The sequence below is a fragment of the Saccopteryx bilineata genome, chromosome 1, assembly GCF_036850765.1.
Source record: "Saccopteryx bilineata isolate mSacBil1 chromosome 1, mSacBil1_pri_phased_curated, whole genome shotgun sequence".
NCBI lineage: Eukaryota > Metazoa > Chordata > Mammalia > Chiroptera > Emballonuridae > Saccopteryx > Saccopteryx bilineata.
In genome coordinates, this window is record NC_089490.1 from 97,753,580 (window position 1) to 97,825,668 (window position 72,089).

The 72,089-nt window shown below is 37.7% G+C and overlaps 2 protein-coding genes and 1 non-coding gene across 3 annotated transcripts in view; 1 reads left to right on the top strand and 2 right to left on the bottom strand.

Moving 5' to 3' along the window:
- Window positions 1-14,594: 14,594 nt before the first annotated feature.
- Window positions 14,595-56,445, top strand: METAP2 (methionyl aminopeptidase 2). The gene is made up of 11 exons (XM_066261880.1): window positions 14,595-14,849; window positions 16,604-16,708; window positions 35,760-35,825; window positions 39,834-39,936; window positions 46,574-46,735; window positions 47,437-47,618; window positions 49,209-49,303; window positions 50,077-50,173; window positions 53,373-53,476; window positions 53,934-54,049; window positions 55,394-56,445. Exons 1-11 carry the CDS (start codon window positions 14,699-14,701, stop codon window positions 55,644-55,646), a joined length of 1,434 nt encoding a protein of 477 aa, XP_066117977.1. The 5' UTR covers window positions 14,595-14,698; the 3' UTR covers window positions 55,647-56,445.
- Window positions 42,644-42,747, bottom strand: LOC136321688 (U6 spliceosomal RNA). Its single transcript, XR_010728819.1, has one exon. It is a non-coding gene; the product is annotated as a U6 spliceosomal RNA (small nuclear RNA).
- Window positions 56,446-62,149: 5,704 nt separating the features above from the next.
- Window positions 62,150-72,089, bottom strand: part of USP44 (ubiquitin specific peptidase 44) — a 23,454-nt gene continuing 13,514 nt past the window's right edge. The window contains exons 4-6 of the mRNA XM_066253125.1: window positions 69,318-69,426; window positions 65,592-65,794; window positions 62,150-62,346 (exon numbers count right to left, since the gene is read on the bottom strand). Coding sequence (XP_066109222.1) covers window positions 62,150-62,346; window positions 65,592-65,794; window positions 69,318-69,426 — 509 coding nt within the window. The remainder of the gene's footprint in view (window positions 62,347-65,591; window positions 65,795-69,317; window positions 69,427-72,089) is intronic.

Genomic DNA, 72,089 nt, shown 5'->3' on the forward strand with positions numbered 1-72,089 from the left:
TAAAGTATTTAGTATAGCGTGTGTTGCTTTTTATGTCCAACAGATGGCGCTGTTTTCAAAAATGCATGTTTTTACTTGTCACAGGTGTGACATCTATAACTATATAATAGTAGGTATATTACAACGAGCATGTATTCAAGTGCAATGTTGTTTCAAAATTTCAAAGCAATCGGTGAAGAACTTTTGGAGATTTAAGATTTTGAACAAATGAACATTTACGTTTTTATTTATATAGATTTGTAACAAAAACATCTCCAGAAATTGCTAAACCTTTTTCACATGTGGGGTAAAACATCCATGCTCAAGAACTCATTGGTATAATTGACAAATATTAACTTTATACAGCTTTATGATATATGTTCTAAGACAGGTTGGGATATTTTAATTTCTACTTCACAAGTTAAGAAATTATAGTAACTAGAGGGTAAAAATATTGTGAATGAGTAGTTCATTATTTCATTCACCTTTGTGGGGTTGGCACAATTCTATGGCTATTAATCACAAAGTATTGAGCACACCCTATGTGCCAAGCACTGTTCTTGGGATTAGGGATAGAGAAATGATCACATAGGTTAAAAAAATCCTGCCCTTGTAGACCTGATACTCTCATGAGAAGAGAGAGGTAAAAAAATAAATAGGAATATAATTTACAATGTTAGAAAGTGATTAAGTCCAAAAGAAAGGTTAGAGAGGGGAATGGAGATAGAAACTTGAAATAGGATCATCAAGAAAAGGCTCATCAGAAAGGTGATGTTTAAATAAAGACTTAAAGGGAACAGGGAGTAAGCAATGCTGAAAGCAGAAGGAACAGCCAGTGCAAACTCTGTGAAGCAAGAGTGTGCTGGGTTTGTTGTGGAATAGCAAAGAAACCAGAATTGCTGGTGCATTTGACTGTGCTTAAATTAACCACTGATCTGGCTAAAATAAAGTTCTCTGATTGACTTCATGGTCAGCTTTGAAGCGGAAATTCCCTGATGTAGTTTCTTGGAGGGTGGGAAGTAGAGAAGGATTGATCTTGAGCACTTTATCAGCCTTCGAAAATGTAAAATAATGTCAGCAATTGAAGATTAATTCCAAATGTTTTACCTATGCTTAGCTCCTGAGATGTGTCCCATATTGGGGAAATGGTCTTCGCTTTCTCTCTTTTCCCATTTTTTCCTTTCTCATTTCATCTAAAATAAAATAAATCTTTCTAATTAAAAAGTAGAGAAAAATATGAACCAAAGCAAATTATTTTCTAAAAAGTAAACTGCAATTGCCCTGACCAGCTAGCTCGGCTGGTTAGAGCATCACTCCAAAGTACAGAGGTTGCTGGTTCAACTCCTAGTCAGGGCACATACAGGAACAGACCAATGTTCCTGTCTCTCTCTCTCCCTTCCTCTCTTTCTAAAATCAGTAAATACTTTTAAAAATTGAAAAATAATTATCCCTGGCTGGGAATGTCTATGCTGATGCAATAGCTGCCTATTCTCCCACCCCTCAAAAGAAGATGTGATAGGGAAGAAATTGATGCCTGTGAGAATGAGTGATACTACTAATGGCAGGCAATTAGAGCAGTGCTACTCAGAAAGTGGTCACTGGACTGTGACATCTTAGGACAAGCAGTGCAGGCCACCAGCCATGAAAACTGAGTACATCCAGTACATGGCTGGAGGAAAAAAGATAAACAACCGTTAGAAATGTAGCAATATTTTCCACTGAACTCTATGTACCCAGATCAAGGAAGCCCCTACCCTAGAGACTTAGCCAAGAATGAGGTCAGCTAACCGCACCCCTCCCACCCTTGTAAGCATTGCTTGCTTGCTCAGCCTAGATAGCCACTCTATAAAAAGGAGCCATTTTAGAAGCTCAGGGTTGCAGTGTTCCCTTGCGTGGGTTGCCTGCAGTCCCTGTGCAGGTTTGCAATAAAACTTATAAAATTCACTTTGGGTTTGCTGTGGTCTGTCTCCTGGGATGTAACATATGGAGGCCCCAGCGAGAGTGGCCACATAAGACCCCTCCTCATGGAGTGGGCTGCAGCAGACGTTGGTAGCTGGCCAGCCTCCGGCAGTTGCCGTTTGGAAACTGAATTTGGCTGATTCGAAACATTTGGAGTCTTGAGACTGTTTGGTAAGGAAGCTTCTTCTTTGAATATTTGGAAACAGAGCTCTGGTTAGAAAAGGGTGTAGTGGAGCAGGCGGGACACCACCCGATTTCTCCCCACCCGGTCGGTTGGGGAGCGCAAGACACTGCCTTCTCCCTTTGGTTTTGGTTTAGAAGTTTTGTTTGTTTTGTGTGCATATTTGGTTTGTTTGTCTGCTTCGCCCATTGCTTCCTCACAGGATTCCTTTGAGAGTCAAGGGCCATGGGTCAGGGGCAATCTACTCCCCTAACGCCTCTTCAGTGATTGCTTGATAACTTTTCTGATTTCTCTCACAGGGCACAAGACTATGGGACTCCTGTTGATTCCGCCACGTTGCGGACTCTTTGTGAACTAGAATGGCCAACCTTTGGTGTAGGGTGGCCCTCGGAGGGCACTTTGAATTTACCCACACTCTTTGCTGTCAGGGCAAATGTCTATCGGGTCCCGCACCCTGACCAGATGCCATATATAGATGTGTGGATTGACATAGCCACGGGAAGACCAGGTTATGTTAAGAAATTTTTTAAGAACTATATTAAGAGAGATAAAGTCCAGGCAAGAGGAAAAGCTGTCCTATTGGCAACCCCAAACGAAAGCAAAGGGAGGCTTCCCTCCCCCAAACAGGAAACTTTGAGAGAATAGCCACAGCCTGCCCGCAGACTTTATCCAGTAATACAAGAAGATCCAGGGGCCGTTGAGTCCTCACTAGATCCCATTCCTCCTCCATATCCAGAGCAAGCTGAGGACCCGCCTAAAGATGTGGGGCTAGCCCCCCGCAGCAAACCCACAACCTGGACTGGCCCCCTCATGGGAAAGCCCACCCCATACCCATACAGGGGCCAATTATGGTCATCCTAGTATGCTACCAGCTCCAAAGCCGGCACCTTTGCTTCCCCTTCGAGAAGCTGCAGGGGGGGATCCTAGGGGCCCGGCTAGATTAATTTATGTCCCCTTCTCTACTAGTGATTTATATAATTGGAAACATCAGAACCCCCCATTTTCAGAGAAACCCCAGAGTCTAATTTCTCTTCTTGAAACCATTTTCCGTACTCATCGTCCTACTTGGGATGATTGTCAACAGGTTCTTTATACTCTCTTCACTTCTGAGGAAAGGGAAAGAATCTGCCAAGAGGCTGCTAAAGCAGCATTAGGGGATGGAGATCTACATAGCCTTAGTCGAAGGCAAGAATTAGAGGAAGTTCTCCCTTCGACCCCCCTGACTGGGACCCCAACACTTCTAGGGGACAGGAGGCTTTATGCAAGTATCATGATTTCCTGCTCAGGGGTCTCCGGGCAGCAGCAAGGAAGCCAACTAATTTTAGTAAAGTCAGCGAAATCATCCAGGGAAAGGATGAATCTCCTTCGGCTTTCCTTTTCTATAGGCTTTTAGAAGCCTATAGAACATATACTCCATTAGACCCGGATGCCCAAGAAAATAGGGGGCTCATAAACGTAGCCTTTGTCTCCCAAGCGGCCCCAGACATTAGAAAGAAGTTACAAAAGTTAGAAGGATTTAAAGGAGAAAATAGAAACACGCTTTTAGAAATTAGTCAGAAAGTTTATATGAACAGGGAGGATCCAGAGATATGAGGTGCGGGAAAGGTGGCAAAAATACTAATCGCAGCCCAACAAAAGAAACCCGCTAAAGGAAAGCCACAAAGGAAAGGACAGAATAGTAGACTGCTCTAGACAAGAATCAATGTGCTTATTGCAAGGAGACTGGGCATTGGAAAAATGAGTGTCCTAAGCTAAAGGAGAAGAAAGGACAGGTCCTCTTCGAGGATCAAGACTGAAGGGGCTGGGGTTCCATACTGTTAGGCCCCCAGGAACTCATGGTAACACTGTCCATTGATAGGAAGCCCACAAATTATAGAAACTAACTAAAGACCTAAGAGAGTGCTGGAGGAAGTATAGGGTAGAAACTAGTTTCAGATATTCAGATATTCACCTACTGACCCAAAGAAATTTTACCCATTTAGAAAATAAAGGGTAAGAATTAATATTAAGAAGATACATTGAGAACTCTCTGTAAATTAAAATAGCCAATTTAAGAGCAGACTGGCCAAACCAAGGATTGCTAGACCCATAGAAGCTTACTATCACCAGCACCCACCTGCAGGCAGGTGGCACGGTCAGTATGCAGCCCAGTACCAGTATGCAGCCCAGTACGGCAGCAGAGGTAGAGAAAGAAAAGGCAGCCAGGCTGCAGCTGGCTGCAGGAGAAGCAGCAGAGAAAAAAAGAAGCAGCAGGTTCCTCTCACAGTTTCGGGCACCTGCCCCTCCCCCTTGGGCACCAGAAATCCCAGGCACCCTGACTGATTCCCTTATAGTATATATAACAAAGAAACCTCCTTCTTAGCTCAAGGGCTGAGCCACTGCTTGGTCAGGCAAAAGATAACAGCGCAGTAAACTAGAGGCTATCATCACCTTGCTACAGCCCCCTGCCCTCCTCTGCTTTAGCTCCGGGGAATCCCCGCCTCCTACCTGGAGCCAGACCCGAGGAGAAGATTTAGGGAATACGGCCCCTTCTAAACCCACTGCTTTAGCCATAATAGGCAAGAATTATAAGAAAAGTGTCCTCAGGAAATTATAGGGTTACTATGTCCCTGAGGAAATTGAGGACCTTAAGTAAACTAGAATACTCCACTGTTAAGAAAATGAGTTTATAAAATTGTGTGTTTTTTTAGTTTACTACCCTGACCCTTATAATGACTTAATGTCGTAAAGCTCTATAGGTCAAAAAGAGGGTTAGCATCTCTTTGCCAGCTGGGAAGCCACAAAATAGTAACTACATTTTGACCATTCCTATTTTTCTCTGAAAATCAGTAGTTCATTAGGGATAGTAGTTTATAATCTCTTATTGTGAATTGTACTAAATTTGTACTAATAATAAAGCATATAGAATTGTATAGTCTGTCAAATACAAAGACTTCCTTTTTGTACCAAAGATCTGTTGTCTCACCAGCTGTTGCCAGTTCATGCTCAAAGATTAGAGATCTCTTGGTTCTGACTCCAAAATAGCTTTATACCAGAGTTCCATTCAGAACCTCAAGACCAGTTGATTGCCCTCATGTATTTTATCTCAGTCATTCTCAGTCACTGAAAATGTAAAATTGTACCATGTCCTCTACCTTTTGGAATTTTTATAAGTTAGACTGACTTTATCTGTCAGAAATCTATTTTAACAATACAGAAATGTGATGTCTTACATGTTTGGAGAAAGAGTGACTAGCCTAGGGTTTTCTAATTCGGTGCTGAATAACATCATCAGCATCTTTCCATCCTTCTGTGTTCTTCAGGTTTTATCCCCAGTGATCATTCTCAGACTTGAAAACTTTTAAAAGAAGAAAAAGGTCTATATTTTATTGTTTAAAAAAATGTTTAAGTAAACCTTTTCCAGAAGTCCTCAATAATTTTTCTTTGTCTCATTGGTCACTATTCCAACATGGCTATGCCTAAACAAACCACTGAGGAGAGGGATTGGAACTGTTGTATATTTGCTTAGACCAGACAGGATATACCCTTGAATTGAAGATAGGGTTACTGATTGCACACCTGATTAGGCAGAGAAGGGATACGTTAGCAAGAGAAAAACAAAAAACAAATTCTGAGTAGGCACCTAATAGTGTCTTTACAGGGATCCAGTATCCATGGTTTGCTTTTCATTCATTCACATTAAAGCAAAACTTCCCAGTTTACCAACCAAATCCTGCCCACAAACACAGAGGTTACAGTCAGTTTTTCCACTGCATCATTGTAAAATAAGAACTGTTGATCAGTGCGCATTAGACATTTAAGGAAAATCTGCAACATGGAATTGAAAGACCATGATTAGGACATCCATTTTCAACTTGAATATAGTAACTGATATTGGATCCAAGACCTTCCACCAATGCAATTATCAAAATGGGTAAAATAAATAAAATAACTGTTTTTAGGCTTTGGTCAATAGAAAATATAGACCTGCACTCCCTAACAGAAGAGAAACAAATGAACAAACTTCATGATAACCATAGCTTTTTGTGTGGAGGCTCAAGCACTAGAATGGCTCCAGTTGCAGCAGAGCAGCACCCCAGATGGGCGGAGCACCATCCCCTGGTGGGCATGCCTGGTGGATCTCGGTCTGGTACATGTGAGAATCTGTCTGTCTGCTTCCCCACTTCTCATTTCAGAAAAAATAAATTACTGACTATAAAAATTGGAAAATGTGACAAGAAGAAGAAAAAAATATGAACTATTATAAATGTGTTTAAATATTTAAAAGAAAACATAAATATCATAAGGTAATAAATAGAAAACCTCAACAGAGAAAAGGAAACTATTTTTTGAAAAGGAAATTCTAAAACTGAAAAAATACAGGATCTGAAATAAAAAATTAACTGGATGGTTTGAAAAGAATTAGATAAAAAAATTAACTGGATGGTTTGAAAAGAATTAGATATTACAGAATAAAATATAAGTGAAGATGAAGGCAAAGCAATGGAAACCATTCAAACTGAAGCAAGAGAGAAACAAAACCAAAACAAAATCATCCAAGCCTCAGTGACTATGTGACATTATCAAGTTATCTGATTTAATGTCTGATGAAGCCTAGCTTCCTGGTTTATAGACAGCTGTCTTCTCACGGTGTCCTCACATGGTGGAATGGAGTGAAGAAGCTGTTTGGGGGGTTATTTTTTATAAGAATATTAATCTCATTTATGAGGGCTCTGCTCTCATTCCTAATCACTTCCTAGCCCCCCCACCTCCAAATACCATCACATCAGGGTTTAGGTTCCAACATATGAATTTCAGGGAGACAAACATTCAGTCTATGATACCATGTAAACAAATTAAAACCTGTGGGGTCCTCTGTAATTTTTCAAGTGTAAAAGGGTCCTGAGACAAAAAATTTGAGAACTGTCTAACCCTTTTCCATATACAACCTCACTCACAATATATTCCTAGTTCACCTCTGCCTTTTACACCAAAATAACACTCATTCTTTTTAAACAAATTTATTTATTGACTTTAGAGAGAGAGGAAGAGAAAGAGAGAAATATTAGTTTATTGTTTCACTTATTTATGCATTCGTTGGTTCATTCTTGTATGTGTTCTGAGGGGGGATTAAACTTGCAACTTGGGTATATTGGGATGATGCTCTAACCAACTGAGCTACCCAGCCAGGGCAATAACCTTATTCCTTAATCAGTAGTGGCAACCATTATCAGAAGAGATTGGAAGAAAGAGCCTATGAATAGTACTGTCGTTTGTCCTCCAGTATGTAGCTCATCCTTCTTTTGTGAACCCTTGACTGATTCTTATGTAGCCCTGGCCAATGAACAATTGAAACTTCCATGTGGGTAATGATACTACTGACATCTTGGCCTCAGGACTATTGCTTGGAACCATATATATCTTTCCTAAAGTCTAGCCTAAATATATGGATGCTACATAGAGATTATGGGGAAAGTAAAGAAGTCCTATTATTTTTAAACTATTCTCCAGTTGCAAATGAAAATAATAATGTATTGTAAGATGAAAGGCAACTTAGGATATCTTTGGACAGAACTAAAATAGGAAGAGAATCACTGAAGAGAATGTGATAAGAGAGCCACATTTAATTTCAAGAAAGGTGCTCTCCAGAACAAAAGAGGCAAATATTGCAAGAGTCACTGATGAAATAAGTTTGAGATAAAGGATCCTTTGCTTCCTGAGCTAATTAATGTCCAGGATAGTGTGTCCCAATATCTTATGAGAATCCTTTTTTTGGTGCCCTTGAATAAAATTGTTCTCATTAAAGTCACCACAGGGCTCCTAATGGCTAAAATCAATGGTCTAGTTTGAGGCTTTGTACTATTTCATCTTTCTTCAACAGTTGATATAACTGAAAAAATATTTGTAAATTTTTCTCTCACTTCCATGTGATTATTCTCTAAAGCATTTTTTTCTTCTTGTTCTATCATTCCTCTGTAGTTTCCTTAACAGAATTCCCCACCCTTGTTTCTTATAGACAAACAAACAAAACCCTAAAACTTTACTGACCTTCTGTGTTGTGTTCTGTTTCTGGTCTGTCTTTCTTCTGCCTGAACTATCTCATTCATAGCCTTCTATCATACCCAAGCAAGCCTTAATAATTCTATCTTGAGATTCATGTTTCTAACTGACTACTAGATATCTTTGCCTGGATGCTCTGCAGGCATCTCAAACTTAAAGTGCTCCAAGCTTATCTTCCCCTCCACCTCCTCCAAAACCTACTCCTTTTCTATACCCTATCTCATGAACTGGTACCACTAGTCATACAGAAATCCAGGCAAGAAACTTGGTGTCATCTTCAACTCCACCACACTCAATAAACCAGTAAGTTTTCTTAATTCTTTTTTTTTTTTTTTTTACTCACTGAAAGGAAAGGAGGCAGAGAGACAGAATCCTGCATGCACCCCAACCGGGATCTACCTAGCAAGTCCATTAGGGGCAATACTCTGCCCATCTGGGGCATTGCTCCATTGCTCAGCAACCAAGCTCTTCTTAGTGCCTGAGGTGGAGGCCATGGAGCCATCCTCAACATCCAGGGCCAACTTGCTACAACCAAGCCATGGCTGCAGGAGAGGAAGAGAGAGAGAGAGAGAGAGAGAGAGAGAGAGAGAGAGAGATGTGAGAGGGGGAGGAGTAGAGAAGCAGATGGGTGTTCCTCCTGTGTGCCCTGACTGGGAATCAAACTCAGGACATCCATACTCCTGGCTGGTGCTTTACCACTGAGCCAACTGGACAGGGCCAAGTTTTCTTAATTCTACATTAGAAATGTTTCTGCATCCCAATCTCTCCTCTCTAGCATGCTAAGAGCCTTCACCTAAGCTCTTACTTACCAATATTTTAACCAACAATAACATCTTAGCAAGTCTCTGCTACTACCAGGCTATACCATTTCCAATTCTTTCTTTAGCGTAAAGGAAATAAAACTGAGGGATTTCACTATTGAGACAAGTTTAAAAAACGGTTTTGAGAACTAACATAATGAGGTGTTTTAAAATTTTTTGGTAAATTATTTATTTATTTGAGAGAAAGAGAGAGAAACATCAATTTGTTGTTCTACTTATTTGTGCATTCATTGTTTGATTCTCATATGTGCCCTGACCGGGGATCAAACCTGCAATCTTGGCACATCAGGACCATGCTCTAACCAACTGAATGAGCCACCCAGTCAGGGCTGATGTGGCCTTTTTTAAATAAATTTTTTTTTTTCATGAAACAAAAAACCCAACCTCATCTACTCTCACTACTATTTCATAATTAAAATTAAAAGAAACTCTCCAACTTCCAAAAATTGAAAGTAACATTATTAAAATAGAAAACAAAAAATACTTGGCTTTTTAAAATGAAACAGTTTGCTGGATGGAAACCACTGTTCTAGAATATAGGCTGCTGTTAAGAGTCATCTTTCACAAAACAAAAATGACTAATTTTCCATGACTTGAGTAATCTGTTTGTATTATATAAACACTTAAATTTATCCACATAAAACAAAAAAAATTATCCATATAATCTACATGTATACCATTTCACTGCCTTTTAATAAATACTTAGTGTGCATTGTGTTGACATGCTATTGACATGTCTGTTGTGGTATTCTATTTTAGGCATTTTCTTAAATGTTAAAATTTAAATATCCTTTGTCATATATCACCTCAAAGCTTTACAATAAAAGACATACTCTTTACAATAACATAGAGACCTTTACAATCTGGCCTTAATTTGTTTACTCCTCACCAAGAACTTCCCCTAAATACACCATATTCTTGTGTGTGTGTGTGTGTGTGTGTGTGTGTGTGTAACAGAGACAGAGAGAGGAACAGAAAAGGATAGACAGAAAGGAGAGAGATGAGAAGCATCAATTCTTTGTTGTGGTACCTTAGTTGTTCATCGATTGCTTTCTCATATGTGCCTTGACCAGGGGGCTAAAGCAGACCCAGTGACCCCTTCCTTGCTCAAGCCAGTGACCTTGGGCTCAAGCTGGTGAGCCTTGCTCAAACCAGATGAGCCCTTGCTCAGGCTGGCAATCTCAGGGTTTTGAACCTGGGTCCTCCAGGTCCCAGTCTGACGCTCTATCCACTGCACCACCGCCTCGTCAGGCGCACACCATATTCTTTCACGCCTTTTTGCCAGTGGTTCTCAACCAGGAACAATTCCCTGCTCCCTTCTCCAAGAGAACATTTGGCAATGCCTGTTATAGTCTGAACTGTGCTTCCTCCCAAATTCCTGTATTGTAGCCCCAACTCCCACTGTGACTGTATTTGGAGATTTTGTATATGTATTATATATAATATCTATACATTTTAAAAGTTTTATGTATAGCATTTTTTAGTCATATAGATATAAAAAAATCCTTACTATTTTTGTTAATGTCAAGCAATCAAGTTTCCAATTTTTTCTTTCTTTAAACGTTTATTGATTTTAGCGAGAGAGGAAGAAGCAGAGAGACCTGATCTGTTCCTGTATGTGTCCTGACCTGGGATTGAACCAACTAAACTATCTGGCCAGGGCCTAGTTTTTTTCTTAACATATTTTTGTTTACTCATTGCCAAAGGTCACATAATATATGTGTGCCTTAAAACATTTAGACTGCCTGACCTGTGGTGGCTCAGTGGATAAAGTGTTAACCTGGAACGCTGAGGTCATCAGTTCGAAACCCTGAGCTTGCCTGGTTAAGGCACATATGGGAGTTGATGCTTTCTGCTCTTTCCCCCTTCTCTCTCTCTTTCTCTCTTTCCTCTCTATAATGAATAAATAAAATCTTTTTTTTTTTTTTTCATTTTTTTTTTTTTTTTTCATTTTTCTGAAGCTGGAAACAGGGAGAAACAGTCAGACAGACTCCCGCATGCGCCCGACCGGGATCCACCTGGCACGCCCACCAGGGGCGGCGCTCTGCCCCCCAGGGGGCGATGCTCTGCCCATCCTGGGCGTCGCCATATTGCGACCAGAGCCACTCCAGCGCCTGAGGCAGAGGCCACAGAGCCATGCCCAGCGCCCGGGCCATCTTTGCTCCAATGGAGCCTTGGCTGCGGGAGGGGAAGAGAGAGACAGAGAGGAAAGCGCGGCGGAGGGGTGGAGAAGCAAATGGGCGCTTCTCCTATGTGCCCTGGCCGGGAATCGAACCCGGGTCCTCCGCACACTAGGCTGACGCTCTACCGCTGAGCCAACCGGCCAGGGCCGAATAAATAAAATCTTTAAAAAATAAAAAAACATTTAGACTATCATATAATCTACACAAATGGAAAAATTTTAAGAGCATGGGTTACTAACAATAATGTTAGCTAATTCATCACTATTGTGTCAAACATTGTATTATCATAAGTGCTTTCTTTCCATTTTGAAATTTAATTTCCATATCCTATGTTGTGGTACTATTATTATTCTCATTTTACAAAATGAATAAACTGAAATTTGGACAGATTAAGTGACTTGTCCAAAGCCATACCAATAGCAATGGATTCAAAGACAATAAACCTGGGAGTAATTATATTGTGCATTTTTGTATCAAAAATTTCTCAGCAAAAATACATTTCTGAGGACAAAATAATGTTTTATTACAATGCATAGATTTATAAAGAAAAAAGTCTCTAAGGAAAAAAGAAAGCTTGTTTTTGTCCAATTATCTATCATCTAAGACAAAATGACTTCATGTAATTAGCTAAAACAAATATACTAGCAGGTGCTGGTATTCGGTTACATTTACTACAGGTTCTCTTATATTCTTACTTGGGTTTTCAACATTTCTCAATCTTTTACACCATACAAGTTTCTTTTGTACAGAAAACCGAATGATGAAAATAGAAATGTCATGGGCTTCTATTTTAAATATATAGTAGTTAACTTAGTTACCTCAAACTCTTCAGTGTCCTGGAGACTAATCATCCAGCAAATATCCATTACCAAACTGTTAAGATGTGTTTTTTTAAATTTACTACTACCTTAAAGTTTTGTTTTCTTGCCTCTTTCCAGGAAAGATAGGGAGAGAAGTACAGTATAATCATTTTGCACCAAAACAACAGTATTTTGTTTTTCATTGCATTTTAGCACCTTGTTTTTTTCACTGAACAAACTTTTTATTTTTTCTTGTGGGAGACAGAGAGTCAGAGAGGATAGACAGACAGGAAGGGAGAGAGATGAGAAACATCAATTCTTCATTGTGGTTCCTTAGTTGTTCATTGAGTGCTTTCTCATATGTGCCTTGACCATGGGGCTACAGCAGACTGAGTGACCCCTTGCTCGAGCCAGCAACCTTGGGCTCAAGCTGGTGAGCCTTGCTCAAACCAGATGTCTCATGCTCAAGCTGGCGACTTCCGGGTCTCGAACGTGGCTCCTCCACATCCCAGTCCGACGCTCTATCCACTGCGCCACCGCCTGGTCGGTCTGAACAAACTTTGACATTGATAATTCTGTAGATCAAATTATGCCCCAAGCAGCCCTTCATCAAAATTCATCTATCAAGCCTGTAAGTTTTTGTCCTCCAAGACCCTGTCTCCTGGGGTGGATATAAGGTAGTAACCATGACCCAAGTGTCACTGGAATTTAGAGAGGAACTGTGAAGATTCACAACAAAGCTTGAAGGCATTTTAGATGTAGCAGATCTTAGTTATATGGATGTTAATTCTGACAGTAACTTTGCCCCTCAACAAAGGTGTGCTTTGATTCCTCTTGAGGTTGACCAGCTTCATCTTGCCCTCAATCTGAATATCTTTTAGACGCTTTAAAAATTCCTCAGCTTTTCGATAGACTAACATGGAATAGGAAATAATACATAATGTAAGAAAGTATTAGCATCTTATTTCATTATTTCTTTCCATATCAGTTTCATTGAATGCTACATTTTCTTGAGGGTATAGATTTGTCTTATTCATTTTTGCATCTTGTACCAAGAAAAATTACTTATAGTTTACTATCAGTAAAGATTTACTGAACTGACTAGAAATATCAATTCAGAAGGCAGAATACAGAATCATTAAGCTTTTGGTGACTAATGACCTGGGTTTAGATTCTAACTCTATTTACTTGCTGTAAGATCAGGTGCAAATTACAAAACACTCTAATTTCCTCAACTCAGAATGGATTAAACGAGATAATGAATGTAAAGTACATGGCACTTCGCAAGTGCTATTTATACAATTAGTGCTTCCTAAGCTCCTATTACACTTTAATTGAGAGGTAGGTGCTGGTGATGCGTATAAAATAATGCAGGATTCCTATCTTCATGGAGGTGGGGAAACAGAAAACAATCACAGATCAGCTGGTTTAGAGCGTCCTCAAGATACACCAAGGTTATGGGTTCCATCCCTGGTTAGGGCACATAAAAATCTACCAATGAATGCATAAAAAAGCGGGACAACAAATACATCTCTCTCTAAAATCAACAAATAAAACTTCTTTTTCACATCATACAAATTAATTAATAACAAATTGCTATGAAGAAAGGGTTAAGAACTCCGCGAGAGGTTCTGAGTGGGGGCCTGATTTAGATTGCTGAGGAAGAATTCTCTGAGCTAGTGGGACGTTTAAGCTGAAACTTGAAGGATGAGGAGATTCTCTATTACCTCAAGTTCCGCAACGCGCTTTAGGCTGGCTTCCAGCTGCCCACCTACCCAAACAGCTCTTGCTAACAGGGGCGGAGTTAACGCAAGCCCGCAGGGCGTGCACCCTGAGCCCCCACTTCTGAGAGGCACCGCAAAACCACAACTTTACACTTTTTTCTAATGGCACCAAGTTTGGCTTCAAATGTGCAATTTTAACATTAACAGTACATAACATTTTTTATTTATTTAAAAGTATAGTTAACATGTATTTTTATTTTCCCTCTCTTTTTTTTAAGGGGCTCAATATTTTCTTCTGCGCGCGGGTGCCTCAACCGACCTTAATCTGCCTCTGCTTGCTAATGTCACCAACGGCGTCCACGTGAGTATATACCCCTGACATTTTCCAGTCCTCTTCCTTGTTAAGCACTCCCTCCCTCAGTCGCTGTCTCCCCTCAACTTCTCTAATAAAGGTGCCCTGATCTCTTCCTCTTCGGGCCGCTTTGCAGATTTGGCTCCTTAAAGTGTTTGGACAGCCTCGCCGTGAGCTGTAATTGTGGCCAATAACTCAGTCCTTTGGGTTATAAACAGGGAGTGTGTTCAAGTGAGCACATTTTTAGCCCCTTTCCTCGCTTCCGGTACGCTTCATAAAACCGCAAATATGAAACTTTTCGGTTCCAACAGATGCCTCTTCCTTGCGGTCTACGCCTGCCCAAGGAGGGACGGGAATTCTCCACGGCCCTTCGCTGGCAGATATGCCCCGTGAACTCCTCAGGCGCGGGAGGAGGGAGGTGTCGCGTCCCGCCGCAGCCAACCGCGGCTAAGCCCGCCTCCGCCCCGCTTCGGGCACCGCCCGGCGGGAAACGAGACCCTCACCCGCCCGCGAGCGGCCGCCGCAGTCGAGTACTCCGCCGTCCCAGCATTCCCTGCGGCCCACCAGCGAGGGCAGCTTCCGGTGTCGCTGGGGTAGGTGGGTGAAGAAGGAGCGGGCCCTTGCTGCTAGGTCTCACGCCCTCGCGCTCTCTCGGGCAACATGGCGGGCGTGGAGGAGGCAGCGTCCTCCGGGAGCCACCTGAACGGCGACCTGGATCCGGACGACAGGGAAGAGGGAGCTGCCTCTACGGCTGAGGAGGCAGCCAAGAAAAAAAGACGAAAGAAGAAGAAGAGTAAAGGGGCTGCCACAGGTAAAGAGAGTTTTAAGTTTTTTCCAGGGATGACCGAACGACTTGGCTCAGGCCCGGCGTGGGTGACAGGGGCCTAGGACCCGGAGCCCTGGACTGGACCGATTCCCAGGACTGAGCGTGTGGCAAAGCCGGGCGACGGATTCTCAGTCCCGGAGAGAGGCGGCTTCTCCTCCTGCGGGACGGGGGAGCTGGTGGATGCGGGGTGGGCTTCGTGAGGGAGCCCCGGTCGGTAGGCAGGAGACGCTGTCGTGGGAGAACTCGGCTCCCACGCAGAGCGAGCAGTGGACTTGCAGCGGTGCGCGGAGCCCAGCCTTCTCTGCCGCCCTCCTCGGGAATCTGGTTCTGACCCGTGCAGCTGCCTCTGTGCTGGAGTGTCCTGGGACTTCATTTTCGTCGAGGGTGGGGTGAAGTGAGCCTGCCCCAGTGCCTAGACCGCTCCTACCCGCCGCGCCAGGTTACGGAGGGGTTCGGGGAGGGGGGACGGTGTGTGCTCACCCGCTCATGCCACTGCGTTGTAATCGCGGAATGTGGAATGGTGGTGCGAATTTTCATCTGTCTGATCCCACAGCATCATAAGGCTTTAGGGTTTTTAGGCCTGAATTACAGTGCCATTTGCAGGCATCTCCAGATGGGATGTACTGTGGCTTGGAGTCGAACTTCTCCAGATCCACTGGTAAGGCAAAGAAGACAGCTAAAAGCTGACACCTGGATATGATGAGTTTGGAACGTAAATGTTTAATTTTGAGAAGTCAGTGTTTTTGTTGCACAAGTTCCTTCCTTATAGGAAAAATTATTTGTAACTTTCATTTTAGGAAAAATTATTTGTACCTGTTAAAGCCACAGAAAGAAATGAGAAAAATGGAGAGGCCAGAAGTGATGAACGTGGAGTTGAGAGAGGTTGGAGAGGGTTAATCTATATCTTTCTGAAGTTTTGATTTGGTGGGAGTTGAAGAGGGAGTTGTAGGTGCTGTGGTTCTTCCACAACAAAATTTAATCTTAGGGCATAGGCTGGGGCTCTTCCTGGCTCTTGCATGAAGCCCAAACTCTTCAGTTTGGCCTTTGAGGTGTTCAGCAGACTGACCCTAGTATAATTTTAACAGTTGTGTCTCTCAATGTGAATGTTCTTCAAAAGCCAGAATGTCACTTCAGTATGTACTACTACCTGGTAATACTTTCTCTTTCTACACACACATATGGCTCCTCTAGGTAGACTGTAGTCACTTGCAGAACAAGTGATTAGCTGTTCAAGATATTTGCTTTTTACTAATGAAATATCTTTTTCTGTTTATTTTGATTTTACCTAGCCAAGCTTGACAACTTCTTCATGCATCCCTGAAGACCCCGGTGTCCCATAGAAATCCTCTTCTTGATTGAGGCTTTCAGCATTTATTATTGACTATCTGAAGTACCTGTTTGTTTAAGAAAATATTTGTTGTAGTTTAAATTGTCAAATGCTTAAAAAAGTTAAACTACTTAAGGATAGGGACCAACTCACACTTCTGTTTAACCTTTAGCTGCTATCACAGAGAAATGTGTAAATAGATACTTTGTTGAATGGACAATACTAATTAAATTTGGAAGATTTTTTTTCTCTGTCAATAAGTAAGTTCTGTTATGTTCACAATAATGTTTCTGTTTTTATTTCCTAAAGACTTAATTGGAAAGCACATGTGTGTACTCCAATATTCTTAGAACATATTCTAGGGAAATTATCTTTATTAGATTTGATTTATGCTATTATTTTTGATCAACAGGGCAACAGGAACCTGATAAAGAATCAGGTGCCTCAGTTGATGAGGTAGCAAGACAATTGGAAAGACAAGCATTAGAAGAGAAAGAAAGAGATGATGAGGAGGAAGGTAAGTATTTAATTTACTTTTTGTGGTTAGATAAGCAAGACAGTATGAAATTCTACTTATTTCTCCATATAGTCTATTATTTTCAGACTTTTTTTTCATAATTGACAATAAAACCTCAATGTCACAAATAAAAAGGAATTTTATTAGCAACTCTTTAAAAAATTGGATATGTTGAATGACTTCAAAACATAGTTCTCAACTTTTAAAAAAGTACTTGGTAAAAGGTGAAGTGTTGGGTGAGTATTAATAAGATAAAATTGAAGGGCTTTTTATTTAACTTTTATTGAACATTTATTGAACAACTATTATCTACTAGGATACTTTTGCATGCATTCTAATTTTACCCTCACAAAACCAAATGAACTGGGGGCTCTTCTCAGGAAGTGATAGTTATGTAATTTTTTTCCAGTGTGACACAGCTAATATATGTAGAATAGAACCAGAGTTTCAAACATAGCACTTGATTCCAAACCTGTTCCTTTTACTCTCTGTACCAAGCTGCCTTTTTTTTTATTCTCAAAGGGGAGTATGTTGGAGTACTTCTGAACTTTATTATGAATTCCCTGATCCTAGCACCTTGGGGTATGTGGTGCTGTTAGGTTTCTGTAAAGATGGCAGCTTTTAGAATTCTGTGAGTTATGCTGTTGGTAAGACAGTGAAGGGAGTGTTTAAAAGAACTATTCTATTAGCATCTTTTGGTGAAGTGGGAGATGGAGCGTTCCCATGCTCAGTTATCTGACCTACTGCTCTGCCTCAAGCACTGATAGCTTGGGCTTTTGCCTTCCAACACTTAACAACAAATACCTGTGTTTTAATTATTGTGTTAGAGTAATACAGGGTAGTTGTTTTTCCTGAGGAAAGATAGGTCCTGCCTTCAAGAAGCTTACAGTAAGATTTTTTTAAAAAAAGGTAACATGATTCAAGGAATGAGTTAGCTTTTTGACTTCTTTAAGCAAATGTCTTATTTGTTCTACTTTTGTTATGCTTCAGATTTTTAGCTCTTAACAAGAAAGTGGTTTATAAATTCAAAGTAATGTAATAGGTTTCCATACACCTTCCATGTATAGAATGTCACTGTGCTGATCTTGAGTGTACCTCGTTCCCATTGCACCTGTACAAAGTTTTGTGACTCTTGACATTGCGTGGGAAACTGTTGGATTGGAAATCCTTAATGTATTAAAGAAGATTTTAGGAATATTAGTAGTTTCCTCCAATTTTGGCTAATTGTTTTCCTAATTTCAATAATCAGGATCAACCAGTAGTACTAATTGGTATGAGAGGTTGTTGAGGGGATGAAAAGTTAGTATTTCAGAATCTTTGTTCTAAAGTAAAATTGATGGCGTGGAGAGACAAAACCTAGAGATGAAAAATAAGCTACAATAAAGTGTTGAAATTTGGAAATGCAACTGTAGGCTGAATGCTGAAGGAAGGCTTATGGGAAGGAATGGAACTTGAATAGTACCTGACAGAAAAACCATTTGGGGGTAGAACGGTGCTGAGAAAGTCTTCAAAGTGTAGTGAACAATACAAACTGGTCATATGAGACTCAGGGAGCCTTTGAGCATTTTAAAAAGAAGAATGTTATGAAAAAATAATGTAGTCTTCATGTATATGCACAGTTGTTAGAAAAGAGGACATAGGGTACACAGGAAAGGCAGGGAGATCCTTTTGGAGGCCACTTACTAGCCCAGGCATGTGGGATGGCAGTTTAAGTTGGTGGGCATCAATGAAAGTGGAAAGGAAGGGCCCACTGGAACAGTGGTTGTGGAAGCAGAATTCAGACAACTTTTGAGACTTCCAGTCTGGTGAGAAGGAAGAAGGAGATGCATTGTTAGACTGCAGGGGATAAACTTGGGTGACAGGATGGATGTTCATGGTGTTGACTGAAATGGTGAAGTACGGAGGCAGAACCTGTTAAAAGATTAGGGAGGGGGTTTTCAGGAAAAAAAAAAGTACTCAGTTTAATTTTAGATGTTTTTCATTTGAAACTAGGGGTGTTGGTGTACAAAGTTAATCCTGTGGGCACTTGACAATGTGTTAGAGGTAATTAATTCAATAAATTTTTAAGGCATGTTTATTAAGGTATAATTTGCCTAGGATAATATTCACCATTTAAAAAAATAGATTTTAGCCCAACCAGGCGGTGGTGCAGTGGATAGAGCAGGCGTGGCCAACAGTTTTTGCCCCAGGCCAGATTAGAAAGAAAACTTTTTCACGGGCTGGACGAAATATTAAAATTAAAAAATGTTAAATACAAAAATGATTCGTTTAAGTAAACAAAATTTTATTATGTAATTTGTTTATGAATAAATGTGAGTGAAAAAAATTTAATATACAATATTATTTTAATAAAAATATAATTACATATTTATAAATATCCAAACTATCGCAATCAGTCGAAACAATATTTAATAGAATGAGCTTGAAGGGGTTATATTGCAGATAAAACAATTATTTCATTTTACAAACAGCCTGGATACGTTTTCAGTTATCAACTTCAGCAATTGTCTATGCTACAGTGCCACTTGATTGAGCACACTTGACCACAAAAATAACGAATTGTTTGACCGTGGGTGCGCACTGGCTGGCAAATTCCACCTAACAGAATGTGGGTTTTACATTGCCACTAAATGTCAAATAGTTCATATCGAGTACAGATGAGTACAAAAGTTGTAAATCTTTATAATGGAATTTTTTTTAAAAATAAAGAAGAATCGCGAATCCATTCAACCATTATTGGAAGTTAACACTAGATTAGTCACACACGGAATTCTTTTCCGCGTATCATTGTCTTCCTCTCGATTTCCAGTAATCAAAGATGCTTCTGCTTCTGAGTAGCTGAGATTTTAAAGTAGCGGAGAATATTAAAAATTTAATCCGGAGCCACATAAACTCATTACACGGGCCGGATGTTGGCCATGCCTGGGATAGAGCATTGGGCTGGGACGTAGAGGACCCAGGGTCAAAACCCCAAGATTGCTGGCTTAAGCGCAGGGTTGCTGTCTTGAGTGTGGGATCATAGACATGACCCCATGGTTGCTGGCCTTAAGCCCAAGGTCGCTGGCTTGAGCAAGGGGTCACTCACTCTGCTGTGCGCACCCCCCATTGTCACATGAGAAAGCAATCAGTGAACAACTAAGGAGCCGCATGAAGAATTGATGCTTTTCATCTCTCTCCCTTTCTGTCTGTCCGTCCCTGTCTGTTCCTCTCTCTGTCACACAAAAAAATGGATTTTATATTTTAGAGCAGTTTTAGGTTCACAACAAAATTGAACAGAAGGTACAGACAGATTTCTCATAATCCCTACCACCAGTCATGCATAGCCTCTCCCATTATCAATATCCCTCATGAGAGTGGTGTGTTTGTTACATGCAAAACACATAGTTTTTATTAGTGTTTACTCTTGATGTTGTACAGTCTATATACAGAATTCACCTTTTTTTAAATGTATGGTGAATTTTGATTAATACATGCATTTGTGTAACCACTACCACAACCGAACACGTTTCCTTTAGTGTAATACTTCTGAGAGTCATTCAGTTCTTGCATATATATCAGTAACCCATTACTTTTTATTGTTGAGCAGTATTTCAGATTTGTTTATCCATTGGTTGATGGATATTTCCAGTTTTTGTCTATTATGGACATTTGCATACAGGTCTTTGTGTAGACATAAGTTTTCATTGCTCCTGGGTAAATACCTAGTAGTAGGATTGTGGGACATATGTTAAGTACATGTTTAACCTCATAAGAAACTCAAACTTTTCTGAAATGTCTACCATTTTGTATTCCTGTCAGCAGTGGTGGAGAGTGCCAGGTCCTTTGTATTCTCATAAGCACTTGGTGCTGTTAGTTTTAAAATTTTAGCCTTTCTGCCTGACCTGTGGTGGCGCAGTGGATAAAGCATCGACCTGGAACGCTGAGGTTGCTGGTTCAAAACCCTGGGCTTGCCTGGTCAAGGCACATATGGGAGTTGATGCTTCCTGCTCCTCCCTTCTCTCTCTCTCTCCCCTCTCTAAAATAAATAACTAAATAAATAAAATCTTTAAAATTTTAGCCTTTCTAGTAGGTGTGTATTAGTATGTCATTGTGGGTTTAATTTGCATTTCCTTAACTGCTGATGATATTGAACATCTTTTCATATTTATACTTGCCTTTAATGTATCTTTAATGAGGTATTTACATCTTTTGTCATTTTTCAGTTGGGTTGTATATATTGTCTTACTGTAATGGTTCTTTATATATTTTTCATAGAAGTTCTTTATCAGGTATATATTATGTTTTAGAAGTATTTTTCTCCCATGCTGGTGTTGTTTGCAATAGAAAAGATTTTAGTTTTGATGAGGTCCAATTTATCTACTTTTTACCTTTTTATGAGTCATGCTTTTGGTGTTATATCCAAAAAGTTAAATAATTGCTAACGTGTAGATTTTTTCTTGCTTTCTTCAAGAAGTTTATACATTTTTCATTGTTCTGTTTAGTCTGTGTTCATTTGTACATTAATTTTTGTACATAGTGCATGGTAAGGATTGAAATACCATTTTGCGTGTGGATGTCCAATTGTCATTTAACATATATCATATTATTTGATTTGGACACAAATAACAGTCTCTGCCTGTTAAGAATATCCTGGGATGCTGTGAAAGAAAGAATATAAAAAGCAAAATTGCAGCATGGTTTGATGGGTGTGATTATAAGTGTATATCGTTTTATATTCAGATCCTCGCTCTACCAAAATCCTAGCACAAGGGTTCAATGAATGGCTTATATACATCTTGAAGCATTTTAGGTTGAGTCTAGTATAGGTATCAGTATGCTAGATATTAAAAGTTCTTCCAGACCAAAGACTATCTTGTTTACCATATTTCCCCATGTATAAGGTGCTCCTATGTATAAAACACACCTTAATTTTGGGGCCTGAAATTTGAAAAAAAGATGTACAGTATTACATAAAGTTATTGAACTCAAGTTTTTGTGTGGTTTTTTATTTTATTTTAATGGGGTGGCATTGATAAATTCAGGGTACATATGTTCAGAGAGAACATCTCCAAGTTATTTTGATATTTGATTATGCTGTATTCCCATCACCCAAAGTCCAATTGTCTTCCATCACCTTCTAACTGGTTTTCTTTGTGCCCCTCCCCTTCCCCAAACCCCTTCCTCTCCTCCCCTCCACCCTGTAACCCCCACACTCTTGCCCATGTCTCTGAGTCTCATTTTTATGTCCCACTTATGTATGGAATCATATAGTTCTTAGTTTTTTCTGATTTACTTATTTCACTCAGTATAATGTTATCAAGGTCCATCCATGTTGTTGTAAATGATCCGATGTCATCATTTCTTATGGCTGAGTAGTATTCCATAGTATATATGTACCAAAGCTTTTTAATCCACTTGTCAACTGATGGACACTTGGGCTGTTTCCAGATCTTCGCTGTTGTGAACAATGCTGCCATAAACATGGGGGTGCATTTCTTCTTTTCAAACAGTGCTATGGTGTTCTTGGGGTATATTCCTAAAAGTGGGATAGCTGGGTCAAAAGGCAGTTCGATTTTTAATTTCTTGAGGAATCTCCATACTGTTTTCCACAGTGGCTGCACCAGTCTGCATTCCCACCAGCAGTGCAGGAGGGTTCCCTTTTCTCCACATCCTCACCAGCACTTATTCTGTGTTGTTTTGTTGATGAGCACCATTCTGACTGGTGTGAGGTGATATCTCATTGTGGTTTTAATTTGCATTTCTCTAATGATTAGTGATGTTGAGCATTTTTTTTATATGCCTATTGGCTATCTGTATGTCCTCTTTGGAGAATTGTCTATTCATTTCTTTAACCCATTTTTTAATTGGATTGTCTTCCTGGTATTGAGTTTTACAAGTTCTTTATAAATTTTGGTTATTAACCCCTTATCAGATGTATTGTCAAATATGTTCTCCCATTGTGTAGTTTGTCTTTTTATTCTGTTCATATTGTCTTTAGCTATGCAAAAGCTTTTTAGTTTGATATAGTCCCATTTGTTTATCCTGTCTTTTATTTCACTTGCCCATGGAGATAAATCAGCAAATATATTGCTGTGAGAGATGGTGGAGAGCTTACTGCCTATGTTTTCTTCTAAGATGCTTATGGTTTTACGGCTTACATTTAAGTCTTTTATCCATTTTGAGTTTATTTTTGTGAATGGTGTAAGTTGGTAGTCTAGTTTTATTTTTTTGCAGGTAGCTGTCTAATTTTCCGAACACCATTTGTTGAAGAGGCTGTCTTTACTCCATTGTATGCTCTTACCTCCTTTGTCAAATATCAGTTGTCCATAAAAGTGTGGGTTAATTTCTGGGTTCTCTGTTCTGTTCCATTGATCTATATGCCTGTTCTTATGCCAGTACCAGGCTGTTTTGAGTACAATGGCCTTGTAGTATAACTTGATATCAGAAAGTGTGATATCTCCCACTTTATTCTTCCTTTTCAAGATTGTTGAGGCTATTCGTGTTCTCTTTTGGTTCCATATAAATTTTTGGAATATGTGTTCTATATCTTTGAAGTAAGTCATTGGTATTTTTTTTTAATTATTATTATTTTTTTTTAATTATTATTATTTTTTTTCTGAAGCTGGAAATGGGGAGAGACAGTCAGACAGACTCCCGCATGCGCCCGACCGGGATCCACCCGGCACGCCCACCATGGGGCGACGCTCTGCCCACCAGGGGGTGATAATCTGCCCATCCTGGGCGTCGCCATGTTGCGACCAGAGCCACTCTAGCGCCTGAGGCAGAGGCCACAGAGCCATCCCCAGCGCCCGGGCCATCTTTGCTCCAATGGAGCCTTGGCTGCGGTAGGGGAAGAGAGAGACAGAGAGGAAAGCGCGGCGGAGGGGTGGAGAAGCAAATGGGCGCTTCTCCTGTGTGCCCTGGCCGGGAATCGAACCCGGGTCCTCCGCACGCTAGGCCGACGCTCTACCGCTGAGCCAACCGGCCAGGGCAAGTCATTGGTATTTTAATCGGTATTGCATTGAATTTATAAATTACTTTGGGTAATACAGACATTTTAATGATGTTTATTCTTCTTAACCGTGAACACGGTATATGCTTCCACTTGTTTGTATCTTCCCTGATTTCTTTTATCAATGTTTTATAATTTTCTGAGTACAAGTCTTTAGTCTCCCTGGTTAATTTTATTCCTAGGTACTTTATTTTTTTGGTTGCAGTGGTGAAGGGGATTGCTTCCTTAATATCTCTTTCTGGCAGGTCATTGTTAGTGTATAAAAATGCCTCTGATTTCTGAGTATTAATTTTATATCCTTCCACCTTGCTGAATTCATTTATCCGGTCCAGTGAACTCAAGTTTTATTTATCATAAAATTCATACAACTCCTCATCACTTAAAACTCCCGTCCATTAGTTTGTCCTCGTCTGTGTCTGATGATGAATCACTGTCTTCAACAATGAGCACAAAAACAAGCACGAAAAAGCGGGAAATGCAAGTAAAAAAATCTACAACCACTGTATAGACACACCCAGTTTTTAGACCCCAAAATTTTTGGGAGAAGGTGTGTCTTTATACATGGAGAAATCTGGTATATCTTGTCTCTGTTGCCTGGTACTTAAGAACTCAGTAAACATTTATTGAGTGAATGAAGATTACCATGTGAGTTAGATCAGTGGTCCCCATCCCCCGGGCTGTGGACTGGTACCAGTCCACAGAGAAAGAATAAATTAACTTACATTATTTCCATTTTATTTATATTTAAATCTGAACAATGTTTTATTTTTAAAAAATGACCAGATTCCCTCTGTTACATCTGTCTAAGACTCACTCTTGACACTTGTCTCAGTCACGTGATAAATTTATTTGTCCCACCCTAAAGGCCGGTCCGTGAAAATATTTTCTGACATTAAACTGGTCCGTGACCCAAAAAAAGGTTGGGGACCACAGAATTAGATTATATGACACATGTGGAAAAGGGAAGTTGTGTTTTCCAAAGTTTTCTCATGTTATTTTTGTTAGACTTTTGAATCTAGAAACCAGTAATGAGTAAGTCAGCAATATTTGTGTTTCCACTATGTTCTTGTTATTTTATAGGAAATCAAATATTAGCAATTTCCTATCATGCAATTCATTTAAGGCCCTAGATCATGCTACGTCTCTCTTTTGCTAAACTGCTGTTTATCGTTTAGGTAAAAATAAATAGAAACAAGATAAAATAAACTAAAAGAACATTTATTTATTAAATAGACTAAATATTTACCACATACTTGGCACCATGCTTAATTTAAGAAGTGGTTCCTCAGGCCCTGGCTGGTTGGCTCAGTGGTAGAGCATTGGCCCAGCCTGTGGAAGTCCCGGGTTCTATTCCCTGCCACGGCACATAGGAGAAACGCCCATCTGCTTCTCCACCCTTCCTTCTCCTTCCTCTTTCTCTCTCTTCCCCTCCCACAGCCAAGGCTCCATTGGAGCAAAGTTGGCCCAGGTGCTGAGGATGGCTCTGTGGCCTCTGCCTCAGGCACGAGAATGGCTCCGATTGCAGTGGAGCAATGCCCCCTGGTGGGCGTGCCAGGTGGATCCTAGTCGGGCACATGCGGGAGTCTGTCTGACACCCCACCCCCACCCCTGCTTCTCACTTTGGAAAAATACACAAAAAAATAAATGGTTCTTCTAATTCTTGAGGAAGTTACAGATGAGCGGGGGGTCAGTGTGAACCAATAATTATAATTTTTTAATGGTAATTATAGTAGGAAAATACAGTAGGTAGCATAGTAAGAGAATTTCTGTTATGGTTTCTGCCTATCAGTCTGGAAATAAAGATAGAGTTCTTTGAGCAAGAAAATATAAGCAGTCATTTGATGTTGATGCTAGTCATAAGTTACTGCCACTAGGTGAACCATTGTAAAGAAGAGCATACTATTAAATTGTCAGCTTCTATTATAATTGAGACAGCATCCTATTCATTTGTTTCATAGCAGTGTGGGTAGATTTATGGGTAGATTAGCAAAGTTGAGAAATTGTTGAACTGTATTAAGTGGCATTTTTAGAAACCCAGACACTTCAGTCAATATTTGAAATATTTGATACATTTATCTAAAATGTTGTAAGTCATTATTTAATCTTGGTCATGATAATATCCTTATCATTTCTCAGAGTTCAAGGGTATGAGCATGAGCTTCATAGGAGATTGTTATAAGCCCAGTTCAGGAAGCTCAGTTGGTTAGAGCGTTGTCCTTATACACCAAGGTTGCTGGTTCAATTCCGGGTCAGGGCACACAGCAGCATCAACCAGTGAATGCATAAATAAGTGGAACAACAAATCGATGTGTCTGTCCCCCCCTACCCCTCTGCTACCCTTCTTCCCTCCTCCCTCTTCCTCTTCCTCTCTCTCTCAAATCAATAAATTTAAAAAATTAATTTAAAAAGTTTTTTTTTTTAATTCTATTTATTTATTTTTTACAGAGACAGAGAGTGAGTCAGAGAGAGGGATAGACAGGGACAGACAGACTGGAACGGAGAGAGATGAGAAGCATCAATCATTAGTTTTTGTTGCGTGTTGCAACACCTTAGTTGTTCATTGATTGCTTTCTCATATGTGCCTTGACCGGGGGCCTTCAGCAGACCGAGTAACCCCTTGCTCGAGCTAGCGACCTTGGGTTCAAGCTGGTGAGCTTTGCTCAAACCAGATGAGCCCGCACTCAAGCTGGCGACCTCGAGGTCTCGAACCTGGGTCCTTTCGTATCCCAGTCCGATGCTCTATCCACTGCGCCACCGCCTGGTCAGGCTTAAAAAATTTTAATACAAGATTGTGACAAGCAGATCTTGGCTGTTTGGGGTAATCTAACTATTTTTCGAAATAGTGCTTAACCTTTATTTTGGGGCATCAGAGAATCTGAAAACTCTGAAACTAGGAAAAGTATAGTGTGCCCTCTGATTTTTGCATACAATTTAAGGAGAACACTTTTATTTTTTTAAATTGATTTTTAGAAAGAGAAAGCTGGGAGAGTGGGAAGCATCAACTCATCATTTCACTTTAGTTGTTCATTGATTGCTTCTTGTGCGTGCCTAGATCGGGGGCCTCAGACTGAGCCAGTGACCCCTTGTTCAAGCCAGTGTCCTTGGGTTCAAGCCACCGACCTTTAGACTTAAGCCGGTGACCTTGGGGTCATGTTCAAACCGGCAACTTCAGGGTTTTAAACTGGGACCTCATCATTCCAGATCTATGTTCTATCTACTGTGCCACTGGTAAGGCTTTTTTATTTTTTTTCTTTTAATTTGTTGATTGATTTTAGAGAGGAAGGAGAGAGAGAGAGAGAGAGAGACATCAATTTGTTGTTCCACTTATTTATGCATTTATTGGTTGATTTTTGTATGTGCCCTGATCAAGAATCAAACCGGCAACTTGGGTGTCTGAGGATGATGCTCTAACCAACTAAAGCTACCTGGCCCAGGCCAAGAACACTCTCTCTAATCACAGCTTGCAGGAAAAATGTTAAAATGTGAGACCCCAGATACCCACACTGGGTTAGGAATCAAGTGATAAATTCGTGGTTTAATTCCACTATTTACTGGTTGGGATTATCATGGCTATATCCCTTAAAAACTCTTCATTCATTATCTTATAGGGTTGCTTTGAGGATCACATGAGGTCATGAAATACAAGAGTTGAACTTGTAACTTGTAACTTGTAACCAGTATTAATTTAGATAGGAACAGAGACATGTGAAGCATCAATCATTACTTTTTCGTTGTGACACCTTAGTTATTCATTGATTGCTTTCTCATATGTGCCTTGAGCGTGGGCTACAGCAGACTGAGTGACCTCTTGCTCGAGCCAGCGACCTTGGGTCCAAGCTGGTGAGCTTTGCTCAAACTAGATGAGCCCACACTCAAGCTGGCGACCTCGGGGTCTCGAACCTGGGTCCTCTGCATCCCAGCCCGACGCTCTATCCACTGCGCCACTGACTGGTCAGGCTTTCCCACTTTTTGAAAAAGGATGTCATTTAGTAGATAGATATATACATATTTTTTCTTTTTTTTCAAGTGACAGGAGGGGAGATAGACAGACTCCCACATGTGCCTCAATGAGGCTCCACCTGGCAACCCCCATCTGGGGCTGTACTTGCAACCGAGCTTTTCTTAGCACCTGAGGTGGAGGTTCCACGGAGCTAGCCTCAGTGCCTGGGGCTGATGTGCTTGAACTAATGGAGCTATAGCAATGGGTGGGGAGGGGGAAGAAAGCAGATGGTCACTTTTTCTATGTACCCTGACCGGATTCGAACCCAGGACATACACAGGCCAGGCTGATGCTCTACCACTGAGCTAACTGGCCAGGGCCATTAACATATTTTTTTTATTTTTTATTATAATTTTATTTTTTTAATGGGGCAACATCAATAAATCAGGATACATATATTCAAAGATAACATGTCCAGGTTATCTTGTCATTCAATTATGTTGCATACCCATCACCCAAAGTCAGATTGTCCTCCGTCACCTTCTATCTAGTTTTCTTTGTGCCCCTCCCCCTTTCCCTCTCCCTCTCCCTCTCCCCCCTCCCCCCGTAACCACCACACTCTTATCAATGTCTCTTAGTCTCACTTTTATGTCCCACCTACGTTTGGAATAATGCAGTTCCTGTTTTTTTCTGATTTACTTATTTCACTTCTTATAATGTTATCAAGATCCCACCATTTTGCTGTAAATGATCCAATGTCATCATTTCTTATGGCTGAGTAGTATTCCATAGTGTATATGTGCCACATCTTCTTTATCTAGTCATCTATTGACAGGCTATTTGGTTGTTTCCATATCCTGGCCACTGTGAACAATGCTGCAATGAACATGGGGCTGCATGTGTCTTTACGTATCAATGTTTCTGAGTTTTGAGGGTATATACCCAGTAGAGGGATTGCTGGGTCATAAGGTAGTTCTATTTTCAGTTTTTTGAGGAACCACCATACTTTCTTCCATAATGGTTGTACTACTTTACATTCCCACCAACAGTGTATGAGGGTTCCTTTTTCTCCACAGCCTCTCCAACATTTGCTATTACCTGTCTTGTTAATAATAGCTAATCTAACAGGTGTGAGGTGGTATCTCATTGCCGTTTTGATTTGCATTTCTCTAATAACTAAAGAAGATGAGCATCTTTTCATATATCTGTTGACCATTTGTACTTCCTCCTGGGAGAAGTGTCTGTTCATGTCCTCTTCCCATTTTTTTATTGGATTGTTTGTTTGTTTGTTGTTGAGTTTTATGAGTTCTTTGTATATTTTGGATATTAGGCCCTTATCTGAGCTGTTGTTTGAAAATATCATTTCCCATTTAGTTGGCTGTCTGTTTATTTTGTTATCAGTTTCTCTTGCTGAGCAAAAACTTCTTAGTCTGATGTAGTCCCATTCATTAATTTTTTGCCTTCACTTCTCTTGCCTTTGGAGTCAAATTCATAAAATGCTCCTTAAAACCCAGGTCCATGAGTTTAGTACCTTCTATGTACTTCTTCTATGTACTTTATTGTTTCAGGTCTTATGTTTAGATCTTTGATCCATTTTGAGTTAATTTTAGTACAGGGGGACAAACTGTAGTCCAGTTTCATTCTTTTGCATGTGGCTTTCCAGTTTTCCCAGCACCATTTATTGAAGAGCTTTTCTTTTCTCCATTGTGTGTTGTTGTCCCCTTTATCAAAAATTATTTGACTATATATATGTGGTTTTATTTCTGGACTTTCTATTCTGTTCCATTGGTCTGAATGTCTATTTTTCTGCCAATACCATGCTGTTTTGATTGTCGTGGCCCTATAATATAGTTTGAAGTCAGGTATTGTAATGCCCCCAGCTTCATTCTTTTTCTTTAGGATTGCTTTGGCTATTTGGGGGTTTTTATAGTTCCATATAAATCTGATGATTTTTTGCTCCATTTCTTTAAAAAATGTCATTGGAATTTTGATGGGAATTGCATTAAATTTGTATATTGCTTTGGGTAATATGGCCATCTTGATTATATTTATTCTTCCTAACCAAGAACAAGGAATATTCTTCTGTCTCATTATATCTTTTTCGATTTCCCTTAACAATGTTTATAGTTTTCATTATATAAGTCCTTTACATTCTTTGTTATGTTTATTCCTAAGTATTTTATTTTTTTTGTTGCAATTGTGAAGGGGATTATTCTTTTGAGTTCGTTCTCAAATGTTTCATTGTTGGCATATAGAAAGGCTATTGACATCTGTATGTTAATTTTGTATCCTGCGACCTTACTGTATTGCAGGGGTCCCCAAACTACGGCCGCGGGCCACATGCGGCCCCCTGAGGCCATTTATCCAGCCCCTGCCGCACTTCCGGAAGGGGCACCTCTTTCATTGGTGGTCAGTGAGAGGAGCACCTTGACCATCTCATTAGCCCAAAGCAGGTCCATAGTTCCCATTGAAATACTGGTCAGTTTGTTGATTTAAATTTACTTGTTCTTTATTTTAAATATTGTATTTGTTCCTGTTTGTTTGTTTTGTTTTTTTTTACTTTAAAATAAGATGTGTGCAGTATGCATAGGGATTTGTTCATAGTTTTTTTTATAGTCCGGCCCTCCAACGGTCTGAGGGACAGTGAACTGACCCCCTGTGTAAAATGTTTGGGGACCCCTGCTGTATTGGCTTATTGTTTCTAGTAGTCTTTTTGTGGATTCTTTGGGGATTTCGATGTATAGGATCATATCATCTGCAAAAAGTGATACCTTTACTTCTTCTTTTCCGATATGGATGCCTTTTATTTCTTTGTCTTGTCTGATTGCTCTGGCTAGAACCTCTAGCACCACATTAAATAAGAGTGGAGAGAATGGACAACCCTGTCTTGTTCCTGATTTAAGGGGGAAAGCCTTCAGTTTTGTGCCATTTAATGTGATGTTAGCTGATGGTTTATCATATATGGCCTTTATCATGTTGAGATATTTTCCTTCTATACCCATTTTGTTGAGAGTCTTAAACAATTGTGTTATATTTTATCGAAAGCCTTTTCTGCGTCTATTGATAAGATCATGTGGTTTTTGTTCTTTGTTTTGTTGATATGGTGTATTACGTTAACCGTTTTACGTATGTTGAACCATCCTTGAGATTCTGGGATGAATCCCACTTGATCATGATGTATTATTTTTTGGTGTATTACGTTAACCGTTTTACGTATGTTGAACCATCCTTGAGATTCTGGGATGAATCCCACTTGATCATGATGTATTATTTTTTTAATATGTTGTTGTATTTGATTTGCTAGTATTTTGTTTAGTATTTTAGCATCTGTATTCATTAGAGATATTGGTCTGTAGTTTTCTTTTTTTGTGCCATCCTTGCCTGGTTTTGGTATGAGGGTTATGTTGGCCTCATAAAATGTGTTTGGAAGTATTGCTTCTTCTTCAATTTTTTGGAAGACTTTGAGTAGAATAGGAACCAAGTCTTATCAGAACCAGCATTATCAGATATGAGTATTGCTACGCCTGCTTTTTTTTTGGATGTGGTTTGCTTGGAGTATTGTTTTCCAGCCTTTCACTTTGAATTTGTTTTTATCCTTGTTACTTAGATGAGTTTCTTGTAGGCAGCATACAGTTGGATTTTCTTTTTTAATCCATTCTGCTACTCTGTGCCTTTTTATTGGTGAATTTAATCCGTTTACATTTAGTGTAATTATTTTTTTATTTATTTAAATATTTTATTCATTTTATAGAGGAGGGGGGGAACAGAGAGAGAGAGAGAGGATTGACAGAGAGAGAGAAGTGCGGGAGAAGCTGGAAGCATCAACTCCCATATGTGCCTTTACCAGGCAAGCCCAGGGTTTCGAACCGGTGACCTCAGCATTTCCAGGTCGACACTTTATCCACTGTACCACCACAGGTCAGGCCAAGTGTAATTATTGACACTTGTGAGTTCCCTATTGCCATTTTATAGATTGCTTTATGTTAGTTTTGTATCTTGTTTGATCCTTCTCTTTCATTTTTCTATCTTTTGTTTTTATTTGGTTTAATTCCATACATCTCTCCTCTGTTGCTATCTTTTTTAAATCATGTGCTTCTGTGGCGGTTTTTTCAATGGTGGTTACCTTTAAGTAATGAAAAGGGTTCCTACTTTGTTCACTGTAGTGCACTATTTTGTGAATACTTTTGCACTCCGTCGTCCTTTGCTACTGTTAATCTCCATCCTCTCCCCCCCCCTTTCTTTTTGTTGTTGTCACAGTTTAAATTTGGTTTTATTGTGTTCTTGGAGCTTTTACTTGTGGCTTTGGTTTTTTTTGTTCTTTGTATATGATTGGAGAACCCCCTTTAGTAATTCCTGATGTGGGGGTTTTCTGATGATAAATTCCCTCATCTTTTCTGTATCTTGTGAATGTTTTTATTTCTCCTTCATATTTGAAGGATAGCTTTGATGGATATAGTATTCGTGGCTGAAAGTTCCTCTCTTTCAGGACTTTAAATATTGCAGTCCGCTCTCTTCTAGCTTGTAGAGTTTCTGTTGAGAAATCAGATGATAATCTAATGAGCTTTCCTTTATATGTTGTATTCTTCTTTTCCCTGGCTGCCTTGAGAATTTTTTCTTTGGGTTTGTTGGGGTTAAGAAAACTCGGAGTCCTGTTTGCTTCTTGAATTTGAGGCTTTAGTTCTTTCCACAGGTTTGGGAAGTTCTCATCTATTATTTGTTTGAGTATGTTCTCCATTCCATTTTCTCTCTCTTCTCCCTCTGATATACCTATTATTCTTATGTTACTCTTTTTGATGGAGTCAGATAATTCCTGTAGGGCTATCTCATTTTTTAAAATTTTTGAGTCTCTTTCTTCTCTCTGTTGTAACTGAAGTTGCTTGTCTTCTGTTTCACTAATCCTACCTTCTATCTGGCCTGTTCTATTAGCTAAGCTTGTTACCTCGTTTTTCAGCTCGTGAATTGAGTTTTTCATCTCTATTTGATTTGTTTTTATAGTTTCAATTTCCTTGGAAATATATTCTTTGTGTTCATTGAGTTGTTTTCTGAGCTCCCTAAATTGCCTTTCTGTGTTTTCTTGTATATCTCTGAGTATTTTTAGGATTTCTATTTTAATTTCTCTGTCATTTAGCTCCAAGGTTTCCAATATATTAAATTTTTTCTCCATAGATTTTTCCTCATCTGTCTGTGTTACCTCTCTTTCTTTTGTATCCATGATATTCGATTTTCTCTTCCTTAATGGCATCTGAGGGTGGTTTTGTTGATAGTATTGAGATTTACTAAAGAATAAAAAGTTAAAAAAATAAAATATCGAAGAGTTGTTTTTTTAAAAAAAATTAATAAATAAAAATAAAATAAAAATTTAAAAAAAAGGAAATTATTTCCCCCCTCCTTTTTTCCTCTTCTCTCCTCTCCCCTCTTTCTTGAGAAAATCTTGTGGTGAACTGTGAATTATATTGTACTAAGTAGAACAAACAATGCCTGTAATGGAAAGCCTGAATTGGGGAGAAGTAATAAAGGGGCAAAAAAAAAGGGGGGGTAATGGACCCTCAAAAAGCAAATAAGGAAAACATTTGGATCAAGAATAAGATGATTTGCTTTTAGGTGTTGTTTGACTAAGAGTTATGATGAGAGGAATAAGAAGGAAACAGGAAAATGGGAGGACAAATTAAAAAATTACTATTGTATTTAGTGGAACAAGAACTAGATAAAATGGAGAGCCAGGGATGGGAGCACTGCTAGTGAGTTAAAAAGGTGAAGTAAAAAACCCCCAAAATGCCACAAACATAAGTTTGAGTCCCAGATAAGATAATTTGTTCGTTATTGAGGTTTGAATGAGGGGAGACGTAAAGGAGAAAGGAAGAAACTAATATAGAGGGAGGAAAGAAAGAGAGAGAGAAAAAAAGAGGAACCACTAAAAGAAGAAAAAAGAAAAAAGAGAGAGAGAGAGAGAGTTAAGGGTTTTGGAGTGCAACCCTCATAGAGAGAATGGAAGAGGAAGGAAAAGATAATGGGAGATGTAACACTTATGGGTAGTATAGTTCAAGGAGAGGAGAGAGTAAGACCAGCAGAGAGTTAAACAACCAAATTGGAGGAGGAAGAAAAAAAAATCAATAATTAAGATAAGAGAAAGAAATGAACAGATATAATAAAATGGGATGGGTTATAAAGTCTGCAGATTATTCTTGATTTTGAGAGGTTATCTTCTTGCTTTTTCTTTTCTCTCCCTCTTCCTGGTCTGTGACTCTGTACCCCGGGTTCTGCCCCTTTGGCATGCTCAGGTAGAGGTTTGCAGTTGATAAGTCTCTATGGCAATGTCATGTATTGTGCTTCAGTCTCGTTGGCAGTCAAGGCTCATTATTTATAGGCTCCAACAGTGAGAGAGTCCGTGTTCCTGGAGCCTCTCTCCTAATCTTTCCTTCCTCAATTAGTAGTCTGATAATCCAGCTATGACGTTGCTGCTGCCTCTGCCTGGATAGTAAGAGGCTCAAAGAGCTGGCAACTCCCCACTCTATTCCCACTGAGCACAGGGCTCTGGGTAAGGCTCAGTCAGTCAGAGCTGCTAGCATAATCAGGCGGGGCTTCCGCCCACTCAAAGACCTCTGGCTCTGCCATTCTGTTCGGTAACACGGGCGGGCGCCCACTCCCGGGGCGCTTGGAGGAAACCCTCGCTCACTATCTGTGCATGCAGACCAGGATATCAGGCCGGCAGTCTCACACTCTGAGTGAAACCCCCTCCCGAAAGGAAAAGTTCCAGTGTTGGAATTGGCTCTCGCTCCCTCCCCGTGCGCGGCTTTTTCAGGGTGCAGGGGCGACCTGGAGATTCCGCTTTTGGCCCACACAAAGGCCCCTGACTCTGCCCCTCTGTGGGGTAACACAGGCGCGCCCTGCCGAGGCACTCGGAGGAATCTCTCACTCATTATCTGCGCGCGCAGACCAGGATATCAGGCCGGCTGCCTCACCCTCTGAGTGAAACCCCCACCCGCACGGGAAAGTTCCAGCTTTGGAATTGGCTCTCGCTCCCTCCCCGTGCGCGGCTCCCTCAGGGCACTGGGGCGGCCCAGAGATTCCGCCTTCGGCCCACACAAAGGCCTCTGACTCTGCCTCTCTGTGGGATAACACGGGTGCCCACTCTCGGGGCTTTTGAAGGAATCTCTCGCCCACTATCTGCACATGCCGACCAGGGGATCGGGGAACATGGCTGCCCCACTTGTCTTTCTTTATCTGGGTTTGGCTCGAGTGTTAGCTTGTATTGACTGGGTTGCTACAGGCACAGTTTTTCCTCGGCTTGGATCTTCGTGCCACAACCTGGTTCGGCCGTTTGTGCCGCGGCCTGGATCTGTTCACCCCCTTTGCCCACCTTAGTTTCTATACTCTCAGTTCCCAATGAAAGCAACCCTATTTAGGTTAGTGAGGAAGGCGGAGCATTTCTTACTCCCTATTTCCTTCAGGGTTTGATTATATATTTAGCCAATTTTTCGCTCGACCATACCTTTGGGTGTATTGTGTAACATATGAAGGCTCCAAGGATAGGTTTTTCTGTTTCTGGTTGAAGATCTTGTTGAGTTTTGGGGGAGATTTATCGGTATTGCTTCCTACCGCGCCATTACTCTGACGTCATCCTATTTTTTTTATGCTTAAAAATATCTTATTAAAAAAATATATATATATATCTTATTTAGCATTTATTAGAATAAGTCAAACTAAAGTTTACTAGTGCTTTTGATTACACAAGTCAAATTCTGATACTTATATAAATTCTGATAGCAATGTAAAATATTCTAAGAGTATTGGGTCAATTTTGTCATGTTCTATTTAAGATGTAATGTGTGGCCCTGCCAGGTAACTTCGCTGGTTAGAGCATTGCCAAGGTTGCAGGTTCAATCCTTTGGTCAGGGCACATTCAAGAATCAACCAATGAATGCAATAGTAAGTGGAAGGACGAATTGATGTTTCTCTCTCTTCCTCCTACCCTTCACTCACTCTCTCTCTAAAAAAAAGATTTTTTTAAAAAGAGGCAGTGTGTGTGTGTGTGTGCGCGCGCACCTGTTCACTTGTGCTTGCTTTTGTCCCTCTGCTGATGAGGTTTAAATGAATATGTTTTTGAAATTGTTTTTTCTTAGATGGAGATGGTGATGGAGATGGAGCAAGTGGAAAGAAGAAGAAAAAGAAGAAGAAGAAGAGAGGACGTTAGTGTCTTAAGTTAATCTTACTTAACAAATTAGGAGTGATTATTAATCAGTAGGTTTAAAAAGTCGGTATGGGGTTGCTTAAAATCCTGGTATATGTCAGGGAAATAAGTTTAGGCTTAGTAGTGGTAGGATTTAGTGAAACTCACAACGTTTTTGCAAGTACTTTAGTTTAGTAATCTTGATGGCATTTTTTAAGTTGGGCAGCTAAGGGATATTAAGAATAAGTTGGTTGCATTTTACTGCAAGTTAGAGGTGAGTTCCTAAAAACTTTATGATTTAAATCTTGAATAATTCAAATAAGTTTGTTGGGGATGACTAAAGTACCATCATGTGGTAATAGGATAAATGAAGTTTGCAATTCATGTGCCAGCTTTTGAAATTGTGAAGTTCTTGATGAATATTTAACGAGGAGTCCCATTATTTAAATTTTGTGCACATGGTGAAATTTTATTAATGTTTATATTGTACTGTTTCAGATTCACTTAAAATATGATCCTCCTTATATTTTGTTTTTGTAAATGGTAGCCAAACATCTTCAGAGACCTAAAATTCTATTAGTGAGACTAAGGGGGAAGACTGTATAGTATTGGTGAATAAAGATTGGGCTGAGAATCAGAATTGTTTTAATCATGGAGGCCCCTTTCACTATTGGGGGCCATTGAGTTCTAGTTATATCCTTTAAAATTTTCAGACTGAAATTTTATGAATCAGAATATTGGGTGCTTTACTTCCCTTTTTATGTCTGTGTTGAGAGAAATACTTAAGTTATTGTTTAAGAAAGATACTGGTTCTGCTAGCCATTTCACTGATATGTCTCCAGGTAGAGATGAGATAGCCTTCTATTTAGTTATGTTAGATCCTTTACTCAAAGAATGTCAGTTCTGCCCTTAGCATAGTCTATATTTAATGAACATAGATTACTTGCATTCTAGGAATCTAGAGATTATGATGTCTTATTTCTTTCATTCAAAAATGGTTAAAAATGTGCCCATACATGGACTATTACCTGAGAATGGCTTGAGAGATACCTATTTTTCCAAATACTCTATAAAATTATTCCCTAATGAAGGTAGGTAAGCAGGAAAGAGTATTAAGGGGCTGCATTCTGTTACTCTTGGTAGAATTCTTCCACTGACAGATGTTTTAGCATGATGCCACCAGCCATCATTGTGCCTCTTCTAAGGATGTTGAACATACCGTTGTTATTATATTTATGAGTGATTCTCTTTTGTCAGTTTTAATATCAAGAATAATTGTGCTTTTCCTTAGTAGTTACTGTGTTTTATCTCAGGAACATCATGAATTATTCAAATAACCTACAGTATTTTTTTGTTTGTTTAGCTTTTTGAGCATGGAGGGCTTATGGCCAAATCTGTGGTTTTGTTTTGGCCTTATTTCAGGTTCTATTTTATGTTCTTTTCATGGTTTGGTTTTTGCTCTCTAATTTTCTTTGAATGCCTCTTATTTGTGTATTTTAGGTATCCTTGTAAATTATCATCAATCACTTTGGAATAAGCCAAATAATGTACATAGGCAGTTTACTGTCTTCATTTTCCTCATCTATAAAGTGAGAAAATTATAAATAGTAGTTAATGATAACTGTAGTATAGAATATAATTATTCATAGTTTTAGAAATTTGAATATAGTACATTATAATTTTCAAAGGTTATCCAAAATTTCATCTAGTTTTTCATTTTGTAGATGAGGAAACGGAGGCTTGGTACCTTTAGCCATTTGTCCAAGTCACAGCTAGTAAGTGATAAAGGCTAGACTTCAACTCTGATACTTTGTTTCCGGATTCTGTATTTTTTTCCTCTAATGATTTTTTTTGAGTCCTTTAATTTTGGTCAATATAACAGGCGACCTTATCAGATTTGTAGATGAGATAAAGCTGAGGGTGATGAAATAATACTTTGGTTCACAAAGATTAATGTTTCATATCAGTAAAACAAACATTTGGCTAATATTAACAAGCTGAAATTAGTTGACATATAAAGTTAGTATAGGGTGATAGGATCCTAAGGATTTGAGGTCTTGTACATTGTGAACCAAAAAGCAGGACATCTTAACTTTTCAATAGCAATAGGTTTTTTAGAGTCAGCAATATAGTCTTATACAAATTATACCTTGTTTTGAATTTAATATAAGTCAATTCTAGTACCAACTTAAAGGGAACATTGACAAATTCAAGGTTGCAAATATGGGTGAAAGTGTTAAGAACCGTATCTATTAATGTGGATTCTCAGAAAGAAGAATTAGTGAAAATGAAATGTAAAATATTTTTGACTCCAAAGAATAAAACTAGATCTAACAGGAAATTAACAGGGAAACAGATTAATGTAGGAAGAGCTTTATAACAGTTAAGCTTTCCAAAAATGAATGCATTTAGCTTGGGAGATAGAGACTGCTTCCACTATCAGGAGCTCAGTGCCAAATGTCAAAGGTTTAAAATAGGATTCCTAAATTTGAGTGTGATGCTAAATTAGATGATGTTTTGGGGTTTTTTGGGGTTTTTGTTTGTTTGTTTTTTAATTCTAATGTTCTTTCTTGGGAGGAACCTAAAACTGTTTTCCAAGTTTACTTGCCCGCAGAACACTTTTAAACCAGTTGGTGCTCATGATAATTGAGCATTCGGGTTAAATGAGGACACCAAAAAAAAATAAAAAGTTTTATAGATAAATGATTTGGCTCAATAAATGATTATATTTTTATTTATACGCTTCCCCTTTCCCCCCCATTGTGAATGTTTATTTAATTTAAAACGAAAATTGATAACATAAGGTCAGTAACTCTTGCTGCTGCTTGGCATTCCTTGGATACAGTGTTTGTTACTAAAAGACAGTTCTTCATACGATAAGAATTATACGAGCCTGACCTGTGGTGGCGCAGTGGATGAAGCATCGACCTGGAATGCTGAGGTCACTGGTTCAAAACCCTGGGCTTGCCTGGTCAAGGCACATATGAGAGTTGATGCTTCCTGCTCCTCCCCCCTTCTCTCTCTCCTGCTAATGAATAAATAAAGTCTTTTTTTTTTTTTTTTTTAAAAGAATTATACGACTAGTTCTTATATATTTGGAAAGAAATTTAGAAGACATACTTCTTAGGTCCCTTTTATAAAAGCATATTGGTGTTTTAGAATATAGTTTGGGAAATAAAAGTTAATGCTAGGCATTAACTTTTTTTGAGTTTCTGGAAATTTGTATATGGCTACCTAAAGTCTTATAGCACTGCATATGTATGCTTTTAACTTCTAAACCTAATATGCCCTTAAAATAAGTTTTTAAATTTGTTTCATTAATATATAATAGCTTTATATTTTTACTTTATTGCTGTAAGATTTATTTTCTTGTTGCTTTTTTCATTTTTATTTGTGAAAACCAGTCCCTATAGCCTATTCCATTTCCAGTGTAGTAAGTGGAGACAAAAACTTTAGAAGTGTGCTCTCTGCCAAGGTATATACTGTTTAAATCAGGGGTCCCCAAACTTTTTACACAGGGGGCCAGTTCACTGTCCCTCAGACTGTTGGAGGGCCAGACTATAAAAAAAACTATGAACAAATTCCTATGCACACTGCACTTATCTTATTTTAAAGTAAAAAAACAAAACGGGAACAAATACAATATTTAAAATAAAGAACAGGTAAATTTAAATCAACAAACTGACCAGTATTTCAATGGGAACTATGCTCCTCTCACTGACCACCAATGAAAGAGGTGCCCCTTCTGGAAGTGCGGCGGGCCAGATAAATGGCCTCAGGGGGCCGCAGTTTGGGGACCCCTGGCTTAAATACATAATGGAGTCCTGAGGAATTGAATATTTTTGTTCCTAAGCAATAGTAAATCAAAGAGGAGGTGACCAGCATGGTGTTTTTAACTATAAGTTAACAGCAAGGAGGTTCTTTAAAAACAGTACATATCACAACCATTAGGAACTGATAACTGTAATGATAACTGTTTATTTTTATTTTTAACTAAATAAGTTAATGCTTTATTTGTATCTCACAGCAAAAGTTCAAACAGACCCTCCCTCAGTTCCAATATGTGACCTGTATCCTAATGGTGTATTTCCCAAAGGACAAGAATGCGAGTACCCACCCACACAAGATGGGTAAGGATCATAAAATGACTTCCAGTTTGACTTTTGAAAGTTGTAGCTTAGCAATAAAGCATATATGATTTTTCTCAGATTTGCTCCACTACTTTAATAAAAGCTTGTGAATTTGCTGTAGAGAAAATACAGTAGAAGCCCTCTTATCCAAAATGATTGGGACCAGTAGTTTGGTTAGTCAAAAAAGTATGTTAAAATGGGAATCTGAAAGAGTAAAAATCTTTATTGACAAAAGTTAAGAAACGTTTTTTTCATAATTTTTGGGCATGAACTTGCATTGGACTACACTTTTTTCTCATAAGCTGTATCCATAATTCATTGTCTATGAGTCTGTTTCATTTTGAGTATCTGTGAAGAACTTAGTAATGTGAGGGCTGATGCCTGTTTATATCTTGACATTTTTTTTCCCTGTAACCATTTACAATTCTTCACTTAATTTGACAGAAGTATTTTTTTGATGACTTGCCTTTATTGAGATTTTTCTGAGTAATTTAGTTTTCACAGAAACAATTCTTATGTAATAGAAAAATAAATAACATAAATATAGTAGTAAGTTCAAATGACTTACACAGTTTTGGGAACAAATCACCTGATTTCTTGGGAGTATTCTGAAAGGATACATTTACACTGGTCAGCAGACACTTATAATGGCATTATGCAGACTGGTTAAGAGAGTGGAAGCTAGGACTAAACTATGTGCATTTGAATCCCAGCTCTAACACTTACTAGTCTTGTGACTTGGGCAAGTAATTCATCATGTCTCTGGTTTTATTTCCTCATCCATAAAAAAGTCACTTTATAAGATTATTGTGAGGAGTAATAATATATGTAAGACACTTAGAAGAGGAACAAACACATAGTGAGAATTAAGTGAGTGTTAGCTGCTATTAATTATTCAGAATAGAACCTGCCATCCAGTAATACTCAGAATACAATGGGCATTGGTCAGTATGTTTTATAGAGGGAATCAGAGCATTGGTTAATTGAGTGGTTATAATAGTTGGTTAAGAAAGCTTCTACTGTAGCCTTATTTCACTGGCCTGTAAAGGCATCGTTTTTCTTTAAATTTAGAAAATAACATGATGTTGTTATATTTTACCACCTTCCTCATTCCCAGTACTCTTGCGGAATAAGTTTGTACGGTTGTGGAATTTTATGGCGTGGGCATCTTTTCTTTAAATTGAATTCATTAGTCAATATCTTTACCTTGAAGCATCTGTTTTAAAATGTCACAGACACATAATTTTACAGTAATTACATAAATTTTCATAGTACAAAGATGTGATCACATTTTTAAATATAATTAAAAAAATTTTTTTTTGTTTGTTTGTTTCCTCTTCCTTTCCTTCCTTCCAGACCCATGTAAGCACCTAGCAGGTAGCCTTCCATATTTTTTTATGCTCATGTATGTGTAAACTATGTCTGTTTATGTAAGGAGATTGTTTTGGTCATTGTTTGTTTTACAAAAATGAAATCAGCCATACTTTCCTCCACGTTGCTTTTCTCGTTCAGTACTACCTTTTGAAAGTCCCTCTTAGAATACTCTGTAATTCTTTTGAATGGCTTCTAATATTGTATGGTGTGAATATATCATTCTTGATTCCACCACTTTCTAATTGATCAGCATTCATTTTATCTCCAGTGGGGTTTTTTTTCTCCATTATAAACCATTATGCAGTATCTCCTTTCTAAGTATGTGTGTGTGTGTGTGTGTGTGTATATATATATATATATACACACACACATACATACATACATACATAACACATATATGTGTGTCTATCTGTACATCTTATGTGTTGGCAGTTTTATTATTTTACAGTTTTCCGGAAGCGAGATTGCTGAGTCAAAGAATATTTTAATACTTTAGTTTAGGATTCCCAGACTGCTAGTGACTTTGAGTATCTTTTGCTTATTGTCTTTGTTCTTTTGCTCCTCTAGAGTTTTAACTATTTAAACACAGTGTATATTTATATTTTCTACTTCTATGTTTCTAACAGTCTTAGATTTTCTCACACTCTTTTATTTTGTTTTATTATATTTTTAAATAATCTGTAATTTTTATGTAAGGTTGGGAATGCTATTTATTTCCATATAGATAACCAATTGTATTAGAACTGTTTATTGATTAATTTCTCAATTGAATGACCACCTTGCCATATATTATATTGGCATATAATGGAATTACATGTTTTGATCCGTGGTTGGCAATCTGCATATGCAGAAGGCTGACCTAAGTTATACATGGATTTTTGACTGCTCGGTGATTGGCCCTCTTGAATCCCCATGTTGTTCAAGGATCAGCTATATAGTCTTACATATAATGGAACCATTTTCTGTATTATTTTTTCTATTCCTTTTATCTATTTGTCTATTCCTATGCTTATAATATTGTGATTTGCTACCACAAACTTTATACTATATATTTTGATGATTTGATAAGGCAGTCTTTCTCCACTGCTGCATACACCTAAATACAGATCTTTTTTATACTTTTTAAAACTACTTTCAGTCATGTAGTCTTAACACACATACCCATTGAGAAATTTATAATTCTTGTCAGAATTGAATCGTATTTATGTATTTGTTTCAGAAAATTGACAGTTATGTCACATTGTCTTATCTACTGTCATGGTATATTTTCCTACCTTGATTTTTTTTTTTTTTTTAGATAGGTCCTGTTTTTTTCTTGTTACTTTTTTTTTTTTTTAATATGGAACACTTTATGAATTTGCATGTCATTCTTGTGCAGGGACCATGTTAATCTCTGTATTGTTTCAATTTTTAGTATATGTGCTGCCAAACGAGAACATTAAATTCTTAAGTGTTTTCTAATATTGTTAATGATGTGAATGAGGAATTTTTATTTCTAGTTCTATTTTATGTGCTTATTGCTCAAGTGGAGAAAAGCTGATGATTTCCTGTAGTTGTAACAGATTAATATTTTTAACACCATGAATTGGTGGAATGGTGGAACATTTGAAGTAATATTTAATCCAAGAAAACTTCGATTAAGTAAATGCTTAAAAAACTTTCTTTTTCTCCTTGCTGTCACTTTATATTGCCAATTGAACATTTATAGGTAGAATAACTTCTGGTTTTGAAGCAGTAAAGGAAGATGTTAACAGTATCTTGGGATAATACTTAAATATTGAAAGCAATGCTGTGTGCTGTCCCAGAGAAGTACAAAAGAAATTAAGTGATTGTTATGTTTGCCTTTTAATAAATCTCATCTTTTTTTTGACATTCATACAACCAGTTTTGACTATTTGCAAATAGATCAATAAATATTCTTACAGATTTGATAAAATATTAAATACCGTTCTATATCTTGCCCTCATTGTTTTTTAAATAAACTAATTTTAAATTGTGTGAATTGTTATAAAAATTACCTGTGTAACTACCACTCATGTTAAATACATTATTTTCTTGTCCTTTTTTTTATTTAAATAATTTCATATTTAACAAATAATTCTATACTGTGAGACTAGTATAAAGAACTCCTACATACCTTCATTCAAATTATCTTTAACATTCTCTATATTAATAGAATATAGAAGGCAAATGAGGAAAATATTATATTGGTGAATCTGTATACATACTGTTTTTCTGAGCTATTTGAGAGTTGGTTGTGCATTTTTGGATTGTGTACTAAATAAGTAGATACTGTGTCCTTTTTAGGATTTTCACATCTGGAGGCACACAATGTCAATTTTTATCACTTGGATAAGGTATTATCCAGTTTTTCTAGTGTATCAATACTATTTTTTCTTCTTGTAACTACTAATTTGTAGGAAATTACTTTGTAAATAGGAAAATATCTCATTCCTTATGAACGTTCTACTCACATGTAGCATCCATTGATGATTTTTGTCTATATTGGGTTTTTTAGTGATGGTTGTTGCCCTATTAAAAAATATTATGTGGCCTGATCAGGCGGTGGCGCAGTGGAGAGAGCGTCGGACTGGGATGCGGAGGACCCAGGTTCGAGACCCTGAGGTTGCCAGCTTGAGCCCAAGGTCACTGGCTCAAGCAAGGGGTTACTCGGTCTGCTGTAGCCCCCATGGTCAAGGCACATATGAGAAAGCAATCAATGAACAACTCGGTCTGCTGTAGCCCCCATGGTCAAGGCACATATGAGAAAGCAATCAGTGTCACAATGCGCAAAGAAAAACAGATGATTGATGTTTCTCATCTCTCTCCGTTCCTGTCTGTCCTCATCTATCCCTCTCTATGACTCTCTCTCTGTTCCTGTAAAAAAATAAAATAAAATAAAAATAAAAAATATAACGTGCATTTCTTGTGTTAATAAAAGTTTTTAAACCAGTTTTTAATGGCTATAATGCTATTCTGTTCTGTATCTAGCATAATTTTTTTAGTTATTTTCCTGATTTTGAATATTTATACTGCTTTCAGTATTAGGAAAATTTCTGTGATGAACATTGTAATATGTTAATTGGATTTGATTTTTTTCTTATTCTGTGTCTCTAGAAGTAGAATGAAGAAATTATTTTGAAATTCTTAATAGCTATTTCTAAATTTAGTTAACAATTTGGCGGGGGGGTAAATGTTAATTTTACAAGCCATACATATTCACTCTACAACAGTTAGTAAATACAGATAAGCAAAAAGAAGAAAATAAAAATCTTAATTCTGCCAGTGAAGTAAAACCACTGTTACCATGTTAATATGTCTTCTTCTGAAGCCTCTCTGTATAAATGTCTATTATAAAATAAATACCTAGGAAAGGTTTTTCTTTCTTCTTCTTCCTTCTTCCTTCTTCCTTCCTCCTTCCTCCTTCCTCTTTCCTCCTTCCTCCTCCTTCACCTTCTTCTCCTTCGAGAAGAGGGGAGACAGACTCCTTCATATACCCTGCTCGGGATCCACTTGGCAACTCCCATCTGAGGTCGATGTTCTGCTCATCTGGGGCCATACTTACAATGGCCGAATTTATTTTTAGCACCTGAGGTAGAGGCTCTATGGAGACATCCTCAGTTCCTGGGGCTAATGTGCTTGAACCAGTCAAGCCATGGCTGCAGGAGGGGAAGAGAGAGAAAGAGAGAAAAGGGGGAGAGGTGAAGAAGCAGATGATTGCTTCTCCTGTGTGCCCTGACTGGGAATCGAACCCAGGACATCCACATGCCAGGCAGACACTCTACTGCTTGCTGAGCCAACCAGCTAGGGCCCTAAGAATGTTTTTTAAAGGTCGAGCTATACCACAACAGTACCTACCACTTTTAAAATTTGTTTACATGTTAGTAAAGAAATCAGCAGTACTTCTAATGGCTGAATAATTTTGCACATCTTTGTGCATACTATAATTTGTCCAGTCCTCTCTTTTTGGACATACTTTATTTCTAGTTGCTTACTTTAATTTTTTTTTAATTTTTTTAAATTTTTTACAGGGACAGAGTCAGAGAGAGGAATAGATAGGGACAGACAGACAGGAACGGAGAGAGATGAGAAACATCAATCATCAGTTTTTTGTTGCAACACTTTAATTGTTCATTGATTGCTTTCTCATACGTGCCTTAACCGCGGGCCTTCAGCAGACCAAGTTAAGTTGTCCATGCAATTTAGAAATGTTTATGACTGAAATTAATCAGATACCTCTGCTAGTATCTCTTGGTTTTACTTATTATTTGTTCTAAATATATATACTGGTTAAAATTATGAAATATTGAAAAGATTCAGAAATATCAAAGAGGTGTGAAGAATTCACATATTCTGTAAACCCTTCCTATGAAGAGTATCTTTCTAGGCAGTTGTTTTGACAGTTTTGTTTTACAGACATAATATATTTTAAATGCATTTATAAACTGCTTCTATCAGATAAATTGTCTTTTGGAATAATTGTTATTAGCTCGATGATTTTTCATCTTATTCCTATATTTTTATTAAATAGACTGAACATCAAAAGATCAGATTTAAGAAATTGGAGAGACTCCTAATATTCTTTGTCTTTCATTTGGACCTGAAATTATAGATTTACAATTATAGATTTCTCAAATATTGCTAAAGTCTTTATTTTGAACTTAGCAAAGGAATGTCTTTTTTTACATACATATATGTAAAAACACACCCAGACAATTAGAAAACTCCTGTAAAAGCAGTAATATTTTATGCTTTGAGGAAGGTATATGCATAGTTCATCTTACATTTATAGAGTAAATATTTGATGATATTTTTACAGTTCACAAAATCTTTTTCCTGGTCAAGTCTTCGTATTAATGCTTGCCCTATTGTTGATGTTAAATGCTATTTTTTGGTATTCTCTTTTGAATACTCTTAATGCATATATTACCTCAAATGGAAGGATGACTTTTTTTTCCTGCCTGTTTGGTATATAGGTCTCTTCTGACATTTCTGGTTTTTTAGTTTTGTGTTATTTTCTGTGGCATGCATGGTATTACTTTCTCTGACTGAATGAAATCTCACTTGTGGATTTTTTTTTTAAGATTCTTAGAAAATATTTATTATGATTTGGCTTAATTCCAAGTGTTTGACTACTTGTATTCAGAAACTAAATATAATATTTTTATCTAAAATGTCTTATATTGGTTTTTTAATCTCTTAGCTTTTATGCTTATTATGCTGTTTCTTAAATGACTAATACTATGCTTTCCGTACTATGAAGGAGAACAGCTGCTTGGAGAACTACAAGTGAAGAAAAGAAAGCATTAGATCAGGCTAGCGAAGAGATTTGGAATGATTTTCGAGAAGCTGCAGAAGCACATCGACAAGTTAGAAAATATGTAATGAGCTGGATCAAGCCTGGGATGACAATGATAGAAATCTGGTAAATATATTTTTGTAAGAACATGAGAAAAATAACTGACTTTTTTAGAGCTGACTCTTCAATTGTAATGTTTAATTTTCATTACTGCTTTTTTAAAACTTTAAATGAAAGTTTTGGAAATAACTTTTAGATTCTTTAGCATTTGTACTTCAAATCCTGTTTTGTGCTCGTGTACACTCATGTGCAAATACACACATTATTGATTTATATTTTCTGTCCTGAAATCTGTTACCTTGTTATATAGGAATTCATATTAAATTAAAATTCTTGGACACAAACCATTTATAATGCAATGAATAAACCAGTAAAAGTAATTAGTTCTCCATATTCCTCTTGAGAAATAATTAGCCATAAAAGGCAGCCTAGTTTTCTTGAGTCAGATTTCAAAATATGCAGCATTGAGCAAATAAATGTAATCAGCATTTAAATTAGTCTAAAATAACTCAAGAATGTTACTTCCTAGGAAACTAAGTGATGTCATTTTGTTTCTCCAGATTTCTGGTAGAATTAAATTCTTTATATTTTAGAAATGAGCTACTATTTTCATAGCTTCAGAAAGCAGTTATTCAAATTAAGAAAGTGCTTGGATCACTCCAAGAAAGTAATTTAAGAGTTTTAGTTAACTTTCTGAACATGATGAGCTGTAAGATATATAACATATCTCATACAAAATGTAAAAGCAATTTTGTTTTTATTTTTAGTGAAAAGTTGGAAGACTGTTCACGAAAACTAATAAAAGAGAATGGATTAAACGCAGGCCTGGCATTTCCTACTGGGTGTTCTCTCAATAACTGTGCTGCCCATTATACCCCCAATGCTGGTGATACAACAGTATTACAGTATGATGATATCTGTAAGATAGATTTTGGAACACATATAAGTGGTGAGTTCTTGTAAATAACCTCTACCCCACCTTCTCCTTAAAAAACTAGTCTTTTCTCTGTTGGATGGGGCTATACATACTGAACTTTCAAATTTTCTTGATGCCTCACTTTTCAGTAGAGATGTGTTGAGGCAGATGTTGAGATTTAGTAGTGATTTTCAACCGCTGGTCTGCTAGAAATTTTATGCTGGTTTGCGAAAGAGTTAACCACCTTGATGTTATATGAAGATTATAGAGTCAGTAATCATTAGCATGAAATTTTTGGTGACCAACAGCAGTCCGCGGATCAGCAGTTGAAAAACACTGCTCTAAAGCAGCCCGTGGGCCTGACCTGTGGTGGCACAGTGGATAAAGCGTCGACCTGGAACACTGAGGCTGCCTATTCGAGGCCTGGGCTAGCCTGGTCAAGGCACATATAGGAGTTGGTGCTTCCTGCTCCCCCCACCACCACTCTCCCTCTCTTCCCCCCTCCCCCCTCCTTCTCCCTCTCCCTCTCTTCCCCCCCCTCCTTCTCCCTCTCCCCCCCCTCTTTTCTTCTCTCCCTCTCCTCACTAAAATGAATAAATTTAAAAAACCAAAAAAAAAAAACATCCTGCCAAATGGAGTATAGTGAAAACCATCAGGTAATTGAAATTTACCCTTTGTATCAAGGCATGAAAATATAATCTTACATTTCTTCAGGTCATTATTTTAGAAATTACATTATTTATACAATAACAAATGTTTACTTAGAACCTTTAATTTACCAACCTTTATATACTTACTAGTTTTTCTAAAGTTACCTCCCCCCTAATCTGTTAGGTAACTACCTTTTTATATCACTGAACAAGTAAGAACGCAAAGCTTAGATTAAGTACTTAACTGAGTTTTTACTAAGTTGATGAAGCTGGACTGATGGTCCTTTAGCATCCTGTGGACCTACATGTTCTCCATGTGCATTGCTTGCTTTTAGTTCTCTAGGTTTTATTGCTTTGATTTGTTTCTGTTATATTTTTGCATAACTACCTTGGTGAGTGCTGAATTAATGCTGTCTTGAAGTAACATATACCATCCCTGGAATTATCATATTTCCCCAAATATAAGGTGCACCTTAATTTTGGGGCCCCAAATTTGAAAAAATATGTATTACATAAAGTTATCAAACTCAAGTTTTATTCATCATAAAATTCATGCAACTCCTTATCACTGTCAAAACTATCCATTAGCTTGTCCTCATCTGTGTCTGATGACGAATCACTGTCTTCAACAATGAACACAAAAACAAGCACGAGAAAGTGAGAAGTGCAAATAAAAATATCTACAACCACTGTATAAGACGCACCCAGTTTTTAGACCAAACTTTTTGAAAAATGTGTGTCTTATACATGGAGAAATATGGTAGTCTTTCATTCTGAAATCTTTTTGCAACTCGTTAATTATACATTTTCTTCCTTTGATTATGAATGCTATCTGGGTCTTGGAGTCCTGCCTTCATTTGAGTTCATCATTTTATTGTATTTTCAGTCAGCAAGGATAATCAATAGCATAGATGCTATAAAATAGATAAATCAACTAGCTGATAAGTAAATTTAAGAATATCTTTTCTTTCAGGTAGGATTATTGACTGTGCTTTTACTGTCACTTTTAATCCCAAATATGATACATTATTAAAAGCTGTAAAAGATGCCACTAATACTGGAATAAAGGTATGTGAACTGTAAGCAACACTTCATTCAACATATTTTGAGCACATTATAACCTGATTAAAGTCTTTGAGTTAAGACTAGGCCACTGTCCTGACTTTTTAAGTGGATAATTATACCAAAAGTTTATTTATAGAGGAAGTTATAATGTACAAAGCAGTTTTTCTGATTGTCCCTTATTTTTAAAAAATTTTTGATTTTTTTTTTCTTTAGAGAGCGAGAAACCAATTTGTTGTTCTACTTATATATACAGTCATTGATTGATTTTGTGCCCTGACTAGGGATAGAACTGCAGCCTTGGCATATCAGGACAATGCTTTAACCCCCCGAGTACCATGCCAGGGCAGTAGTCCCTTATTTTAAAATATTAAGTTAAGTTGCAGCCTGACCAGGCGGTGGCACAATAGATAGAGTGTCACCCTGGGACACTAAGGACCCAGGTTTGAAACCTTGAGGTCGCTGGCATGAGCTCAGGTTCATCTGTCTTAATTATGGGGTTGTCAGCTTGAGTGTGAAATCATAGACATGACCCCCTGATTGTTGACTTGAGCAAGGAGTCACTGGCTTGGCTGGAGGTCCCTGGTCAAGGCACATATGAGCAAGCTATCAGTGAACAACCAAGGTGCCACAGCTACAAGTTGATGCTTCTAATCACTCCCTCCTTGTCTGTCTGTTCCTGTCTGTCCCCCTCCCACACACACACACACATTAAAAGGAAGTTAAGTTGCTGTGAAAGTATGCACTTTGCATAATAGTATACATTATTCTATCTTCAGTGTGCTGGAATTGATGTCCGTCTATGTGATGTTGGTGAAGCCATCCAAGAAGTTATGGAATCCTATGAAGTTGAAATAGATGGGAAGACATATCAAGGTGTGTTTGTTAAAAATATATCTTACTTGAAATGCATATGACTTGCAGAATTAATTTTTAAAAATAGTGTTGAGTACTTTATTTGGGTCAGCAGCTTCATGTATTTCTTGATAATATAAAGAGGGAAGATGGGGAAATGACCTGCTCATGATAAGACAAGTATGTGGTCATTAGTTGGGAACTGTTACCAAGCTTCTAGCTGAATAAGAAAACACCTGAGGATTGACCTGAAGGGGGCAAAAATGTATACTAGGTTTTCTGTGACTAGTCAAAGGCTCAGAGAGAAGCCAGAGGCTCTTCATCAGTCTATTCTTCCTCTGACTCAGTACCAGCATCTGATCACTCGTCAGCCTCCATCCTCCTGCCTAATCTATGTTTATTGCTCTCTCTAACCCTTGTCCTAATAACTTTCTTAAAAAATATTTACTACAGTTCTTTTAACCAAATCCTGTCTCTCCTTTATGGCCCTTTGAGTGGCATCTGCCATGATTCCTTGCCCTTCAGTAAATTCACATTATTCGGCATTCTTTGCTTATAGACCATTGTGTTTCTACCAAGTGCAAAAATGTTTCTTCCTCTGAGACCAATCAACACATTTAAATTTAAAAAGTTTTTCTTTAAAATTTTTTTTAAACAAAAATACATTTAACTAAAATAACCAGCCTAACATGCAGTTAAGTTACACAGGAGAAGTAGAACACAGGGATATCCATTTTCACATTGTACAGGTTTCTGACAGCAGCAGGCTAATTCTGGGGCCAATAGCTATAAAGGTAAATTTCCAGATAAGAAATCTCTTTCAAATTTGTTATGAACATTAGTACAAATCAGAAATTCTTAAGGCTGCTCACACTTGGATGGGAGATGGTATGAAATAATGAAGAAAATTTGCTTTGGGGTTAGGTAGGTCTATCTTTGAGCTTGTATAATTCTTATAACCTCTAAGAATACAAGGTATTTTTAAATATTACTGTTTTTTTAATGTAATATGATTAATAATATGGGTTTTTTTTGTTTTGTTATGTTTAGAAGTGTAGATTTTTATGATAGTGCCTGGAATTTATTAGTATTCAACAAATAATTGTTATTTACCATCCAAATTTTGGGATTGGTGCCACAACAAATAATGCACATTCAGGTCCCTCTCATACCATCTTTCCTTTCTATTTTCTCCTAATTCTATGTGAACTGCATTTCAAAGTGTTTTAGATAATAATTTGACTTAATGTTTAGTCACCACATAATAATTCAAGCCTCTGCAGTATTGTAATCCTAAATATGTCTTCTTATTCCTGAGCCAGTACTTCCCAAGGTTCTATTATTTAGCACCCCTTTTTTAATATCAGTTATTATATTGATTAAGGTTCTTAGAATTAAGTGACTGTGTTTGAATGAGCCAGTTTAAGGTGACAGAATGCATTTTCACTAGTTTGATTAGAACAAATCATAACATTGAGAGTTGAAGAAATAGACTATAAGCTGAACTTTCAGAATTGGTTTCCCAAAACTACCTAACACAGCTGGGCCATCAAGGAAGGAATTTTTTATTTACCTTGAGCAGAAAGGAAATAGAATTGCAAAGTTATTTTTACAGCTATGGGTCCCAAAAATAGCCTGTCATTTTCAAAACCCGTATACTATAAAAATGGATACCCCTGTGCCCTGCTGCTTCTGTGTAACTTGGTTATATGTTAAGGATTTTATTTTTTAATCTAAATGTATTTTTGTTTTAAAATCTTTTTTTAAGAAAATACTTTTTTAATTTAAATGTGTTTTTGATTGGCCTGAGGGATCAGTTTGCCAGATCTTAGAGAAACAAAAATATTTGCTGAATTTTTAAAAAATTATTTTTATTTATTTATTCATTATTTTTTTTAGAGAAGAGAGACAGAGAGAGAGAAAGAGAGAGATAGAGAAAGAGAGAGAAGGGGGGGTGGAGCAGGAAGTATCAACTCCCATATGTGCTCTCACCGGGTAAGCCCAGGGTTTCGAACTGGCGACCTCAGAATTTCAGGTTGATGCTTGATCCACTGCGCCACCACAGGTTAGGCACAATATTTGCTGAATTTTAAATAAATTTAGCTTATTTATATAAGGAAATTGTTTTGGAAGTGCTAACTGAAAATTTTATTTTTCTGTACCACCCCATAAATTTGTAATATACTTGTCATTGTTTTATTTTTACAAATTTGAAAAAACTTGATTACCTAATTCTGCCCTAGAAGAAAGGTTGAGGTTTCTAGCACTGTCAAGATAGATTTTTAAAAATGTTTTTTTATTGTGGCGTATAATGAACACTTAAAATACAATATAGAACTTCAACCACATAATTGCTAGTTATGTAACCTCACCTCTCAAGAAATAAAATATTGCCAATATTCCAGAAGCCCCCAATTCTAGTAGCCCTTCTCCATTATAGCAGTTTTCCTCTAGTAAACCACTATCTGAGTACTAACATATTTGCATTTGCTTTTCTTTATACCTTTTACCATATAAGCATCCTTAAACAGTGATGTAATTATGCCTAATTTTGAAATCTAAATGTATGTGTACATACATATTCCATATATTTGTATGGAATTGTACAGTATGTGTATAATTATGCCTTTTGCTCATTTTTTCTTTAAGTTTATTTATTTCAGTGTATTCATAGCTTTTTGTTTTTTATTATTCAGCAGTGTTCCGTTGTGTACATATATCACAATTTGTTTATTCTATCATTGATTTCAGGATCTTGGAATTGTTTATATTTTCTTTTTTAACATTTGAAATGGTCATGGAATACAGTACAGTAAAATTTAAGCTTTTGTAGTTTCTTTTGACAGGACATTCATTTTTATACTACTTTTTAATCCATAACTATAAAAATATGTAATTTTTATGTTTTTTTCATTATGTACATGGCATTTGACTGTTTTTATTGATTAATAGTATCGCATTGGACAGACCTCCCCACTGTGTCCTCATCACATAGTTTATTCTTTTTCCATAATCTCCCCTTTCTCCCTTTAGTTTTTAATTAATAACATTATATAAAAACATCTTTTTATATTACACTAATTTTCCATTTTGTATTTTAACCACCTGTAGAGCCATGCCATATTTTTAAACAAATGGTTGGATTTTATATCTAAAGGTCATGGGATCTGTTTATGCTTACTGAGACCCTGAATAACTTATTTTTTTTGTATTATGCCAGTGAAACCAATTCGTAATCTAAATGGACATTCAATTGGGCCATATAGAATACACGCTGGGAAAACAGTCCCCATTGTGAAAGGAGGGGAGGCAACAAGAATGGAGGTATGTGTGTTCTTTGTGAAGATATTTTCCAAACTAAAGCTAGTGATGGTTGAGTATGTAGTATGTTGAAGAGAATTAACTTGCCATTCATACTCAACTTGACAGGAATTGGGCCATGTGAGTGTGCAAGTATGTCTGATCAAATCAGGGCTCAGATCAGCTGTGGAAACTGGGTATGTTAAAGAATTGTTTATTCAACACTTAGTGAATATTTATTGAGCAGCATAGATGTGCCAGTCTCTTCAGTAGGCAGTAAGGATATAGTGAACAAAACAAAATTTCCTGACCAAAAGTGCTAATGAGGTAAAAGGCAGGGAAAGGTATATACAGACTGCTAGGAGTATTTCATGTTGTTTCTTACATGAAGTAGTGAATACCTCTAACTGAAGTTAAGATATGGTAATTGTGATTAGTTCTGAATTTTTCTTGTCTCCCCATTCTAATGAATATTTTTTAGGAAGGAGAAGTATATGCCATTGAAACCTTCGGTAGCACAGGAAAAGGTGTTGTTCATGATGATATGGAATGCTCACATTACATGAAAAATTTTGATGTTGGACATGTGCCAATAAGGTGAGAGAATTACTACTATATGACTAGTGAGTTTCTCTTCCCAGTTAATAGCATTTTTAAAAATGTGACTACTGTTCACAGTGGTAAATACACAGTTCTATAGTCTAACGTAGGTTCTGTGGATTTCTATAATACAACAAAGAAATTGGCCTGTTAAAAAATTTTAAGTGAATGCCTGACCAAGCGGTGGCTAAGTGGATAGAGCACTGGCCTGTGCTGCTGAGGACCCAGGATCGAAACCTCGAGGTCACTGGCTGGAGCATGGGCTCATCCGGCTTGAGTGCAGGGTCACTGGCTCAGCTGGAGTCCCCCGGTCGAGGCACATTTGAAAAAGCAATCAGTTATCAACTAAAGTGCCACAACAACAATTTGATGCTTCTCATCTCTCTCCCTTCCTGTCTGTTCCTGTCTCTGTCTCTTGCTAAAAAACCAAAAAAACCCACAAAAACTTGGTAAGTGAGATGATGATATAGCTAAGTATTTTCTTAAGGCCAATTTCTAATAATAGCAATAATATCAGAGATTACTATTTTGTGGCATTTCTAGATTTTTGTTCTTATTTTTGGTAAACTTTATATTTTATTTACTTTAAATAATCTTTTTTGGGTACGTGGTTGAAAGAGCTACACCTAACTTTATATGCAAGTATTTCCGCTTGATGCACAAAAAAGATATTCCCACCATAATACTGTTGGTGAGTCTGTAGTGGGAATTTCACACATGCATAGACACAAATATGATAAGAGAGCCTTCAACTGGCTTCTTTTTCTGCTGCCATCTAAAATCAGATGTGGGCTATCATACATTCTGGCTTTAAAAGGTTGAAACAGACAACCAAAAAACTTTTTTGAGCTTTAATTACTAAAGTCACAGCTACTCTTTGAGTTTTTCTTTTTTTTTTTTTTTTTTAATTTTATTTATTTATTTATTTATTTTTACAGAGACAGAGAGTGAGTCAGAGAGAGGGATAGACAGGGACAGACAGACAGGAATGGAGAGAGATGAGAAGCATCAATCATTAGTTTTTCATTGCACGCTGCAACACGTTAGTTGTTCATTGATTGCTTTCTCATATGTGCCTTGACCGCGGGCCTTCGGCAGACCGAGTAACCCCTTGCTGGAGCCAGCGACCTTGGGTTCAAGCTGGTGGGCTTTTGCTCAAACCAGATGAGCCCACGCTCAAGCTGGTGACCTTGGGGTCTCGAACCTGGGTCTTCTGCATCCCAGTCCGATGCTCTATCCACTGTGCCACCGCCTGGTCAGGCTCTTTGAGTTTTTCTTAATGGGCAAGTGAGTTTTGGTGACTTCTTAGCTAACTATTAATCTTGGATTTTCTCCTCTTAGGCTTCCAAGAACAAAACACTTGTTAAATGTCATCAATGAAAACTTTGGCACCCTTGCTTTTTGCCGGAGATGGTTGGACCGCTTGGGGGAAAGTAAATACTTGATGGCTCTGAAGAATCTGTGTGACTTGGGCATTGTAGATCCATATCCACCATTATGTGACATTAAAGGATCATATACGGCACAGTTTGAACATACCATACTGTTGCGTCCAACATGTAAAGAAGTTGTCAGCAGAGGAGATGACTATTAAACTTAGTCCAAAGCCACCGTAACGTCTTTTATTTTCTAAGCTTTGTTGGAATACATTATACCAGAGTTAATTTGCAACATGTTGTCTGTTTAACAGTGGACCTATGTAATACTTTTATTCATGTTTAAAAAAGAAGGAATTTGATCAAAGGCAAACCATCTAATGTAATTAACTATGGATAAAGCTTTCAGGACTTTCAAGTGTTAACTGTTTTTCTCCTGTCTAGAAAATGCTATAAAATTCAAATTAGGAATGACTTAAACATTTTGTTTTGAATACCTAAGAGATGCTTTTCAAATATTTATATTGCCATATTCTTATTTGAATGCTTTGAATGACTACATCCAGTTCTGCACCTATACCTTCTGGTATTGCTTTTTAACCTTCCTGGAATCCATTTTCTAAAAAATAAAGACCTTTTCAGATCTAAGAGCTATATTTCAATGTCTGTGGTTATAATTTTGCACAGGAAATAACTTAATGTAGGGAAATGTAGAGCTTTTTATCTGATTGTAGACCTCTACACTGAAACCTTTATCCTGACATAGTAACTAAACAAGATCTATACATGTATAAAGTGGGAGAGAAGCTTTGTAAATTAATATACTGCTTTAGGAATATTTTGCCTTTTTAGGACTATATTCATCCTTATCTTTTGTTTTTTCCCCTGACATCAGAAAGATCCACTAGAAACATGACTTAGGGACATTGTACCAACTTGAAACCTTGATTTAGTAAAATCTCAACATTTAGATCCTTTGTCCAGTAGTTTATTTATCAGGAAATGTATTCAGCTTGCTCAGTGAACCAAAAAGGCCTTTAAAACCACAAAAACTGGAAAACTTCCATGATTGGGTCTTGTTCTAGTTAGAAAAGTTAAATTATTAGGCTTTTTTCATTAGTGAACCAAATTTTTAGCACCCTGCCCCCCGATTGGTTTAAGATTCATAACATTATGAGTAATATTTCAGAAGTGAGGTTACTGACTCATAGCAAATAAGTGTATAAGTGAATGTAAGATATGTAATACTTGAACTGAGCCCCACCACCGATTCTTGCACAGATTGCTTGAATCCTGTGTAAATAATTTTTGGGAATGTTCCAACATAATTTCAAAATAGTTATGTACCAAGGTTAAAGCCTTAATTTGTATATGTTTAGCACAGTAACATTTATTGCCTCTGGGATGCTGTTTTGTATTTAGTTTAATGTTTTTCTCATAGGAAGAGAAAACTGACTTCTGTACTTAGATCATTTATTATACATTAAAAAACACTTTCAGTATTGGAACTATAAATGAATGTTACCTTGTGGGATAAACAATCAAGCTTAGCTATGAGCCATGTTAATTGTGGTGCTAATGTTCAATAGCTACCTTTGAATAAGTTTTTCATTTTCTGTGATGTGCTAGTAGCAGAGCTCACCAGTTCATGCCTACACGTTACAGGGTTTGGGCTCTTCAGCTAGCTCTTCTGGAGTTTTGTGTCCATACCATTTGATGTGCTTTGGTGGGAGTTAAAGTACCTTGATTTTCAAGCCCAAGAATTTTAGTATTGACCCTATGAGTGAAGAATTTTGGAGCTTTGGAAGGCCTCTTTAGCAGTAGTGATCTCAAACCACTTAGATCCAAGCTCCCTTCCCAGGTAACTGTTGGGAGCAATGGCATCACTTGTGTGCCCCTGGAATGGCTGGAAGCAATATGATCTTGTGAATAGAAAAGCTGTCACTTAAAATGTTGTATTGTTTATTTACTAGCCATGTATCTCTTGGAATCATTTTGTCATGTTTATATGATGTACCTTATTGGCAACCAGTTATTAGTTTGAATGTTTAACAATAGTGCCTTTAGTAAATTATTTTACAACCAAAATATGTTGTTTTTTGTTAGATCAATTTAGCAGAAGTCCACATTGAGATGTACAGGGAGAACTCTTAAATTTCTGGGCATTGTCTAGGTTTAGTTTTATTTTCATAGACACTTTTTTTTTTCATTTAGGTTAGCAAAATTGAGCAAAGGTAGTTACTACATACTTTTTTTTTTTTAGATTTTTTTTCCTTTTGATCTTTAGAGAGAAGAAAGAAGGGGGAGTGGGAAGCATCAACTAAGCAGCTGCTTCCCGTGGCCTCAAAACTAGACCTCAGCATTCCAGGATGAAGTCCTACCCACTATACCACCACAGGTCAGGCACCACATCATCTCTTGACCTCGTACATATAACTTCTATTGGTTGTAGTTTTAAGGGGTTAAAAAGGGCTAAGCCACTTTCTTTCTCATCATATATTACATTGAAATAAGTATTGAAACAAGCAACTATACCATTATAAACAGCATAGCTTCCAGAGCTTTTAAATTTTCCCACTAAAATTAGTTAAAATGGATAGCAGTTAACCTAAGTATACAGTAATCCTTGAAATGAAAAAGACTATACTCAGGTATCTTGGCCACATAAATCTTTAATGAGGTATAATTACATTAACAGTTGTGATAACTCATTTAATAAATGAATGATTTTAAACCTTAGCCATTTAACATTCAGGTTGTGTAGTATAAATGATTTGACTGTTCAGTAACAAATTCTCATTGCACTTCACCATCAGCTGCCCCAGATGATTTGTTCTCTAAAACTTTAAGTAAAATTTGCCAATAGAGGTCTTTTTCAAGCTTCTACTTGTGATCATTAGAGGAGAAGAGCATTTTAAAGATTTTTTTTTTTATTGATTTTTTAATTGATTTTTAGAGAGAGGGGAGAGAGAGAGAAGGGGGAGGAGCAGGAAGCATCAACTCCCATATGTGCCTTGACCAGGTAAGCCCAGGGTTTCGAACCGGCAACCTCAGTGTTCCAGGTCGACGCTTTATCCCACTGCGCCACCACAGGTCAGGCCTAAAGATTTTTGTTTTTGAGAGAGGGACAGACAAGAAGGGAGAGAGATGAGAAGCATCAGTCATTAGTTTTTCGTTGCAACACCTTAGTAGTTCATTGATTGCTTTCTCATATGTGCCTTGACTGGGAGGCAAGGAGGGCAGGTGAGGAGGGGAGGTCCCAGCTGAGCCAGTGACCTTGGGCTTAAGCCAGTGACCATGGGGTCACATCCAGTGATGGGACTCAGCCAGTTCACACCAGTTCAACAAAACCGATACCTACTTCTTTGTTGAATTCTGTGAACTGGTTGTTAAAATGGCACTTGTAATCAGAGTTCTAAGGTGGGCCACTCATTTCCAATGTGGAAATCACAAATTTACTTTCCTTACTCTCTTTTTTAACGTTCATCTGCACAAATATTAATACAGTGTATTCTAAGCGCCTGTAGTAGTAATGTTCATTCTGCCCACTGGTGAAAAAAATTTGACAATTATGCTTATATTTATTCATTTTATAAAACTCATTATACCTTTGATGAAATACATTTTAATTCCCTCACATTTGTTAATTCAATAAACGTAACATAAAGTGGAAAAGGGCCGCCCTGGCTGGTTGGCTGTCTGGTGTGTGGAAGTCCCAGGTTCAATTCTTGGTCAGAGCACACAGGAGATGCGCCCATATGCTTCGCCACCCTTCCCCTCTCTCCTTCCTCTCTATCTCTGTTCCCCTCCTGCAGCCAAGGGCTCCATTTGAGCAAAGTTGGCCCAGGCGCTGAGGACAGCTCCATGGCCTCCACCTCAGGCACTAGAATGGCTCCGGCCTCAATGGAGCTCTGACCCAGATGGGCAGAGCGTTGCCCCTTGGTGGGCATGCGGGTAGATCCTGGTCGGGCGCATGCGGGAGTCTGATTGCTTCTCCACTTCTAAATGGAAAAATACAAAAAGAAGGGGGTGACAGCTTGTTTTTTGTTAGGTATTATTTAATATTTTTTCTTTATAATTTTAAAACTCATAACAATCTAGTTTTATGTACCTCTTTTGTTCTTAAATAAGTATTAAATAATGAAATAATAAGCTACCTTTCAGTATATCATTTTTTTATACTTAACACAGTCATTAGGGCAGAGAACCAGTTGTTAAATTATTTGAATCCCACCACTGGCCATGTCTATGATCCTACACTCAAGCCCTGAGATGCAGTGCTCAAGCCAGATGAGCCTGCATTCAAGCCTAGTATCCTCAGGGTTTCAAACCTGGGCCCTCAGCATCCCAGGCTTATGCTCTATCCACTGTACCACTGCCTGATCAGGCTTTTTAAGATTTCATCTAGCCCTGGCTTGTTGGCTCAGTGGTAGAATGTCAGCCTGGTGTGTGGAAGTCCCAGGTTTGATTCCCAGTCAGGGCACGCAGGAGAAGCAACCATATGCTTCTCCACCCACCCCCCTTCCTGTCTTGCACTCTCTCTTCCCACAGCCATGGCTTGATTTGAGCAAGTTGGCCCTGGCACTGAGGATGGCTCCATGGCCTTGCCTCAGGTGCTGAAATAGCTTGGTTGCTGAGCAATGGAGCATCAGCTCCAAATGGACAAAGCACTGCCCTGTAGGGGGCTTGCCAGGTGGATCCCGGTTGGTCAGACGCATGTGGGAATCTGTCTGCCTCCCTGCCTCTAAGTAAAAGAAAAAAGTAAGTTATCGACCTGGAATGCTGAGGTCACTGGTTTGAAACCCTGGGCTTACCCAGTCAAGGCACATACAGGAAGCAACTACTATGAGTTGATTCTTCCTGTTCCTACCCCCCCCCCCATTTCTCTTTCCTCTAAAAATCAGTAAATTTTAAGAAAAAAAAAAAGTAGCCTGACCATGCGATGGCACAGTAGATAAGAGCATTGGACTAGGACGTGGAAGACCCAGGTTCGAAATCTGGAGGTTGCCAGCTTGAGCATGGGATCACAGACGTGATCTTCGGGTCGCTAGCTTGAAGCCCAAGGTTGCTGGCTTGAGCAAGGGGTCACTCGCTCTGCTGTAGCTCTCCAGTCAAGGCACATATGAGAAAGCAATCAGTGAACAATTAAGATGCCGCAACGAAGAATTGATGCTTCTCATCTCTCTCCTTTTTTTAAAAAAAAAATTTCTTTTATTAATTTTTAGAGAGGAGAGAGAGAAAGAAGGGGGAGGGAGGAGCAGGAAGCATCAACTCCTATATGTGTACCTTGATCAGACAAGCGCAGGGTTTTGTACCGGCGACTTCAGTGTTTTATCCACTGCGCCACCACAAGTCAGGCCTCTCTCCCTTCTTGTCTGTCCCTATCTCTCCCTCTTTCTGACTCTGCCTGTGTCAAGGAAAAAAACAAAGCAGGATTTCATCCTTCAAGCAAACCCACATAAAAAAAATGATCTAGTGGTTAACAGCTAAAATCTTACAAAGCTGACCAACATGTTAGTGGATTCTCCTCTTTCATAAATAAAGTTAGCAGCAGTAGGGTTTTTAAGAGATCTGAGAAGATTATTAAGAAAACAGCATCATACTGTATTTTTAATAAAATGCAAGATTAGATAATTTTTTTAAATGTCAGGGCCCAGTGTTTGAATATCTAAGAGGCTCCTAGTATTCACATAATCCTGCAAGAGTAAGTAGTCCAGGCTTTAGTTACTTGAAAAATGAGATGCATATTGCCCAGCTGCCAATTTTGAAGTTACCTTCTATAATATTTTTTATATTTAAGACATTTTTATCCCTTTAAGAATCTCAAAATGTGGTACAAAGCTTTAAGAGATTTAATGTTTAGACAAAAATGAACTCATATCCAAGTTAAATTGCACAATATAACACAGTTTGGTACATTCAAGTTTTTTATATAACTGCTTTATTAGAATCAGGACAAACCTGTTTGCTGCCAGACAAATCAAAGTCCCAGCCATTATTGTTTTCATGTCCATAGTACTGAAGTCATTTAAACATACTGGTTATAAAGCTTTCATTTTCATCTGTACAATTTGACTATGCCAAATGAAGAACAATTGTTAAAAATAAATTTTTGAAAAAAAGGAAATTCCATTAACAACAGTAATGTCTTCTGAGTTCTGTAGCAAAGCCTCAGGCATATCAATGAGTGTGACTGATGAGTATTTAGATGATGCCTTGATATTTCTCTTTGAAAGCAGTAATTGAATTTCCTTCAAGGGGCAAAGGTAACTTCAGTATACAAACAACCTGAAAGAAATGACTTTTTTGGGGGTAAGACGGTTAGTGAAGAAAGTGTATAATTTTTCATCGAATAAGAATTTGTATAGAAAATAGCTTAAAAAGGTAAATATATAAAAAGATGCCACGTGAACTTCAATACAAGATTGCACAAATTCATGATCTCAGTCAATTAAAACAAAATATAAAAGGGGTAACACTAGTCGGAGATAAACACTAAAAGCTTAAAACTCCAATGTATCGGAAAAAGTTTAGTCATCTGCTGTCATTGATATACATGTATTTATGCTTTGTTTCTGTAAAAAGACTTACAGTTAGATACAAAATATATAAACAATGTGTACTGATTTGTAAGTAAAAAATAAAAATGAAGTTCAAAATTGTAAGTCAGCTCTTTGAGAAAATATATATACAAATTGTAAGAAGCCCAACTGTCTTTGTATCAACTAAGCATTTCATTAGAAGTATCAGTTTCTTCATTAGGAGGTAGGATACCAGACAGGAGTTCTGGAGGCAAGAGCTTAGAATGTCCATTCTCAGTAACTCGCTGGGTATAAAACAAGAGATAAGCTTGGGCCTTGCATACTTCATCCATAGTGCACATACTTAGCATGGAATCATTGCAGTGTACCCAGAACCCTAGAGCGAAGCAAAGAAATACACCTTAATGTTTATAAAGGAACTTGAGACATTTATAGTATGAATTAAAACATGGATTTAGAGGTATCAGTTTCAGTGAGAGTCCAAAATTTTAGGAAATTTATTTTTCAATTATAGTTGACACAATATTATATTAGTTTCAGGTGTACAACATAGTAATTAGACATTTATATACCTTGCAAAGTGATACCCTGGTAAGTCTACCAACCTGGCACCATACATAGTTATTAAAATATACTGCTCACAAAAATAAGGGGATATTAACAGCAATGAGATACCACCTCACACCTGTTCGATTAGCTATTATTAGCAAGACAGGTAATAGCAAATGTTGGAGAGGCTGTGGAGAAAAAGGAACCCTCATCCACTGTTGGTGGGAATGTAAAGTAGTACAACCATTATGGAAGAAAGTATGGTGGTTCCTCAAAAAACTGAAAATAGAACTACCTTATGACCCAGCAATCCCTCTACTGGGTATATACCCCAAAAACTCAGAAACATTGATACGTAAAGACACATGCAGCCCCATGTTTATTGCAGCATTGTTCACAGTGGCCAGGACATGGAAACAACCAAAAAGCCCATCAATAGATGACTGGATAAAGAAGATGTGGCACATATACACTATGGAATACTACTCAGCCATAAGAAATGATGACATCGGAACATTTACAGCAAAATGGTGGGATCTAGATAACATGATACGAAGCGAAATAAGTAAATCAGAAAAAACCAGGAACTGCATTATTCCATACGTAGGTGGGACATAAAAGTGAAACTAAGAGACTGATAAGAGTGTGGTGGTTACGGGGGGAGGGGGGAATGGGAGAGGGAAAGGGGGAGGGGGAGGGGCACAAAGAAAACAAGATAGAAGGTGACAGAGGACAATCTGACTTTGGGTGACGGGTATGCATCATAATTGAACGACAAGATACCCTGGTCTTGTTTCTTTGAATATATGTATCCTGATTTATTGATGTCACCCCATTAAAAAAATAAAATTATTTAAAAAAATAATAATAAGGGGATATTTAAAAATGAATATGAAGTGATAAAAAAAAGCACTTGATTTTTTTAAAATTAAGAACATCAGAAAAGCAAACAAGTCAAAGAAAGTAGTTGAATTATACAAACAAGATGCAAAACCAACTTTTATTTCATTGGTGAAAATGAACTATACAAAGGCTGAAGGTACTAGAGTATCCACACCTTTCCTGATCTCCTAATTTTTGTGAGCAGTGTATTACTGACTATATTCCCTATGCTGTCCTTTAAATCCCTGTGATTTGGTATAACTGGCAATGTGTACTTCATTCTTTCTTTAATTTTTTTTTACCTATTCCCCTGGAGCCCTCTTCCTTCCTAGAAGCCATCAGTTTGTTCTCTGGATGTGAATATGTTTTGTCTGTTCCTTTGTTTTTTAGATCCTATATGTGAAATCATACAGTATTTTTCATTGTCTGACTTATTTCACTTAGCATGATGTCCTCTAGGTCAGCGATTTTCAACATTTTTTTTCATGGCACACATAAACTATTACTAAGGGGAAAGAGGTCAGTGCTCCTCTTTCGCTTAGTAATTGCATGTTTTAAAATTTTTTGGTGTGCCGTGGAACACCAGTTAAATTGATGCTCTAGGTTCATCTGTGTCAGATGGCAAGATTTTATTCTTTTTTATGGTTGTACAATATTCCATTTTATTTATGTACATCTCTACCCATTCATCTATCAACAGACATAAAGATTGAGTTAAACGATTTTTGAAGAGAAAATAGTATCTAGCCAATTCATTTATTTTAATGAGAAATACAAGTTAGGCAGACTTATCTACCTGACCCTAAAAGTAGAAGTTAATGATTAGAGTTCACTTGAACCTCACCTCTGGTGGCTTATGCATTGGTAAAGCTCATCAACCCTAACACAGGTCACCAGTTCAAAACCCTGAGGTCGCTGACTCTGAGCACAGACTCATCACCATGGGGTGACTGACTTGAGCAGGGGAGTCATCCACACAATACCAAAGCTCACCAGCTTGAGACCAAATGCCACTGGCATGAAAAGCCCAAGGTCTCTGGCTTGAACAAGGGGACACTGGCATGGCCCTGGTCAAGGCACATACAAAAAGTTCAATGTTTACAACTAAAATGAAAGCAAGTATAAGTTGATGCTTCTTACTCTCTCCTCCCTGTCTTGGAAGCAGTCAATGCACAACTAAAGTGAAAGCAACTATGAGTTGATGCTTCTCCCTTCCCTGCCCCTCAAAAAAAAAAAAAAATTATTTCACTTGACACTATCTTTAATTCCTGATAAAATCTTACTGGTTAATGCTTTTGCTGCTTATCATACTATAAAGCAAATGTGTCCCAACTAACTATTCATACTTTAGTGTTGAATTACCTCCCTGGATTAACAGGGCATTTTGTCCATACCTCTTTCCTGTTTCTTTTTTAGTATTTGTTTGTGTGTGTGTTGGGGGTAGGGCAGAAATAGGCTCAAGGGGGAGGCTCATTCTTTGTTAAACAGTAGGGGAAGGGGAAATAAACTGTAAAACCTAAATTCAATCATTCAATCACTTTTGTCATCTGTGAAGAGTCCATAGAGCAGTAAATTGAAGTGCAATTTAGATGTTAAAACCTGAACTCAAAGTTTGTTCCAAATGTCTTGTGATTCCCCCTTCATTATGTACTTTGTTCTTCAACAAAATTAACTGAATTAAACCAGCAAGCAGAGGACCTGCTCTTGGAACTATGCCTTTAAAAAAGATAGCACACTCTTTCTGACATATAATTAATGAGACCATCCTTATTATCCTGTCCCTATAGGTCTTAGAAGTCAGAACTACCGCAGTCACACAGTACCCCGTTTTTTGCACAGACCCTCAGTATTTTATCAATGAGAAATAATGAAGAAGGATTCTTCTTGAAAGAAAACTAGAGGAGTGACTTTTCTTAAGATGATTTAGTGACCAATTTAGAAGTCGCTAGAGCAGGTGTCCCCAAACTACGGCCCCCTGAGGCCATTTATCCGGCCCCCCGCTGCACTTCTGGAAGGGGCATCTCTTTCATTGGTGGTCAGTGAGAGGAGCACTGTATGTGGCGGCCCTCCAACGGTCTGAGGGACAGTGAACTGGCTCCCTGTGTAAAAAGTTTGGGGACCCCTGCGCGAGAGCCTGAACTCTAGCTGCCAAGTCTTAACCCAAGATAAAATACTTTTCCCCATCTATACCTCCTTCAGAATTATAGCAGTAGGCAGTGTAGTGTCCTGAGCCAAATCCTTTCCCGTGGTGCATTACTACAGCAGATAAATCATAGATAAAACATTCTGGTCTGAGGGATTTCATGGACTCGCTGCAGCAATAGGGCTCCATGTTTAAGATTTCTTTAAAGCCAACGTGAACACCAATCTTCTCCCGGTTATGTCCTGACCATCTGTGAACAAACCAGGGTAAAATTATTAACAAAATCACAGGGAAATACCAGGTAATAGGTTCAGATAGTCATAATAAAAAAGGCCACCAAGTATGGAATCATATAATAAATAATATAAATATAAAATCCCTTCAATGCTGAAGTTGGCTATAAATAGAAGAATTTAGGCTTATTTACTAAACAGGTCTGATCAGGTTTTAAAATAAATATTTGCCTTTTATAATTAGAAGATAATATAGAAAAATACTTTCAGAAAAGAGAATTATGACCCTATGACATTTTCCTCTTTCTAACATAAATTTAAGGTATTAAAGGGTTTTTAATACCTTATTGTCCCAGAATGAGGAGGGTGCCCCAGAAGCTAGAATTTGTTCTTGGGAAATACAATCTGGATCTTACATGACCAACTATGTAGAAAAAGAAGAACTAAACAGGGCACCTCTAATTCTTTATAATACTTCAGACCTCTTTATACTAATTAAAAATAGTAACTGTGACCCTTCTCTGTATATAAGTCAGCATAACACTCATTAGTAACAAAAGTCGAATAACTCCCCTATACTGTCATTTTCTCATTGTGGTCATTCATGCTTTCCAGTACTGGATCTAAGCAATGTTTTTGTCATATACATAGTATGAGCTGGTATTATGGGGAGGGGGATGATGTAATATATGGTAGTTTTTCCAAAAGATTACAATCCATTTAGGGTGGTGTTGAACAGAGACAAAAGACAAACTTCAATGAAAATGATAATATTAAAGTACTAAATATAACATGAGGTTAAGACAAACAAAAGAGAAGAAAAGCATATAGAGAAGTTTATGAAAATAAAAAATGTGAAAATGCTTCTTAGTACAACATTAACACAATATGGAGCTACAGGTAAGATTTGCAGATTGTATTACCTGCTGGACTAGGAGTCATATCCCACTCTTTCCCTATGTATAAAAGATCCTGTATCCAATGCACCTTTCTTTCACTTTAGTAAAGATGGAACAGCAAGACATAAAATGGGACCTACTTAACATGAAATATTCTTATCATTCCCTCTTTACTTTTATTTTACCATAAAATTCAAACCTTATATTATTTAATTATGCTAAATAAACAATTATAAGCCTCATAAATAGAAAATATTCATTCCTATTAAATTGGATACCCAGTTTTTTTCTGCTAAAACATAGTAAAATGACAATAAAATGATTTACCCAAAATGCATAATGGTTTACTTCTGAGGAGAGGGAAAGAACAGGACTGGGAGGCACACATGGGGAATTTATAGTCTATTAGAAATCATCCTTTTCTTATGCTTCTTCAAAGAGCTCCTGTGTGTCTCTCCCAATTTCTTTGCCTTTTATTTACCCAATATATTTTATACACTGGCAAATACAATAGTACCTTTTTAATGGATAAAGAAGAAAGATAAATGGGGTGATAAAGGCAGTGTTTAAACAAAGTTTCTGAATCAGAGATAAGACATGAAGGACTAAAAATGTTTTGGGTAGAAGATGGAAGGAAATAGAGTCAAATTGGTTTATATTATGGAGAATTTCAAATGCCAGATTAAAAATCAATTATGAAAAACAGGAGGTTCTTCAAAAGTTTAAATCCTTTAAATTCTATCTTTACAGAATTTCATCTATGTTCTCACTTCTCAGTGCTCCCTAACCCTTGTTACCTGAACCTGGAATACAGTATTAACCTCCCAATCTTCCTATTTTCATTCTTCTTGATTTTAAACACACTGGCACGTCTCACCTGACTTTTCACTAAACCTTTTGTCATATACCCTTCTCTGTTCCTCCTTCTATACCTTTGTTCACATTGATCCTCCTTATGCATACACACCATTCATTTACTTAATGAATATTTTTGGGCATCTAATATGCAGAGTTCCACTGGCGGCAGGGGGAGAAGTGGACTACTAATTGCAGACAGTGGTTTTTGACAAGCAAAATAGGGTAATATGATACTGAGGGGTGTGTGGTGCTACTTTTAAATATTGTAGGATGGTCAGGGAAGCCCTCTAAAGAGATGACATGAACTGGGACTTGAATGATACAAATCGTTACTAGAGAGGCTTTGGGAACATTTAGACATTGGCTAACTCTCCCTTTGCAAGTCTCAAATTAATCAGTTTGTTTCTAGTTTGTGAAACAGTATTTCTACTTCACCATTATTTCTGTGTATGTCTTACTATACTCTCCTTGTGAAAAGGATCCTACTTTATATTCCTCAAAGAATATAGAACATGTTGAATTAAAAATCACTCACATGATGTTTTCTGACTATAACCAACTGAAATAACTAAGTTAACAGCAATTATCTATGGGAAGTGGGACTGAGAAAGAAGATAATTTTACGTTGGGCTTTTACTTTACCTTCTATAATGTCTGAAATTTTTTAAAAACACATATTCCTTTAACAAATTAAAAAAAATTAAACAATGGTCTCAATAATGTTCAAATCATAGCACATTAATTAACTTCTCATTCCTTAATAAAATAGAAAGCTCTCACATATGAGAAAGCAATCAATGAACAACTAAGGTGTCGCAACAAAAAAAGGTTAATGGTTATTACAAGGTGTGAAAGCATATACTTTAATTAACCAATAGATTTGCCAACTTATTCACCTGACTAAATGTATTTCTGAAGACTAGAGTTTTTGTTTTCTTTTAACTGCTTTGAACTGCTGTACCTTTGTTCAAATATTTTCCAAGGATGAAGCAATTGAGCCAAATTAAGTTATATATTTTAAAAGTTTTACACCTAGCCTGACCAGGTGGTGGCACAGTGGATAGAGTGTTGGACTGGGATGCGGAGGACACAGGTTCGAGAAGCCGAGGTCGCCAGCTTGAGCACAGGCTCATCTGGTTTGAGCAAAGCTCACCAGCTTGGACCCAAGGTCACTGGCTCGAGCAAGGGGTTACTCGGTCTGCTGTAGCCCCCCTGGTCAAGGCACATATGAGAAAGCAATCAATGAACAACTAAGGTGTCGCAACAAAAAACTAATGATTGATGCTTCTTATCTCTCTCCGTTCCTATCTGTCCCTATCTATCCCTCTGACTCTCTCTCTCTGTAAAAAAAAAAAAAAAAAAAAAAAAGTTTTACACCTAAAATATGCTGGATATTAAACAGTACAAGCAGAAACTTAAAAGGGAAATAATATTATTTCACCAACAAAAATGTGAGGTGCTGATCAGCAAAGCATTCTACAAGGAAAGCTAATCAGGTTATTGAATATGGTATCCACTGGTCAAGGCTACAGAAAAATGAGATTTTTCCCCCTTAAAATAAAAGGCAGAAATAGATGTAAGCCATCTACCAGCCAAGTATATATTATTAAAATTTAATTCATCATGTGTTAAGTTCTGAAGCACTATAAAAATAAATAAGTATATAGCACTATAAAATTAGAAGATAATTAGTATATAGCACTATAAAATTAGAAATAAGCACTATAAAAATTAGAAGTATATAGTTGGCAGGCAACTGATACTACTAACTACTACTACTAACCTGAATCGTTTGAGATGTAGTCTGAGAATCTGAGGTAGGTGGCAAATCATAAGCTGTTTTTGGGCTTCTGTGAGTATAGCTGGTTTTGAGGAAAACCTTTTATGCTTTGCTGTGATATCAAAGAAAATAAAAATCAAATTTAATTTAAGGACACAAGGAAAAGCCAAGTAAACTTTTATTAAAATAATTCACATTTTCATTATCACTGACACATCTGTGTTACATTGTACTGTGCTAGTGATGAAGACATGGCCTTGCCCTCAAGAAACAGAATTACAAAAAACAAAAAACAACTTATGAGCTAGTCAAGGTAGACAGACACGTAAACAATTAAGTAAATGAATTAATTATTATCTTGTAAATAAATAAGGCAACAGAATGATGTAGAGCTAGATTTTAAAACAGATTTGGTGCCCTGGCCAGGTAGCTTGGTTGGTTAGGGCATTGTCCTGAGCAGCCAGGGCACATACAGGAACAGATTGATGCCCCCACACCCCTCCTTCATTCTCTCCCTTCCTCTCTAGCTAAAATCGATAAGTAAAAAACACTTTTTAAATGGATTTGGTTATGCCAAATGGCAAAAGTTAAAACTCTTCCTAAACATACTTTAAAATACTCTTTTCAAACTCTTAATTTAAAAACATTTCATGGTCAGTTCATTTACTGAGGCTAATCAAGATCCCATGGGACATGGTCCTTACTGCCAAGAACACCCCTCCCACTGAACACCCACCCCTGAGAAGGCAGGCCTTTATTAGCTCGACAGCTGAGGCCTCCCTCAGTGTCTTGCTTTTGCTATTTTAACATCAGAACTTAGACGACTGGAACTTAAGATTCTTTTTGGTGTTCCCACTGCTTCTCGAGAGGTCCATCTATGGATTGTGTCCTACAGCCTCTGGCGGGGCTTCTGGCTACCAAAGTTTGCTCTTGATGTCTAGGAGCTGCCCTGCAACTTGTATAACAGCTCGGATTCCAGCCATAGCAACAATGGCTTTTTGTTGTTTAGATCAGGTAAGTAGCAGGGTGCCTGATGGTGTGGTTTAGTACTTTTCAATGCTATCAGACCTATCGCCTGTATTTTTATTACAAATATTTTACAAAACTTTTTATACCATTGTAAATGAAATGTCCATATAGTATAACCTACTTGTGCTTACATAATTAAATATATAAATAAGAAACAAAATAAAAATTTAGTAAAATTATACCAGCTTATAGACACTTGGACATAACTACACTAGAAAACAAAGTAGTATAGCTTTATGTAGAATCACTGTGGGTGAGACAGCTGCACATGAACCACAAGTGGACTTCAACTGGTGATGTTATTTTTTGAAATGGTAAACAACTTCCGGTAAAATTCTTATCAAAGTACAGTCTTCCCTTGATTGACACAACAGTTGCATTTGTGCAGAAAAATACTGTGGTGTATTATATGTAAAATGGAGTTAGAATCTAACCTAAAATAATTATAAGTTTTTATCTAGTTTAAATGAATGTCAAGTAAGACATTCAAATGTCATATAAATAGCAAGAAGTTTGTCATCCATGGCCCCTTGCTGATTATTTACAAGTAATTTTTCCAGTCAGCACAATGGCTTTTTGTATAGGAGGTGGAATCAGTCCTCTTTGTATAGGAGGTGAAACTGTCCTCTTCTAAGCCATCTCCACTTGCCACCAGAAGCCTTTCCTTCAAGGTTTATGCCCTTGAGATCCAGGTATGATCGGTTGCTGTGAAATGTCCTGGACCTACCTGTGGATCATCTCCCAGAATACATGATCCAAGTGTAGCAAGACAAGGGATGTCAACTCCTTGACATAATTTGAATCATTTGCCTTCATGTTTTATTTATTTATTTATTTATTTATTTATTTATTTATTTATATTCATTTTAGAGAGGATAGTGTGTGTGTGTGTGTGTGTGTGTGTGTGTGAGAGAGAGAGAGAGAGAGAGAGAGAGAGAGAGAAGGGGGAGGAGCAGGAAGCATCAACTCCCATTATGTGCCTTGACCAGGCAAGTGCAGGGTTTTGTACCGGCGACCTCAGCACTTGCCCTCATGTTTTTAAGCAACTCTTTTAGGCCTGTATTTGGTAGACTCAGCACACACACACAATTGTGTTATAAAACCATATCCTGCATTCATTCAGAATAGCATTCTATTCCCAGATTTGGTGATAAAGGCACCTAGGACCAACCACTCACATTTATGTTCCAGGGGGAAAAATACTTCACCATACAAATTGATCAAGATTTATTTGTTTACTAACCATATAAATCTTAGGGTTTTTACAACAGTTCATATTAGACAGCACTCAGAAAACAATGTTAGTATTATATGTCGTTTTATAAAACCACTAATTGATGTGACATTTCTTCAGTACTAGAACATCCAATGTTTCCTTTTTATTACCTTAGAAGTTTAGTAGTCAAAGCCCTAGAATCATATTTCCAGACATGAAAATTAGGGATAATACCTGAAAATATGTATTTAAAATATATACTAAAATGCTAGGTACCTACTGAAAGAGAAGATACAGACACCACATAAACAACAGATCCGATGTGCTTTTATATACTTTTCCCCTGGAGGATAATGCTTCCCTTTAACTGAAATGGCTTGGTTATCTGCCATGTACACCCACCTCTATTAGAGAGCTTAACAAATAGTAGCTATTGTCTGTTTCCTCCTTTGAAGCACCTTCAAAATCTCTTAACTCTATCCATAGCAACTATAACAATGACTAATATAGAAGAGACAGCATACACTTTT

Coding starts and splice junctions, on each gene's coding strand:
- METAP2 (XM_066261880.1), top strand. CDS start 14,699: ATGGCGGGCGTGGAGGAGGCAGCGTCCTCCGGGAGCCACCTGAACGGC. Junction 16,709..35,759: donor AAGAGATGATGAGGAGGAAG/GTAAGTATTTAA, acceptor GTTTTTTCTTAG/ATGGAGATGGTGATGGAGAT. Junction 35,826..39,833: donor GAAGAAGAAGAAGAGAGGAC/GTTAGTGTCTTA, acceptor TGTATCTCACAG/CAAAAGTTCAAACAGACCCT.